Genomic DNA, 71,302 nt, shown 5'->3' on the forward strand with positions numbered 1-71,302 from the left:
TGGAACTGCTCTGTTAAGATAAATTTCTTAAGATGGAAATATTGAGAATGTGTCTCTTGTATTTTTAGTGTCATAGGTGTTCATTTGTGGATAAAAGTTACAAATCCAAAGACTAGGATAATGTTATAGGGCAATATTATTTAAGAGATTCAACCACATTTTAAGTTCATGCTCATTTATCTTTATTTGGCAGGAAAACCAAATCTGGTTTGGCAATTGCCTGTAAGAAAACATTAGAAATCAGAAGAGCATACATGGAACTAAGATGGTTGGTTGCAAAAATTACATTTTATGTTGAGAACTGGGAATCAATAAATGCCTAAATCTAACTATTTTAGGTTGTTTTTCCAATATTCTCTGAAGTTGTTTAAACACAGTTAGAAATCTAGTTGATAAGTCAAAATCTCTCCCCCACCCATTCCTTTGGCAAATCAAATACGACTTGGTTTGAGATTTGCCTGTTGCTAGTAAATAAATGCAGCACTGTTTCCAAACTCCAGATTATTTTTTTAAAATAGTCTGAGCAGCTAGCCTCTCTGTATCTAATCAAGAAGCCTACAGCATTTGCCATATGGGCTTCATTTCATCACGCTAAAAGAAATCCAAAACCCCCTCCCCCATTTAAAAAGAAGGAATAACATTTGTCAGTGCCCCCCAAACAGGAACCACAGCTGTCCATTAAATGTGGTGGACATTTCCAGCATGCAAATCAATTTTTCTGGTACTGGGGGTTGTGGCGGATAATGACTGGGTTGTTTCTGAAAGCATGACTGATTTGGGATGAAGGTTTCAGCCTCGCTGACATTTTCACAGGGTAATTTATTACCCGCAGCCTATAAAGTGATGACCACCAGGTCTTGCTGGCAGACTCGGTAGAAGGAGCCTTCTCCAAGGCTTCAATCACACCAACGGCAGGGGTTTTATTCTCTCTTAGCAGAAAGGCCCTCGCTCTAAAGAACTAGCAATGTTGAGTCACATAGCACCAAAGGACAACCTCAACTGGAGTCTCCTGCTTTTGCTTCTGTTTCTTCATTTTTGCCTGGGCCAAGAAGAAAACATGGAGGTGAGCAGAAGAGATAATAATCCAGTGGCCAAAGTGTTGGAGAGTCACCACCAGACTGGCCATAAAGGTTCCAGCAGCAGGGAAAAGTTGAGACAGCGGAGCCAACTGTATAAGTGGACGGTTGAGGCAGTTGATGATAATAGTCCTTCTACTGACCAAAATGCCTTGAAACCAGACGTAGATGATGTAGCACAGACTACCTCAGACAGAGTCCAGGTACTCTGAATTAATCTTCTAAGATACTATTAAGAAAGTATGCGAGCTTTTTATTAACATTAGCACTACTTTTCTCCAAAGCAACGGGTTCCTAACGATAGAGTGACCATGCTGTGCACAGATGTCTTTCAAGGATAGGACTTTTCCTTTTTATGAGCTTAATTTTCCATACAGATGCTTTTTTCCCTTTATGACATCAACTATCTTTAATCTGCCAATAATCCAATCTTATGCATGTTTATTTAGAAATAAATCCCAGTGTGTATATGGGTTTACATCTTAACGGGGCAATTGTTAAGCATTTCAGGCCATAGTAAAAATTAGGGACTTAATTTTAACTTTCTACAGATTGTGCCATACTGATACATTAGAAATGTTATGAGAAAGGTATCTTATATTGGAGTAAACTTTGTACAAGATGCATGAGATCATAAGCCTTTGTGTTATGAAGATAACTTCAAATAAGCTGACAGACATGAATGCAAGACTGCACTCTTCAGTGGGATAAGGAAAAACTCTCTGTATCAGTATTTTTCAATGCATCTTCTATGTCAATTTGTGTAGGATTATATTTTGCAGAAATGTTTACTGGAGATGGTTCTTAATTGAAAGTAGAATTCATGCAAAGAATTCTGTTCATAAGAATGGCAAAAGCACACTTATTTTAAAAGTAGAGATTATGCTTTATCATTGAAAGTAGAAAATGTGCTTTATAAGTGATTAAATACACTGCCCTATACTTCTTTCTCAGCTCAACAGATATTAGACACCAGAATTACTGTGCTTATTGCTGTTGTTGTTACATTTTAAAAATCACTTAATTAAAACCAGCTTTACTGTATGGAATCTACTTCAAATAGAAGTAAATAGTTTGGGCTGTACTTTGCAAGAACAAAACTATTTTATAGAATAATTTTCAGTTAGTAGGTATTAGAGATGGGTCAGTGAGTGTGATCAATGCATACATATTAATTTAGATATGAATGAAGAGACAAGCAAAGTACTTTTCTTCTACTGATTTTGAATTGTATCTGTGTATTCTCGGCAGAATAGGGGTTTCCAATTGGAATGTCATTGCACTTGTAGTAGTCAGTGTTCAGCACCTCTTGTAGTCACTGTCGCTGTCTGGTTGCTGCGTAGGTGTGAGCATGGTGGGCATGGCCTACCAGAACTTTTGGGAGGGCCATTTTTTTTGCCTTCCCAAGGATCCAGGGGCTTCCTTCAAGCTTCTGGGAGGGCGAAAATGGCCTCGCCTAAGGTTCGGAGACCCTCTGGAAGCTGGAAACAGGCCTGTTTCTGGACTTCTTGAAGGCTCGTTTTTCGCCCTCTTGGAGCCCCCGTGTGGACCCTCCACTTACCTGCAACCAAAATGGGCTGTGTGGAGACTCTGGGGAAGGGAGGGGTAGGTGGGACCAGCCAGTCGGTTCAACTACCGGTTCAGCGAACCAGACATAAATTTAACATCTGGTTTGCCTGAAGCGGTCTGAACTGGTAGAATCCCACCTCCCCTGTAGTGCTTTAAGTTCAGTGAATAATAGCCAAGTAGTGGCAAGCTCCAACTTTAGAGGTACATTGGGGCCACTGTGGATTATACCCTGTAGATACTCTGTGAGGTGTCCTGACCGTGAAAGAAATCATTCCAGGACCGTTCTTTAACTAGTGCTACCATATCTGGGCTACAAATAGACAGATGACCACATGCAGTCTCTTTGCTGCCATTTAGAAATTGTCTATATTTTTTGCAGCCCAAACATGGTAGCTGTATAGTTCACCTTGATGGATGGAGAATGTAGCTTGCTTGGGAATTTAGTCAACTGTCCCCTGGGATTTCTTCCTAAGAAGGAACAAGTTACAGTCAATTGTACATGCATATTGTTCTTGTTGCAGCCTGTCAGCCACCGACCCCTCCAGTACCTGAATCAGAGGAGAAGGAGGAGGCATGGGAGTTTGGGTCAGCATCAGGGCAACCTGGGAGCTCTGAGGGGGAAGAGGGAATGGATATGGCAGACAGAGAGAGACAGAGACGAAGCCTGGACCATCCATCAGCCCTCAGATGGAGAGTCAACAGCCCCCAGGTCTGGAGGTGGATGATGAGGAAGAGGAGAAACAGCTGGGTCCAGTGCCTGACATGCGGCTGTGCAGAAGGCAGAGAAGGGCAAAGCAGTGGAAAGCTGTGGGCCGATCCTGGGGAAGGAAGAGCCACCACTGCTAGCGAGGCCCCACCCTAGCTCTGAGGATAAAAGGCAGGGGTCAGAGATGAGTGGGTGTGGCAAATAACTATTCACCTCAGTGGTGGTATGCTACCGGTTCGGACTGGTTCGGCCTAACTGGTAGTAAAAAAAGCCTCCGACGATCATCTGAGAGGCGGGAAAAAAGCCAGCTGAGAGGAAAAAGAAGAGAAAAGCCTGCCCCCCACACCTGCCCGCCCCGCGCTCTTCTTTTCTTTATCCCCTCAGCTGATTGGCGCTGCGGGCCTCAGCTGGTGTGGGGAAAGCTGCGCACGCACGTTAGGTGCACGCGCATGCGTGCGTGATCACCAAGCCATTAGTGGAACAGGTAGGATCCCACTGCTGATTCCTCTCCCCGCTGGATGGACTTGTTAGGCTGCGAGAGAAATTGTTTGCTGGGGCTGCCGGCCTTCTTAATAAAGGAATCTTTTGAGTTCACGTTTGAGGATTTGTTGTGTTTGGGGAGCTGGGTCGGAACAGTTCTCTGAAGCATTTCTGCTCTTGGCTGGAGCTGCCTTTATTAAAATGCGACAGCAGGTTTAACATGTTTTTTTTTTTGTTTGATCCAATCTTTGCCTGGCCTCAGTTTTCGGATGCAAGCCACAAGCATTTCTCTCTAGAAGTGATTTAGACACACCCTGATTTGTTATGGATGACCCTGAAAGAAAGGCTTCTATTTATCACTGGATAGCAAGCTTATAGGAAAACGAGGCACTTCAGAGATGGAACCATCTCTTAACGCTACAACGAAGGAATGTGCTTTTTCAAGAGGTCACTGGACTTTTTGGGGTTTTGTTTTTGAAGTGTCACTTCTCATCCAAGAAGCTTCTTCACGAATGGGGTCTATTGTTGCAGATAATCTGTTATAGGTAGTCCTTGATTTACAATCATTTGGTAATCATTCAAAGTTACATACACTTCCTGGCAATTATGACCAGGGGTGGGATTCAATTTTTTTACTACCGGTTCGTGAGCGTGGCTTGGTGGGCATGGCTTGATGGGTGTGGCAGGGGAAGGATACTGCAAAATCCCCATTCTTTCCGCACCCCACTAACCTGCTTTCCAGCTCTGTTCTCCTGTACAGGGTAACAAAAGAAGACCCAGCCAATCAACTGGGACTCGGGAGGCAGAGAATAGATGGGGGCGGGGCCAGTCAGAGGTGGTATTTGCCGGTTCTCCGAACTACTCAAAATTTTCGCTACCGAGAACCTGCTTGAATACCAACACTGCTTACGACCATCATAGCGTCCCTGGAGAGACATGATCAAAATTTGGGCTCTTGGGCAACCAGCATGGATTTAGGATGATTGCAGTGTCCTGGGATCATGTGATCACCATTCACGATCTTCCCAGTTGACTTCTGACAAGCAAAGTCAATGGAGGAAGCAAGATTCACTTAATGATCACATATTTCACTTAACAGCTGCATGACAACTTAATGACCGTGGCAAAAAAAAAAAAAAAGGCTGTTAAAATCAGGCACAACTTGCTTAACAACCACCTTGCTTAGCAATGGAAATTCTGGTCCCAACTGTAGTTGTAAGTCAAGGACTATTTATATTAATATGCTAGCTCGATACCCATGCTTCTCTACAAAACTATGTGATCGAGTTTTCGGGGAGGAAAATAAAGGGTGGGGGGGAATTCTGCCTCTGCCTACTAGCACTCATCGGTATTCATCTGGCTAGAGTCCTGTCAGTGTGTGAGAGAGTTGAGGGTTGTTTGGAAACTGAAGCAGTATTTGCTGTGTGAGCAAAAAGGAGACAGCAAGGAGCCTGGGCATGGCTTAGCTCAACTGTTCTGTACTAAAGCTGCTTGGTGCTTTGAAACTAAAACTGAAACTGAAACTCCTCTCCTCTGCTTGTGTTTTGCATTTGGAACAGATTTCTTTTCAGGTGGGGAGGGGGAGTACAACTCCTTAGCATCAGAACGTGCTAATAATAATATACAAAATACTAATGCTCTGATGGTCCTTCTGAAAAATCCTTTCTCAGTGAGCACCTAGAAGCCAAGAGGAACATGTGTGCCAAATTTCAAGTTTGTAGGCTTTACAGTTGTGGAGATTTTGTGATGATGCATGAGTGGTATTTCGCTTTTGTATATATAGATAACATAACCATGATATCCATAATTTTTTTTTGAATGATGTGTTTACAGACAACACAGAGTGGGCCTCAAAGCCCACCGGAATGCGGTTGCCGGGCAGATTTTGGATTTCGAGGTTATCAAGGCCCCCCTGGACTTCCAGGACCTGCTGGAATCCCAGGTAAATAATTAGAAAGCAATTGCATAATGATGAACACTTGAAGGGGTTGCTTGATTTCTGTGGCAGTTTGCATAGCAGAGAAGATACATAAGACTTCCTGCTGCATCAAGTCTCAGGCTCTTGGGCTATTATTCTAAATGATGCACCACCCAGAGCATCTGGAATAATGTAGTGGAATTCCTTATCCGGCACTTTTCCTACATATTCCCTTGGCTTATGCCTTTAGTCTCTTGAATCAAACGATGTTTGATTCAGAGAAGAGAAGAGCAACCAAGATGATGAGCGGACTGGACATTAAAACATATGATGAACAGTTGCAGAAACTGGGTATGTCTCATCTTATGAAAAGAAGGACTAGGGGAGACATGATAGCAGTGTTCCAATATCTCAGGGGCTGCCACAAAGAAGAGGGAGTCAAGCTATTCTCCAAAGCACCTGAGGGCAGGACAAGAAGCAATGGGTGGAAACTAATCAAGGGGAGAAGCAGAGGTGGTATTCAGCAGGTTCTGACCAGTTCTGGAGAACCGGTAGTGGAAATTTTGAGTAGTTTGGAGTACCACCTCTGACTGCCCCTGCCCCCATCTATTCTCTGCCTCCCGAGTCCCAGCTGATTAGCTGGGTCTTCTTTTGTTGCCCTGCATAGGAGAACGGAGCTGGAAAGCTGGTTAGTGGGGTGGGGGAGAGAATGGGGTTTTTGTAGTAACCTTCCCCTGGAGTGGGTTGGGAATGGATATTTTGCAGTATCCTTCCCCTGTCATGGCTTCCACCAAGCCATGCCCACAATACCGGTAGCAAAAATTTTTGAATCTCACTACTGGACAGAAGCAACCTAGAACTAAGGAGAAATTTTCTGACAGTTAAAACAATTAATCAGTGGAACAACCTCCTCCAGAAGTTGTGGTTGTTCCAACACTGGAAGTTTTCAAGAAGAGATTGGATAACCATTTGTCTGAAATGGCATAGGGTTTCTTGCCTGAAGACCATCAAGTCCCTTCCAACCAGTTACATGGTGGGAAAGGAATCAGAATGTTCTCCTAAGCAATGTCTTGATGTTAATATAGGTAGCCGTGACAGCTTTCCTTTTGCAATACCCTGTTTGTGTAAGAATCAGGGTTGCAAAGAAATCTTTGGATTGTGCCAGTTCTTTCTCCTATTTTTTTTAAAAAAATTAGTTACTGACAGCAGCAGCAGTTTTGATTCTTGCCATGCAGGGTTGTTGTTTTTTTAGTTCATTATAGCCCGTCCAACCATTTTTTTCTGAGCTGAATAAAATGTTTTTATAAGCAGCTTTGGAGGGCAACAGGTTCAAATTACTTGGTTCTTTTGGTGTGTATCCAAAGCGAAGACAATTTATTATATAGCTGAACTTCATTTTGCCTTAACCAACAAGCAATAGTAGATTTCATTTATATCAACATTAATGCCCAATTTCTTGTTTCATACCATATATCCATAAATGACTGAAGGCATGACAAAAATGTATGTAGTATATTAAGTGTATTAAGTTAAAAACATGAAAATGTCCTTCAGAAGATACTGATATAATTCACCAACTATAGTAATTAATTAGGTATTTTAATGAGACAGGCAAGTGACAACTTAGTTCTGTTGTTACTATGCAACGTTAAATAAGTTCCAACATATTTACTATATTACAAAGATAATGTAATGTAAGTTACAACAGCTCTGAAAAAAGTAACTTATGACTGCTATTCCCACTGTTGCAGTTTCCCCACAGTCATATTATCAAAAAGATAACCAGCACGTATTTTTAACGTTTGGAGTATCCCAGATTTACATGATCGATATTTGTGACTTTCAGACATGAAGAATGGACTTTATATTCCAATTTTTTGCTCATGCCTATATACGAGAATCAGTCAACTAATGGTCAGCACTAAACTGTTACTAGAGAAGAGTCAGCAGAATTCAAGAGGGGTTGGACCTTTTGTGGGAATATAATGATTCTAGGCTGATTACTTGCTTGACTCTGCCCCCAGGCTCTGCCTGTTCCTCTCCTACATCTTCTCAGCTGACTTACAAGAAGCATATGTACAAGAAGCATATGCTATATGTAGAAAAAAAAAATCCTAGGACATAAATGAAGGAAATTCCCCTATTGTCCAAGAAAGCCATTGTTATTATTGGTTCATCAATACAGTTTGCTTTTCAAAACACCCTTAATTTTGGGGTGGCCACTGTTTTTCAACAATGTTTGGCAATGTTAAACTGTGTGAACTTTGATTCCCAGAATTCCCCAGCCAGCATGTTCGAAAATTCAGTTCCTACCAGGTTGCTTCTTATCTATCCCTGCCCTTTTTCCTACTATTTTAGAAAGGATATCCGGATCTCAATACTTACTAGTACTCCAGAATGTTTTGAACTATAATTTCCATTATTCCCGATTGTTGGTGGTTAAGGAAGATGGGTGCTGTAGTAGAATATGCATCTAGAGGATACCAGAATGAGAAAGGTTACATCAGATTTTGCCCCAAAGAAGCATAGGTTAGAAATGAAAACAGACTTGCATGGAGTCTTTTAAAGCTTGTGTTTCACCAAGCAACCTATTGATTGACTGCCCAAAGGAAACCATGGGAACAATGGGAATAATGGATTACCTGGCACAGAAGGATCGAAAGGTGACAAAGGAGATAAGGGGGACTTGGGACCCAGAGGCGAGCGAGGCCCTCAAGGACATAAAGGAGAAAAAGGTTATCCTGGCATCCCGACAGAGCTTCAGGTAATTTCCCCCTAATTTTCATGACAGCGTGATTTTTCCAAAAGTGACTGCCTATTGCAATTCAATGGTTTTGTTTGTTTACCTTGCTATGTTCCAGAGGATTTGGGGGTGGGCTGTGCCTTTTCTTTGAGGTAGTCCTGACAAGAAGCACCAACCAGAAGTATTACAGGTAGTCCTCAATTTACAGTGGCAGTTATAACACTACATCAATGATAAAGTTACAATATTAACAGAACATTTGCAACTCTGAAAGTATCTCACCTTTATCACCCTGCAGTCATGTGATTGAGACTCTGGCCCTTGGCAACTGACTTGCACTCAGGGTGGTTGCAGTGTCTCATGGTCACATGATCACCATTTACTATTTTTCCTGCTGGCTTTCCGCAAGCAAAGTCAATGGGAAAGCTGGTAGGGAAAGTCAGGAATCCCTCCCACAAGTTTCTCCCGTTCCTTTTTCTCCTGAGGAGCCCACTGTAGGTTATGACAGGGGTGTCAAAATCGATTGCATTGAGGGCCGCATCAGGGTTGTGTTTGACCTTGGGGTGTGTGCGCGGGGGGGGGCAGGGTGTGTGTGGCCAGCTTGACATCACTCATGCCAGGGGCGCCTGTGGTAGCCTGAGCACTCTGCCGGCAAAAATGGGCACCAGAGCTCCGTTTTTGGCTGCAATGGCTTGCAACCCTCTGCCAATGAAAACAGAGGGTCCTCCCAAACACCACGGGCTAGTCCTTTGCTGTTTCTATGCTGCAGGTCAGAACTAAGCACCCCGCAGGCTGGATCCGCCCCCCAGGCCTTGAGTTTGACGCCCCTGGATTAGGAGATCCAGGGATCTCATGCAACGTAGGACGTATCCACTTAGAGCACCCCACCTACACACTGTAGTGCCTGTCTGCTCTTATGTGGCATTGCAGCAGCCCTTCCCACATCTGGCCACCTTTACACTATGCTGCACCACCCCACTGCCCAGCCACACTCCATAGCACTCATCCTAAAGGGAATGTAGAACATTTTCACAACCTCATCAACTTTAATACCAAATTCCCCCGCATGTCTACTTTGCTTAATAATCATGGCGTTTGCTTAATGACCATTGCAAGAAAAGCTACAAAAGTAAGGTTTACCCACTTTGAGACTGTCAAAGACTTATGACTGCAGTTGTAGGCTCCATTATGGTCATACGTCAGAATGTATCTGTACCAGAGGTGGCATTCACCAGGTTCTGACCAGTTCTGGAGAACCCGTAGAGGAAATTTTGAGTAGTTCGGAGAACCGGAAAATGCCACCTCTGACTGGAGATTTTACAGTATCCTTCCCCTGCCACGCCCACCAAGCCATGCCCACAGAACCGGTAGTAAAAACATTTGAATCCCACCACTGATCTGTACATTCTGGACACCCCTGCTATCACTGTTGGTGCACACCTTATTTTTATTTTGAAAGCCAAAGTAATCCTGTGAGTAAGATTTCTTCTCTATTCCCTCCATCCTGGGGCCAATCTGACAAATCTCACTAAAACTTCCTGTGGCTGAGATAGCATGAAGTGAAGTCCTTCAACTCAGCTGCTATGTTAAACTATACAATAATCTTAAATGGAGCTGGTTTTTTTAGATTGTACATCTATATCAGGGATGTCAAACCCAAGACCTGCGGGCCACATCCAGCCCACATGGTGCTTAGATCTGGCCCGTGGGGCCACCCTGGAAACAGTGAAGGACCAGCGCGTGGTGCCTCTGCCAGAGAAAACAGAGCTTAGGATGGTCACATGTGGACCTCCCAAGCTCTGTTTTCGGTGGCAAAGGGTTGCGGGAGGCCGTTGCAGATGGAAATGGAGCTGAGAAGCCTGCTTTTGCTGGCAGAGTGCTCGGGCCACCACAGGTGCCCCCAACATGAGTGACGTTGAGTTGGCCATGCCCAGTTTGGCCACACCCACCCTGCCCCCCCCGAGGTAAACACAACACTGTGTGGCCCTCAATGAAATTGAGTTTGACACCCCTGATGTAGATGTTTTTCTTTCCTTCATATGAGCGGTTCTCTGTTCATACATCAATCGATGGCAGTGTTGTTAGTCAGGTTGGCTAAGTGCTGGCCCAGATCTTAGTGATGCATTTAGGAAATTAAAGTTTATCTCCCTTTCTCTCTCCCTTCTCCTCCTTCCTCCACTAAACCAGGAAAGAATACCTGATGCAGAATTGATTGTTTTCAACCATGTCTTGCAGTCTGCCTTTCTCCTATTTTTCAAATGCTAACTCTATTTTGCTTAGGTTGCATTTATGGCTTCCATGGCCACCCACTTTAGTAATCAGAACAGCGGGATAATCTTCAGTAGCGTGGAAACCAACATTGGCAATTTCTTTGATGTAATGACTGGACGATTCGGAGCGCCAGTGAATGGTGAGTATAGCAGATAATATATTCTGTGCAAATTTTATGTAAAAGAAACAATTTGCCTTGGACATTCTTGATGCAATCAAGCAGAATTTTTCCCCCTTGAGACTTTAGACTGATATTGTGTTTCACTTTGGATCAAACACAAAGATAAACATTCTGATGTTTTTTAAAGATGTCTTCTTAATTGACTGAAACATAATGTCCATCACTGATTATTATTTTTGCAGAACTGAAATGTAACATTTTCATTGTGATTGCTTGTTCAGAAAGATTGCATTCTGCCAAATTCTATAAAAACAACAACCAATTCTGTTTGGATCCTTTTTTTAAAAGATTGTATTGTTCTTGTGTAAGTTGCATGAATGTAACTTACAACTGAGAAATGTCCTTGTGTAACTTGCCTATAAAATTTCAACAGGAAATAATGGAAAGTATAATATAGGGAATAAAAAAGCCAATATTAGATTTTTGCAAATGTATTTATTTCTGTCCCTTATTTACTGCTGTACTCTGTATGGATTCCTAGTAGTTTACAATAAAGAAATAAAATAACATTGAATTAGGACAATACCATGGTAATACAGTGGAGTAATGCAGATGATATTCATGATTTCTTGAGTACATTCCAGAAAAGTTTTTATTTTTATACTTCTTTATAACAGAAGTAACTCAAATTTGCTGTACATATTCAATAATCTGATTCTCCAGGCTTCAGCATATCTGGAACAAGATATTGATCACATTCTTTGCATGTTGACAAAACCCCACTGGGATGCCTTGGAAAATAGCTGTAGAAAAACCTGATCAATACAAGAACCCAGCTGCTAAGTATATTGTTTTATTAGCTTCTAAGAACTAATATCAAGCTCAAGACAATATCAAAATAGAAGCTGTAAACAGTCCAAAAATTAGATTTTGAAAGCCCAGAAAATAATAATATTCTTCCTAAAACTTTTTAAAGGCAACCTGGTTAAGCTATTATTGCTTTGACTACACAATAATAAATTAAAGAGCGTGCCTTTATTAATCACTGTTCTTTCAATATGTCCACATTCACTGGTAAACTTAATAGTAGACTAGAAATGAGATCTGTCAGTCACAAGAATATATCCATCTTTTTATACCTCTCCTTTCCCCACATCTCCAATTTATGGAAAATTTGTGGCGCTTACAAGAGTTTAAATTTTTTTGCCAAACTGGCATTAAAAAAAATAAAATAATGATAGCCTTTTAAGGTTCCAAAATAGATTCTAAGCTTCAGGAGTTTACATCATGTTGGATTTTTTCAAAGATGAAACAAAATATTATGCAAGTGTGGCTATTCATCTTGGACAAAAAGATGAAAGAATTCTTAACAATTGTGGCCAAAAGTGTGCACTCTAAGTTTGGTGGGATTCTTTGGTAAGGATTAGTTCTGAATATAGGTACAGGTAGTCCTTGACTTACAACAGTTCATTTAGTGGCCATTCAAAGTTACAGTGGCACTGAAAAAAAGTGACTTATGACTGTTTTTCACACATATGGCCCTTGCAGTATCGTAATGGTCACATGATTCAGACGCTTGGCAACTGACTTGTATTTCTGACAGTTGCGCTGTCCCAGGGTCCCCTTTTGCAAACTTCTGATGAGCAAAGTCAATGTGGAAGCCAAATTCATTTAACAACTATATGACATACTTAACAACTGCAGTGATTCGCTTAACAACTATGGCAACAAAGGTCGTAAAATGGGGCAAAACTAGGGCTGTGCAACAACTTTGAAGCTGATGTTCCAGTGTCAGCTTTGGAAGCCATATTGAGACCGGATGTTCCCACGCTGGCACATTTTGAGCCTGTGAAAGTGGTTGGGTGGAGGGGGGGGGGGGGGGGGGTTTGGGGGGGGGGTTGTGGGGGTGGGGTGGTTGGGGTTTGTGTGAGGGAAATTTGTTTGGGGAGGGGGGGGAGGAAAAAACAGGGGTGTGGGGTGATGTGGTTGAAAATTTTTTCAGAGTCACTGTAACTTCAAATGGTCCCTAAAGGAACCGTTGTAAGTCAATGACTACCTGTACATCTGAACCAGGCTAAGGAGTATTCTAGTATAAGAGTCGACTTGATGGCAATATTGGTACAATCCCCATCCTAATACACAAATGAATAATTGATTTTAGCCAGAGGTTAGATCAAGGGTGTTAAACTCGATTTCATTGAGGGCTACATCAGGGTTGTGTTTGACCTCGGAGGTCTGGAGTCGGTATGGCCAGGGAGGTTGTGGCCAGTCACTCATGTTGGGGGGGCACTTGCGGTAGCCTGAGCATTCTGCCAGTGAAAACAGGCTCTTGAGCTCCATTTTCGGCTGGGATGGCCTCCTGCAACCCTCTGCCAGCAAAAATGGAGCTTAGGAGAATCCTCCCAAGCTCCGTTTTCTCTGGGTAGATGGTTTCAGGAGGCCCTCCCAGCTGAAAATGGAGCTCAGGAGAGCTGCACATGACCCTCCCGAGCTCCATTTTCGCTGGCAGAGGCACCGCAGGCTAATCCTTTGTTGTTTCCAGGGTGGCCCCACGGGCCAGATTTAAGCACCCTGTGGGCCAGATCTGGCCCAGGGGCCTTGAGTTTGACACCCCTGGTGTCAAACAACTATGTATGTTTCTTCAGAGATCTTTCACTTCCATTGAGTTGTGTTTCGGGGGTGGGGGGAGTTATAAGGGGGGGATGGAGAAAGAGGAGGTTCTTGAAGCAGCTGCAAAGGAACAGCCTAATTTATCTTGTACCTGTGCTACTGAATTATTCAATTGTACTATATATTTTCTCTCTTCCCTTCCAGGAGTGTATTTCTTCTCCTTTAATATGATGAAGCATGAAGATGTCGAAGAAGTCTATGTTTACTTGATGCATAATGGCAACACGGTCTTCAGCTTATACAGGTGGGTGGGGTGTATTGGGGGCTTACAAATATGTGAAATAAATTTGGGAGAGGAACTGAAACGCAGGGCAGAGCACATGATCTGCCTTCCAAGGGTGTCAGCTTCAGTTCCTAAGACAGGAGTCCCCAACTCCCGGGCCGCAGCCTGTTTGAAACCAGGCCACACAAAGTTCCACTCACATGAGTGGTGGGCCCTTGCACTCACGTGCAAAGCTCCATTCGTGCAAATGGAGCTTTGTGTGCGAGCACCCTCCACTTAAGTGCCCCCCACTTGTGCAAGTGGAGATTTGTGTGTGAACACTAGCACCTTCTGCTCACATGCGAACTTCCATTCGCACATGCCCGCCAATAGGGTTCTGCATCCAGAACTCTATGGCAAGTGCCTGCCATTCACACACACACACACACACACATGCTGCGCCGCCAAGGTGGAAAGGTTAGGGACCGCTGCCCTAAGTCCTCCAATTTTAGAAAGCAATAGGTTATGGGTATGGAGAGAAACCACTAGGGAAAGCTGCTATCCCTTATCATAGATTACCTGGCTAAGAATTAGGAGTGCCGGTCTTCCGGTGGAGTCTTTTTCATTGACAGACCGAAGACCACGATCATGCGCAGCTTCAATCCATGCTCTCTCATCGGAGGGCTCCCAACATCTATTTTTGAGGCCAGAACCACCCTGTAGGGGTAGTGAAGAAGGCGGAGACTGACAGCTGGGTTGAGGGGAGATGCATCTCCTCTCCCTGGCTAGGCATACTCCCCTCCGAAGACGGATTGTAGCAGTGGTCAAATATGGCCACCCTGAAGAAGAAGAGCTAACCAGGACAAAGATTGTGCTGGAGCAGCAAAGAAGATGACAGTGTGAAAACCAGGCTAACCAGGTGCAACTTCTGGAAATAAAGGTATCCCGGAATTAAGATCTTAAGAAACAAGACAGTTGCTAAATGAGGACTACCCAGTAGTGAGATCCTACCTTAGTCACTACCAGTTTGGTGGCACACACCCCTAACAAGCCAATCAGCTGAGAGGATGGAAAAACGAAAATCTAGGAGTGACCCTCACACCCTCCCATGCACTTTTTGGTCTTTTATTCTCTCAGCTGATCCTTGGAGGCTTGTTTGCCTCCTCTCAGCTGATCAGCGCCTCTTTTTTTTTTACTAGCGGTTTGGCTGAACCAGTCCAAACTGGTAGCATACCACCACTGGGACTACCTCTAGGGATTGCAACAATGCTTGTAGAAGGTTTGTGAAGAACAAACCAGTTTACTTTTTTGTATCTCTGTTCTTAGCTTCGAATCCAAAGGAAAATCAGACTCGTCAAGCAATAGTGCAGTGCTTAAACTCGCCAAAGGAGACGAAGTGTGGCTGCGGATGGGCAATGGGGCCCTGCATGGAGATCACCAACGATTTTCCACTTTTGCTGGGTTCCTTCTTTTCGAAACCAAATAGATTTACTCCCTGGAAATGCAGTACAAAATTGCGACACAGTTTCCCTGCTCTTTGGATTTGCATAGGTAGCCCTCGACTTACAACAGTTTGTTTAGTGACTGTTCGAAGTTACAACATCAGCAGAAAAAGTGTCTTATGACCATTTTTCATACTTATGATGCTTGGAGCATCTTCATGGTCACGTGATCAAAATTCAACTAGTTGGCAGTTGACTCGTATTTATGACAGTTAATGTCCTGGGTTCATAGGATCACCTTTTGTGACCTTCTGACAAGCAACGTCAACGGGGAAGCCAGATTCACTTAACAACGGTGTCAGGAAAGGTCGTAAAATAGGGCAAAACTCACTTAACAAATGTCTCACTTAGCAACATAAGTCTTGGGTTCAATTGTGGTTGTAAGTCGAGGACTACCTGTACTAAAATCCCAGGATCTTTCTTGACACCAGTATGTTGTGAATTATGAAATGTGGTAAGAAGAGGTTAGGCCTGAATTTATATATGCCCTTTTAATGACATTTTGCATCCTACTGCACATTCTTCCTTCCTTGCTAATGGATACTGAATAGTTACCAAATGCCTATTCCTGGTAATTTAATAGAATGATGATTATAGCCTTTTCTTTTTCCATTCTAAACCAGCAATTTTCATCTGATCTTGGGCACTAATGGATGTTGCATGTTACAAAACATTCAAACGGCATGTCATTGTGTCTGTGAGTCATATTTGTATTTGGAAACTCATGTATTTTTATATACAAAAGTATAGGTAGTTCTCGACCTACAAGCTATTCCTTTAGTGAGTGTTTGAAGTCACAAAAGGAGAGAAAAAAGTGATTTATAACCAGTCCTGGCATTTATGACTATGTCTTCAGTTATATGATCAAAATGTGGGTGCCAAGGAAACCAGAAGATCTTGTGTTTCCACAAAAATAAGACCTATCCAGAAAATAAACCCTAGTTTGCTTTTTACACGTGTGCCCAATATAATCCCTACCCTCTTAAAATAAGCCCTAGTTAAGTCCCCACCCACTCCAGGGTGCATGGGTTGGGGCGAGCGCATGGGTAAAAATCAAGCTAAGTTGAAGGTGGAGGGATAGAGCTGCCCTACCAGTACTTACCTTCAGTCAGTTGCAGCCAGGCCTCGCACACCCTGACACCTGCCACACCTTGCCAGCTCACTCCTTCTGCACTTGTGCATCAATCCAGAGCTCTTTTATTGGCTGCAGAGGCCTTTGCTGAAGGCCTCTGAGGGAAATGGAGGCCAAGGGTGATGCGCGCAAGCGGCGGCAAGTGGTCACAGAAGAAGTAGGCCGGCAACGGGCTCCTGCTGGGCAGGGCTGTTAGCGCTGCCACTGCAAGATGAGTCAGTGGAAGACATTCCCCGAAAATAAGACCTGGTGCCTTTTTTGGTGGCAAAAAAATATAAGACTGGGTCTTATTTTCAGGGAAATATGGGTGTTTATGACAATTGCAACATCCTGGAGTCACATGATTGCCATTTGCAACCTTGCCTGCCAGTTCTGACAAGCAAAGACAATGAAGGAAGCTGGATTTGCTTAACAACCGCATGATTCACTTAAAAATGGCAATGATTTGCTTAGCAACCATTGCAAAAAAGGTAATAAAATTGGGCATGGCTCACTTAACAACCACCTTGCTCAGGAACACAAATTCTGGTCCCAGTTGTCAGTTGAGTATAACATGGGGATATACTTACACTATATATGCATACATACTGATATATAAAAACGGAGAGAAACACACATTGGAAGGAGACTAGCTGCACTTTTTCAGACAGCTTTATGAAAAACAAAAACAACAACAAAAGCTTTCCAGATTAATCCAGTAAATCTTGATTATTGTTAGCAAACAACTCTTAAAATACCAAACAACTGTGAGATGTTTAACTTTTGGTTTAAATAATGCATTTACATTTTTGAACGTGGTAAAATTTTAAACTAGGTAAAATTGAATTGTTGGCTTCAAACATGCGCAACAATCTCAAAATGTACATATTTGTGTATTTGTGTGTGTATTCTGTGGCAAATGATGTGTATCCTGCTTTGGGCACATTTTGCTTTGGCTGAAGATTTGCAATGGATTTGCTAATATCCACTTCTGCTCAATCTTTGAAAAAATAAATCTATCAGTTTTAGGGCTGATTTTTATTTTCATCCTGTGTGAAAGTATGTTTAGGAAACAAGCTGAGAAAAGAAGATTCTGGTAAATTACCCATTGGAGAGCAGCAAAGTATAGTCTTTTTGAAGCTGGTAGGCTATATATTCCAATACTTCATCTTTTACAAACATTTAATATACATTGGTACATTGAATACTTTAGAATTAGCAGGAGTTGCAATCTGTAGTGAATGTCATTAAAAAAATGTAGCCTTGTTTAGAATGCACCAAAGAAGAATGTAAACTTTTAAAAGTATATTAGCAAGATGAAGGTATGCTTTCAAAATATAGTTTTACTCTCATCTTCATTTACTAATAATCTATTATGACCCCTGTTCTTAATATGAATGTCCTTTGCATTTAGTTACTAGAAATGTGTTTCAAGCATCTGGTTATTTTGTGCAGAAGACTAATTAATTAAAGACCATTTTGAATAAGTATTTTGTGCACAAAAAGAAAAATACACTAAAATTCTGCACTTTATACTGCATTTTTAAAAAATGATCTTTAAATGGGGGGAGGGTGAAAATTTGGCTGAGGAAGAGGACTCAAAAAACAAACAAATAATAATGCAGTCCATACAATATACTGCAGTAACAGAGACATTTGAGCAATCATATAATTGATGTCTTATACGATTTTTATCTCTTAGATGCAAGAGAGGCAGGATGGGGTGTTTTGACATGCCATATTTTGTTCAATAGCAAATATCTTTGTGATTATTGTCTGCTTATTGGAGTCGTTTTAAAGCCGCGTCCTGAACCTGCTATCCATCACAGTTGGCTGATGATCATAGGTTTTGATTGGGGAACAGTGGCTCAATAGTTAAAGATATTGACTTTGTCAGCTGGAGAGCTAGCAGGGTTTGAGCTCTGCATTAATGGAGTGAGTTCCCATTCCTTGCCCCAGCTCCTGCCCACCCAGCAGTTTGAAAACATGTAAATTGCGAGTAGATGAATAGGATGCCAATTCAGTGAGAAGGTAAAAGCATTCTGTGTATCTTTGGGGTATAAGCATGCTGGCCACATGACTACGGAAATTGTCTTAGTGCGTTAGCTCCCTCGGTCAAGAAAGAGATAAGCATTGTGCCCCAGAGTCAGAAATGACTGATAGGGACACCTTTACCTTTATGATAGATTTTGAGCTATTGTACATTTGGAATTGGGGAGTTTATTCTACAAAAAAAGATTATAAAACACATTTCACACAAATATGGAAACTGTAATTTCACTCATCAAAGGGGGTATTTTCTGACTGTTGAAAGGATTTCTCCAAATTGCAATTCAACTTCCCTTTTCCACCTCTATCTGAATACAGGAATATATACAGTCCACCTTCTCTGAAATTCTGAGAATACAGACACAGATATTATATTGTGTCATGCCACCGTACAGGGCGATTTTGTTAATTTTACCTAATATATAGCATATCCTATGTGGTGTTACTCTGGCTACTAGGATGTTTCCTTCTCCATACTATTTTCTCACATTCTTCCTCCCACCCACAAAATATTTGTGTTTTATCCAGGACTTCCAGCTTTCATCTTTTTAAAAAGATGCATGCTTATAAATCTACATTTGAAAGTCCCGTTCATTCCATGATTCCTCTTGTTAATTCCCCATGGCATGTGCAAAGTAAGAATAAAGGGAAAGTTTCAGTGGTGATATTCAGCAGGTTCTGACCAGTTCTGGAGAACCGGTAGCAGAAATTTTGAGTAGTTCAGAGAACCGGCAAATACCACCTCTGACTGGAGATTTTACAGTATCCTTCCCCTGCCACGCCCACAGAACCAGTAGTAAAAATATTGAATCCCACCACTGGAAAGGTTCCCCTCGCACATACGTACTAGTCGTTTCCGGCTCTAGGGGGCGGTACTCATCTCCATTACAAAGCCGAAGAGCCAACACTGTCCAAAGATGTCTCCATGGTCATGTAGCCGAAGGCACACGGAACGCTGTTACCTCTCCAACAAAGCGGTTCCTTTCGAACTGCTAGGTTGGCAGAAGCTGGCTCAAGTAACGTGAGCTCACTCCGTTATGCGGGGCTAGGGATTCGAACCGCTGAACTGCGAATCTTTCTGATCGACAAGCTCAACGTCTTAGCCACTGAGCCCTAAATCCTAACTTCAATGGAGGCCTAATGCTCAAATAACGCAGTAAATATTCTACCTCAATATCCTCCATAATTGGTATTCATGCATCCTTGATTCCAAATCTTACAGAACACAATGATTTGTTGATTTTATTTGCAGTGACTTTATTTTCTAATGTTGCATGATGATATCTTTAAATGAACATATCTACTACACCTGATCTTTAGATGATAAATTTACATTATTGAAAATATACTAAACACATTTTGTTAGTTTCTTTCATTCATAGTACAAACTAGCATATTCCAACTTCAACGATCACTGTAAGTGAATGCTAGTCAGAATATAGGTAGTCCCCAACTTACAACTGGTCACCTAGTGACTGCTTAAAGTTATGATGAACACCCCCCAAAAAAACCAGGTATTTACAACCTATATTTGAAGTTCTAATAGTGGCCACTACTTTTATGATCACATGATCACATTTTAGGTGCTTGGCAACCAGCTTGCATTTACAGCTGTTTTGAGATCATGTGTCCACGATTTACATTTTTGGCCCGTATTTACTTCTGGCAAAAAAACAACCATTGCAGACAATGGGTTGGCCAAACAACCATTATGATTGCTTAACGACTGAAGGTTTGCTTTAATGACTGCTCCAAAAAATGTCATGAAATTAGGTCAGTCACATGAGGACCTGCTTAACGACCACAACAACTTATGACTGCAATTCTAGGCTCAATCATGGTCATTAGTTGAAGACTGTCTGTACACAATGATATGAAATATGTTAAAAAGGATGTATCTTCAAATACCAATGTCTAGGGGCCATCTAACCATTGGATCAAAATACATGGCAACAAAAATGAGGAAAAAAAAGCTGTTTTCTGCCAACGAAAGGGCACATCTACAGGCACATAAATATTTATATTGCTACAGCATGCTCCTTGTAAAAACAAATTTTGCTTGGCTTAAACCATGTAACTGTCAAGTATTGTATTTTACAGTGAGTAATGCTCATCCAAAATATTTGCCTGAGGACAAGCAGCAAATATAAGTTGCAAATCCAGGCTACCCAATTAATTTTTTAAATCTAGAATCTTCTTCTGGAAATAAAAACGTCACAAATATAAATAAAGATGGTGAATATTTTCCTGGGGGCATGTGGAATTGGTTTGGCTGAATGAAAGGGCCAGTTTTATTAAAGTAGTTGGCATTTATCGAAGTGGCATTTCTTTAATTGATTTTACTCTTAGGACCCCCTTCCCACTTTTAAAAATAGGAGGACCCCAAAAGTGCTTTTGTCTATATGATGGTGAACCTTTTTGTTGTGGTGTGCCGAAAGCGCCTGAGTGCCGGCACCCACAATGCAATGCACCCCGCCACCGTGCACATGGTTTTGCAACACTTCCCACCCCCTTACTTGCACTGTGCATGCGCACGCCTCCCAGCTGATTTTCTGCCTGTTTGAGGCCATTTTTGCCCTCTGGGAGGCTCAAGAGAAGCCTCTCAGCCTCAGGAGGCTGAAAAACTGCCTTCCGGAAATACTGAAAGTGCCTGTTTTCAGCCTCCAGAGGGCCTCTGGAGCCAGGAGGAGACCGTTTTCGTCCTCCCATTTTGGCACTTCTGGTATTTCCGGAAGGCCCGTTTTTCGGCCTCCTGAGGCTGCAGAGGCTTCTCTCGAGCCTCTGGGAGGGCAAAAATGGCCTCAAACAGGCCAAAAATCAGCTGTGAGGTGCGTGCATGCACAGTGCAGGTAAGTTTGGCTGAGGCTCACATGCCTGCACAAATGGCTCTGCCTGCCACCTGTGGCATGCTTGCCATAGGTTTGCCATCATGGGTATGTTATTTTTATCAATAGAGGTAGTCCTCAATTTACAACAGTTTATTTAGTGATCATTTTTCACTTACAACTATTGCAGAATTTCCACGGTCATATGTTCAAAATTCAGACACTTGGCAAGTGACTCATATTTATGATGTTACAGTGTCCTGGGATCACATGGTCACCTTTTGAGAACCTTCCCACAAGTAAAGTCAATGGAGAAGCCAGATTCACTTAACAACTGTGTCAGTAATTTAACAACTCCACTGATTCACTTAACAAGTGTGGCAGGAAAGGTCATAAAATAGGGCAAAATTCATTTAACTAATGATCACTTAGCAACAAAAAATTTGGGCTCTATTGTAAGCCCAGAGGACTACCTGTATTTATTCTATTAAAAATTGGCATGTTTGCTTCTAAAACCGCTTCTCATGATTTTTTGATGAGATTTTTCAACAGACTGAACTGATCATTTTGATTTTGCAGATCCCTTTAAGTGTCTTGGGAAAAACCCAGGGGTCCTTGGACCATGCTTTGAAAAATACTCATTAAAGTTAATCAATGGTGGTTAAATACAACACCTATTTAGAATAGAATAGAATGGAATGGAATAGACTAGACTTTTTTATTGGCCAAGTGTGATTGGACACACAAGGAATTTGTTTTGGTGCAAATATACATAAAAGAAGTATATACATAATATACATAAAAAGTATACATAAAAGAAAAGATACACTCATTGAGAATCATAAGGTACAACACTTAATAATAGTCATAGGGCCGTGATTGCAAGCCTATGGCATGCGTGCCACGGGTGCACGCAGAGCCATTTGTGCAGGCACGCAAGCCCCAGGCAAACTTACCTCACTGCGCATGTGCGTGCATCCCAACTGATTGTCGGCTCATTTGAGGCCTTTTTCGGCCTACCAGAAGCTTGAGGGAAGCCTCTGCAGGCCGAAAAATAGACCCGTTTCGTCCCTTCTGGTATTTCTGGAAATATAGGAAGTGATGACACGGGCCTACTTTCCTTCCTGCAAAGGCTGCAGAGGCTTCCCTCAAGCCTCTGGCAGGCCAAAAAAGGCCTCAAACGGGCCAAAAATCAGCTGGGAGGTGCAGTGCAGGTAAGGGGGTGGGGGGGGGGGGAATTGTGTGTGCATGTGCAGGAGGGGGGGCGTGCATATTGCTTTCTGGGTGTGCGTGTGCAATTTTTGGCACAGGAGCCCAAAAAGGTTAGCTACCACTGTCATAGGGTACAATAAGCAATCAAATCATATTAGGAAACAGTCAATAAAAATACTAAGGACAGAAGCAACAAAGTTACAACCATAGTCATAAGTGTGAGATGGATGAAAGGAAGGATGGGAGGATTAAGGGTAACAGTAAAATGCAGACTTAATAGTTTGGCAGTGTTGAGGGAATTATTTGTTTACAGAGTGATGGCATTTGTGGAAAAAACTGTCCTTGTGTCTAGTTGTTCTGGTGTGCAGTGCTCTATAGCGTTGTTTTGAGAGTAGGAGTTGAAACAGTTTTATGTCCAGGATGTGAGGGGTCATTTCCCAGAAAGAAGAAAGAATGAAACAGTGGGCATGGAGTTGATATACTCTTAAAAATCAAAATGTTATTCCAAGCATGAGGTGTCTTCAGAATACCAACCTTTTCCCCCTATTATATGTTTACATTATAAGAGCAAAATCTTTGGACAAAGTAAGACAAACTAGTTTGTCCCCTTTTGAAACAAAAATGTTATGGTGAATATGATGAAACTTGATGAGATGCCCAAACTGACAACTTTGATCAAAGACATGAACTACATTTTGTGCTGATTGGAAATCCTTAGACATTTTGAACAAAATGGGGGAAAAAGTGAAACCATGATATATATCTTGATGATTAGAAAAAAAAAGATGATTATAGAAAAAATGTAAGTTATACTATAACCATAGAGGCTAATTTACATGTATACTTATAATGGCTGTAAATAAAATCAGAACTGTCTTTATATTTTCTTTTTTTATGCACTTTTATCTTTGTCTTCTTTCTTTTCCTTATTCTAAATATTTTAAACCCCACCTTTTATTCTTTTACAGGTGACAAAAGATGGAGAGCATATAGTATTCCTTCCTCCTCCTATTTAAAAAAAAAATTAAACTATTAAATTGAAATAGTTTTTTTTTAAAAAATAAAAATACATACATTCTAAATATTTGCTTGTTATTTTTTAATCTTAAGAAATCAATAAAGTTATTAAAACTTTAGTAAAAGTGTTTTTCTGTATTCAAGGAAAAAATGTTCAAATTAAATAATTAAATAGTTAAATAGTTCGGGGGGATAAAAGTTCCAGGGGGTTGTAAGGCTAGGATAGGCTCCAGCAGAAGAAAGGTCCGGGCCAACCGTGCAATGAGGCGGCCTCCCGCGTTCCGCATCTGCCCGGACCTCTGGAAGCCGAGCGCTCGCCAGGAGGAGGCGCCCGGCCTGGAGGCGGCGGCAGCAGCAGCAGCGCCAGCCCTCCGATTCCTCCCGGCCTGCCCGACCTTCTCTCCGCCCTGCGCCGTTTCCTCAGTTCAGGGGCCGCGATGGCGCTGCACGGCGTGCGGGTGCTGGAGATGGCTGGCTTGGCGCCGGCGCCTCTCTGCGGCCTAATTCTGGCCGACTTCGGGGCGCAGGTGGTGCGGGTGGACCGCTGGCCCCGCACGCCCTTCAACCCGGACGTGCAAGGCCGCGGCAAGCGCTCCATCGCGCTGAATCTGAAGCAGCCCCAGGGCACCGCCACGCTACGTAGGATGGCCCAGCAAGCGGACGTCCTGGTGGATCCCTTCCGACCAGGTGCTTCTTCGCCAGGCGGGGAGCCGGGAGGTGGGCGGCTTTCACGGACCGAAGGAGGAAGATTTCAGAGCTCTCTGTTCAGTGTGGTCTGTGCAGGCGATCCATGCAAGTGCAGAGACCTTGCATGAATTCTGCTCTTTCAATCGGAGTGCGGTTGGAAGGGATCTTGGAGGTCTTCTAGTCCAGCCCCCCTGCTCAAGCAGGAGACCCTATACACTTTGAGACAGGTAGCTGCCCGGTCTCTTCTTAAAAACGTCCAGTAATGAAGCACCTACAACTTCTGAAGCTGAGCCGTTCTACTGACCCAAAGGCTTTTTTTCAACAGGCAACTGGCCTTGCTTGTTTTTCTTTGAAGACGGTTCGTTTCTCATCCAGCCCAGAGTTGAAGGAGCTTCTTGGATGAGAAGCGAAACACCTTCAAAGAAAAACAAGAAAGGCCAGTTACCTCCCCAAAAAGCATCTTTTGGGACAACCATGACCTGGATGACTGAGAATCTCTCATAGACATCAAGCTGTTCCATTGGTTGATTGTTCTCACTGTTAGGAAATGTCACCTTAATTCCAAATTGTTTCCCTGGATAGATTACTTTCCATCCATTGTTTCTTGTCCTGCCTTCTGGTGCTTTGGAAAATAAGTTGATCCCCTCCTCTTTGTAGCAGCCCCTCAAATACTGGAATACTGTTATTCTGTCACCCCTAGTCTCTAGACTAGCCATATCCAGTTCCTGTAAACGTTCTTCATATATTTTAGTCTCCAGGCTTTTAATCGTCCCAGTTGCTCTTTGCACTTTTCCCAAAGCCTCAACATCTTTTTGGTAATGTAGTGACTAAAACTGGGTGCTGTATTCCAGATGTGGTGTTACCAAGATTTTATAAAGCAGTACTAATACTTATATGACTTTGATTCTTCGCCTCTGTTTACACAAGCAATGATTATACTTAAACGATCTTGCAATGTCTGTTCTCACTAGGCCCTGAGATTACAGTACCCACATTCGAAGGGCTGGTTCTTGCTGCCCTTGGGACTTGTTTTGCTTGTTTTCTTGCCGATGTTTCATCACCAGGCTAGATAACAGCAGTGTGAGGGAGGAGGAGGTTTGCTGGCTGTGTAATCATAATTTCTCCTGCCAGCCTTGATGGGGGGCATAGCTTCTTTCTGCCCTGCCTCAAGACTTGACAGGACAGGCTACTAGATAAAGAACTGCAAAGCTCACCTTTTCCTGCAAATATGATGTTGTTTACCTACCTGGGTAACGAAAGATCAACAGGAAAACAACCAAGCTCAGACACCCTTCAATCCCAAGCTACAGATATTGTCTTCTACAAATTACAGGTAGTCCTCACCTTACGAGCACAATTGAGCCCCATATTTCTGTTGTTAAGTGAGGCATTTATTAAGTGAGTTTTGCCCCATTTTCAGGACTTTTTGTGTCATGGTGGTTAAGTGAGTCACTGCATTGGTCAATTTAGTCACATGGTTGTTAAGTGAATCTGGCTTCCCCGTTGACTTTGCTTGTCAGAAGGTCGCGAAAGGTGATCACATGACCCTGGGAACATAGCAATGGTCATAACTGTGAACCAGTTGCCAAGCATCTGAATTTTGATCATATGATCACGGGGATGCTGAAAAGGTTGTAACTCGGAAAAATGGTAATAAGCAGAGATGGTATTCAGCTGGTTCTGACCGGTTCTGGAGAACCAGTAGTGGAAATTTTGAGTAGTTTGGAATCCCACCACTGACTGGCCCCGCCCCCATCTATTCTCTGCCTCCCGAGTCCCAGCTGATCAGCTAGGTCTTCTTTGGTTGCCCTGCCCAGGAGAATAGAACTGGAAAGCAGGTTAGTGGGGTGGGGAGAGAATGGGGATTTTACACTATCCTTCCCCTGCCACGCCCAACAAGCTACGCCCACAGAACCAGTACTAAAAAATTTTGAATCCCACCACTGGTTATAAGTCACGTTTTTCAGTGCCGCGGTAACTGAACGGTTACGAAACAAACTGCTGTAAGTTGAGGAGTACCTGTACTTTGGGTATTAACTACTGATGGTGGAGAACCAGTTTGGTCTTGTGGCTAAAGTTCTAGGTTAGAAAACAGGAGAGTGTGAGTTCCAGTCCTGCCTTAGGCATCAAAGCTGGCCTGGTGACTTTGAGTCAGTCATTCTCCTTCAGTCCGTAATGTAAGTCTTGGGTAACAAGATGCATGCCTCGATGTGAGTGATATTGAGTTGGCCACACCCAGCCAATAACATGATCACCAAGCCATGTCCATCTAGTCATATGACCACCAAGCCACGCCCACCACCTAAGCTACGCCCACAGAACCGGTTGTTAAAAATTGGAATCCCACCCCTGGGTTAACGTCATTGCCCAGATCATTGGTTGCCCTCTCCCCTCTTTGGAAGAGCTTTATAGCTCCCGCTGCCTTAAGACAGTTCAAAACATTCTCAAAGATCCATCTCATCCTGGGTACCTTTCTTTTTGAACTATTACCATCTGGTAGACGGTACAGGATAATAAAAACAAGGACAAATAGGCTGAAAAACAGCTTCTATCCCAGGGCAGTAGCTCTGTTGAATTCTACTGTATTGTGCAATATTAATACAGTATCAGGGGTTTTCAATTCAATGTATAGAATGTGAAGGTTGTGTGTTCGTGTTTATTTTCATAGTCATGATATGCACTGAAGATGTTGTTTGATCTCATTGTGCAATGAGAATAAAGCAAATTAAACTAATCTAATGTTAGTTCTTACAGAAGTTGGATATTTTATTTTCCTGTTCAGGTGCCATGGAAAAACTTGGTCTCGGTCCTGATATCCTCCTTCAGGATAATCCCAGGCTCATCTATGCCAGGTTGACAGGATTTGGCCAATCAGGAAAATATGTCAAATTGGCAGGCCATGATATCAACTATCTGGCAGTGTCAGGTATGTGATTGTATAATCTCCATTATAGAAATTTTCTAAAATAATATGGAAAATGTACAGAGTTACAGTTAACATAGTTAAAAATAAGGTGAAGGTTTTGTTTTTGTTTGTATATGTTTTTAAGCCAGTGAATAATTGAAGCTCATGAATACGTCCCTGATTGCAATTCATTATTTTAAACTTGTTAATTTGAAGATGAGAGGCCTGCAATTTTTGGAATTCCCCAGCCAACATTCTGGATTACACAGAGTATATTTAGGATGATTAACAAATATTTCATTTGCTCTTGCAAAACATTGAACCATGGAGCAAAGTCCAGAGCTCAATTCGACACAGCAAAACTAAAGCAATTTATTCATTCATTGCAGGTATATCCTATCTTTCTTTCGTGAGTTTGTGGCTGTTTACATGGGAATCTCCAAAATATCCCTATAAGAGCATCCCATGAATTAGACTGGCCTGAAAAAAAGTAGGAGTAATTTCCCCAAAGTCACCCAAAGATTTTCTAAAACTGGAAACGGTTTTGTACCAAGGCCCAGTCCAACCCCTTAATCACTATTATACTGTAGGTTGACATGAGGTTTTCTAGAAATGGCTTACATTTTGTCCTTGGCTAAATCAGTGTTTTTCAAACTTGCAAACTTCAGTCTCGGCATTCCTTAACCAACGTGCCGGATTACACTATCCAAAGATTGAAGAAGCATGAAAAAAGAATTGCAAATAAATCTCCTTGATTTTGTTCAGTAAAAGGTGGGACAGAGAGAGGTCCTCAGGCTTTCAAGATTCTGATATTATACTCTACAACAATAAATAGCGCTATTAGAACCCTTTGAGTATACTGTTCTCTGTAAACATATATCTAAATTTAAAAGACAGTAGGTTGGATTGCAATGGATTTCATATTTGGAAGTATCATTTACATTTTAAAAGGATAAGGAAAAAGACACTAAACTGCCTGGGCCCTTTAAAAAAAAAAGAATATTTCTTGTATATAGGTGTGTTGTCTAAACTTGGCCGAAAAAATGAAAATCCTTATGCTCCAGTCAATCTTCTGGCTGATTTTGCTGGTGGAGGAGTCATGTGTGCAATGGGTATCATCATGGCCTTGTATGAACGTACAAAATCTAGAAAAGGGCAGGTCATTGATGCTAGCATGGTAAGTGTCTTTGTGTCTGTCTATATCTATCTATCTATCTATCTATCTATCTATCTATCTATCTATCTATCTATCTACCTAAGAAGAACAAAGGAAACTGTATTAGGAAACCGACCTCCTCAGTCCTAAAGACTTTTCCTGATCCACATTCCATTTGAGCCTTTTTTCGTGTGACGTTTATTTCTTTGTTTATATCCCGTCTTTATTATTTTTACAAATTCAGGCAGCCTACATATTCAGCCTTTCTCCTTGTAGTTCTCTCTTGAATTCCTGGTGAGCCCTTGTAAGCTGTAGTTGATAGAAATGGAAGTATGGCTTCCCCTGGCAAAGGGGAAGTTGTCCCTAGGTGTCTGCTTTGGTACTTAAGTATGAGTGAGCTTGTTCACTTTTTCTTGAAAAATTACTGTATTAACATGTATTAGTATAGGCACAACATCTGTCATGCCCTTGGTAGAGTCAGACTCTGAGGGAGAGGAGGAACAGCCGACAGGGAGTGGAGGTCTTGCTCCGGAGGTTGTGGAAGAGGCTGGGGAAGGGCAGAGGCCCTCTGGGCAGTCAGAGGAAGAACAAGGCCACTCCTCTCTTCATCCTAGAACACCCAGGGAGGAACGGAGAAAGAAACAACTTGGCTTACGAGAGAGGAGGCGGCCATGATTCCCCTCATTGGTTGCAGCTTGGGAGAATAGTATATAAGAGAGACGGTTACAACACAGTGTTGCCAACACAGAAGCAAAACGTGTTTTATTTTGGGGTGAAGTTATCTTGGTTGGGATCCTTCCAACAGACTGCCTTGTTATTTCCTTGAATTTGGTAATTACTTATCCTGGTCCGTTGTGGAAATTTCGTCATTGTACTTTGTTTTGGGTTTTTTATTTCACCTCTATCTGCACATTAAGTTCAGACTATTACTTTCTTTTAAAGACTATTTTTGAGTACGTTTTATTTCCAACTGAGAATTATTGAACAGTGGGGCCAAGTTGGAGGCATTAAATGACATTTATTTACATTTTGGTTTTGTTACGTTTGTCTTACACTCCGGGTCATCACAATATCTGTACAGGTAGTCCTTAACTTACAAAAGTTCATTTAGTGACCATTCAATGTTACAACAGTACTGAAAAAATTGACTTAAGACTATTTTTCACACTTACACTGGTAGCACCCCCAGGGTCATATGATCAATATTCAGATGCTTGGCCAATGGTTCATATTTATGACCAGAGTCTTGTGATCAATTTTTGCAAAATTCTGACAAGCAAAGTCAATGGGGAAGCCAGATTCACTTTACAGTCAGGTTACTTGTTTAACAACTGCAGTGATTCAATTCACAACTGCGGCAAGAAAAATAATCAAATGGGGCAAAACTCACTTAACAAATGTCTCATTTAGCAACAGTGTCTCATTTATGTCTCATTTAGCCAGCAGTGTGCAGCAGCTGCCAAAAAAGCCAACACAATCCTGTTGCATTAACAGAGGGATACAATCAAGATCAAGTGAGGTACTAATACCACTCTACAAAGCCTTAGTAAGACCACACCTAGAGTACTGCATCCAGTTTTGGTCAGCACACTATAAAAAGATGTTGAGACTCTAGAAAAAGTACAGAGAAGAGCAACCAGGATGATTAGGGGACTGGAGACTAAAACTTATGAAGAACAGTTACAGGAACTGGGCTTGGCTAGTTAGTGAAGAGAAGGAACAGGGGAGACATGATAGCGGTCTTCCAATATTTGAGGGGCTGCCACAGAGAGGAAGGGGTCAAGTTATTTTCCATAGCACCCGAAGGCCAGACAAGGAATAATGGATGGAAACTGAACAATGAGAGATTTAACTTGGAAATAAGGAGAAACTTTCTGACAGTGAGAACAATCAACCAATGGAACAGCTTGCCCTCGGAAGTGTGGGAGCACCATCACTTGAGACCTACAAGAAGAGACTGGACTGCCATTTGTCAGAAATGGTGTATGGTCTCCCGCTTGGGCAGGGGGTTGGAGTAGATGACCTATAAGATCCCTTCCAACTCTGATTATCTGTTATCTGTTAACATAAATTTTGTGCTCAATTGTGTTCGTAAGTCGAAGAGTACTTGTACTGAGAATCTTCAGTTACAGAATTTTCTAACTGTTATAGTGTTTTAATGACAATTTATTGTGTTCCTTTAAAAATAGAGAGTTTGTATACATTTTGTCCTTAGCTTTTGTTACTCGACAAGGCAATTACTCTCAGAATACAGGCAATAAAAAAGACTATTTCAAGGGCAGGATATTGGCCACGGAAGGATACAAAGAGAGCTAAAGAATAGAAAGGCGGTAATTTGGGGTGGGGGGTGGGGAATCAATTGGAGATGAATGTGAAAAAAAATATACACCACAGTTATACATTTCGCTGTTAGAATTTCAGGAAAGCATTAGGGAAACAGGATGATTCAAGATGGCCGCTATGGCATCATGGCCATCATCTGGAAGTTTTTGAGCTTCTCCATGATGATGAGGGCATTTACTTCATCTTCAAGAAAGAACATCTAGTACAAGAGTGTCAAACTTGATTTCATAGAGGGCCGCATCAGGGTTGTGTTTGACCTTGGGGGAAGCTGGGTATGTGTGTGTGGCCAGCTCAACGTCACTCGTGTCGGGGACACCTGTGGCGGCCTGAGTGCTCTGCCAATGAAAATGGGCTCCCAAGCTTTCGTTTTTGTCTGCAACAGCCTCCTGCAACCCTCTGCCAGTGAAAATGGATCTCGCAAGCAGCCCTCCCAAACTCCATTTTCACTGGCAGAGGCACCATGGGCCGGTCCTTCACTGTTTCTAGGTTGGCTTCACAGGCCAGGTCTAAGCAACCTGAGGACTGGATCCAGCCCCCGGGCCTTGAGTTTGTTACCCCTGATCTAGTAGAATAGTACAATATATTCCTAGTGGCATTATCTTTGCATAGGATGTTACACAATGGTTTTTGTATTTCTCTTTAAGGTAGAAGGTGTAGCATATCTAAGTTCCTTTCTGTGGAAATCTCAAAACTCGGACCTCTGGAACAGAGGACGCGGGGAGAACCTGTTGGATAGTGGAGCCCCTTTTTATGAAATATACAAGACCTCGGATGGGAAATTTATGGCAGTTGGTGCACTGGAACCACAATTTTATGAGCAGTTCATCAGAGGTAAGTTAATCAGTCCCGTTTAATCAGTTTAAGAACCACCAAAGACTTTGGACTGATGCCACGTGTATCTAAAATATGTTAATAATGTTTGTACAGTTATTAGCAACTCTTTCCATAGTAGAGTGTAGAGCAAATGTCTCATTTTATCAATAGAGAAACTTCGAACTGGGAATCGGTGAGCTTATTGTTACCATACAAGTTGCTTCTGATGGGGGTTTTAGAAGTTGTTTTATTTGCTGAACTGAGTTACTGGGTTTTCCCAGTAACTTTATTTTTCTGTATAAGAAGAAATATCTTTCTGGGTTCAGTTCCAAGTGGGGGAAAAGACACTGGAAACATGGAGGCTGCTTGAAAAGATGGTTTAATGGTGGACAGGACCACATGGCTTGGAGCTCCAAAGAAGGAAGGGTCACATGCTTCAAGATGAAAGAAAATAAGGAAGGGCTGAGATGCTGAAAGTGCCTGGATTTTATACCCTCTGTTGGGATTTGCATTTGAGCTTGTATTCTGATTGGTTGTCAGACTCCCATGGGGAGGGGGCAACTCTAGGCTGTCCTGGGTTGCAGGCTTGGTTGAGCCTTGCTGGATGATGTAATGAAAGGACTTTGGGAAATTCCTATAGCTCTACCTGGAGATCTTTGTTATGTAAAATATTTTGGCCCATTAACAAATGTGGGTGTGAGCTTCTGCTTCTGAGGTGAGTTTCTGCTTCTGAGTTTCTATTTCTCTTTTTAGGGGAAATATTCTGCCTTTTTAATATTTCCTAGGATGTTTCATTTTTCTAGGAGAGGAGTGGGTGCTAACTTCCTCCATAACGAACACGCTTTATCTTACCTTTCCGATTGCATTGTTCAAAAATAAATTTTGGGCCACCCTTGGCTGTAAAAAAAAAAATCTAGAAAACAAGATAACAGATAATTACAAGGAGTGCAACATGAAACATCAGAGAAATTATTTGCTTGTAAATAGAAATTGTTTTAGAAAGCTATAAACATATTAAATATGCTCAGAACCTTGTTACACACACTTGGGTTGTTGTTGTTTTTTAGTATGGTAACTTTTATGCCAATGGATTATTCTGTATCTGCATGGAAGGTAACCTCTTTTTAAAGGCATTGCTCCCTTTAGAAATTGCCTTGCTAAATAAAAAGCAACTTGCAAATAAATGAGCATGCATATGCATTTATTTACTGTTCTTTAGGCAGCTAGGCTTCAGAACAACAAAAGCTGACATTTTTCGTTTTTCTTTCAAATCCTAATATGCCAAGTCCCTTTTTTGTTCTTTTCTTGAAAACAAATAGTTCAGTGAATTAGTTTGAAAGAACAAAGCTATATAGTGCATATTACGGTAATTCATTTTCTGGGAATGCAGAAGAAATTAAGCAAGCTACAGAGAGATATAAAACAATGACCAAAATTCCAGGTGCCAGAGGCAGATTAATGCTAGAACAGCACTCATTCTGTCTCTTCTTTCACTTCTACAGTCAGGTGGGGTTGTCTATTGTTCTGGAGAGCCCCAGAGAATCCATTCTGGGATCTTGTAGCTTCTGTGAAAACATTAAACAAAAAAAGAAGGTATTTGATTCAAACCTGACTGGCTGGTGACTTCCTGGTACCTTAATGCAATTTTCTTAGCATGTTAGGGAAATTGTTTTTCAATTTTAGCTTCCAGGTTTGATGCTCCCATCAAACTTCTCACCAGGCCAAAGCTACTTACCTTCCAAAGCAGCCTTGTAATTGCCACTAGCTAAGGTGGAAGCATTTTAGAGTGGAAGAATTGTTTTTCATGGACGTACAGTGGGGTCTCTTTGACAAGGAGCTATTGGGTTTCTCTGGGTCCAGCTATCAGTGGGAAATGACTTTTATTGTACAGATAACAGATAATCCTCAAAGAAAAACAAGAAAGTTCAATTTTTCAAGAGGCAATTGGAGTTTCTTGTTTTTCTTTGAAGACATTTCGTCTTTTTCAAAAGCACCTTTGGAATAATCTGGAATTACTTTGTTGAGCCATCCGTTTTGTATCAGATTAATAACATCTGCACCATGACCAAGTAGGCAGATTTTGTGCATTAGCAGGCATTGACATTTATGGGAAAACATGCATTTTGTAACTTTCCCCCCCATATTCCTAGTCTACTTTTTAAAATAGGCTTCCCTTATATTTCTCATTGCTCCCAATATACATTATTTGCTCAGAACAGCTTGCTCGCCAACACTCTTTTCATTAAATCGGCCTATATGTTTCTTTTTAATATCTCCAGGTTTGGGACTGGATCTTCAGAAACTTCCCAGTCAGATGAGTTTCTCAGACTGGCCTGAAATGAAGAAGATATTTACAGATGTATTTAAGAAAAAATCCCAAGCGGAATGGTGTGAGATCTTTGATGATGTGGATGCTTGTGTGACCCCAGTGTTGACTTTTGATGAAGCTGCCTCTCATCCCCATAATGAACAGCGGGGATCTTTTCTTAAAAATGATCAGGAAGAGATAAGTCCAAGACCATCTCCCCTTTTGTCCAGAACTCCAGCTACACCTTCATTCAAGAGAGATCCTTTGATAGGAGAACATACCAAGGAAGTTCTCCTGGAGTATGGTTTTTCCAAAAAAGAGATTTTACAGCTCCATTCGCTCCAAGTAATTGAATTAAATAACCTTAAAGCAAACTTATAATATGAAAGCCCGCAAATCAAGAGTTTGTCTTGGGCAAATCGTTTTTGTTTTTACTGTAGCAAGATAGGTCCAATTTCTTTAAAATCTTCGGAATTTGCATTCATTGTTTGCTATGCATTCTAAACAACCCTTTTAAAATGAATTTCTACAAATAATTGTTGGTTTTATTCTTTAATTACTGAAAGATGGTGCTAATAAAATGCCTATTGTTGTGGCAATGAGCAATAAATCTAAGGGATTACAGAGGATCTAACTGGCCAGCAGGGATCAGTGGGTTTCTAGCTAGCAGGATCTAAGAGTGTTGAAAATGATTGAAACAGATCTTATATAGGGCTCCTTGAGGAAATAGTCCTTGGAAGGACAGGAAGTTTGTAAATCAAAGCCAGTTACAGCTCAGGAAGTTTATTTGAAAGAGATTTGCTCCCAGTTTAATTTATTTTAACTCTTCCCTAAGGTTAAACAAGAATAGACTTTGTGCATCTGCAGAACAAACAGGTTTAGCGTTCCATTATGGCTGACCTTATATCAAATAGAGAGAAGAGAGAAATAATTCAGGGTCTCAACTTATACAAGTGACTGAAATAATGCAAATAAACATGTAAAAATATAACCCTTACATAGACTATAAATTGTCACATAAAAGGTTCAACTTTGCCTCTAGAATCCTATCATCTTTTAATTTTCCCGAAAACAAATGAAATATTTACTGGGAGGCGGTATTGTGATAATACGATAACCATTGTCCAGTCGTGGCAAGCAAGAGATGTTGGCGGAGAGTGGAGCTTTGCTTGAGACAAACCTATATCAGCATCAAGGGCAAGAAAGAGTTGAGAATAAAAATTGAGGTTTTTTCGGATTTCTGGTTTGAACGGCTTCGGTGACAGACAGGAATCCGCGATCGTGCGCAGTTTATGTCTGGACTCGCCACTGGAGCGCCCCAAGCCGGCTGTTTTTGGGGCTAAGCCACCCTGTAGAAGTGATGAAGAGGGGGGAGACCACCAGCAGGGTTGAGGAGAGCCGCATCTCTCCTCCTCAGCTGGCCATTACTCCCTTTCCCGAAGGCAGTAGGAGCGGTGGTCAGAAATGGCCGCCTCAAAGAAGAACTCAACCAGAAAAGAATGTGCAGGAGGAAGATAAGAAGTGAAAGTTTTGGCTGACCAGGTTAAGTTGAAAAAGCAACAACTAAGGTAACCTGGAATTTAAATTTTACAAAAAATAACATTGCTCCCAAAGAAGAATCGGAAGCAGCGAAAGAAAGTGAAAAGGGAAAGGTTTGCCTTTTTTCTTCTATCTCCTTCCTTACATTGACAACTAAGAGACTTAAATAAGAAATCGGAAAAATCCGCTTTGGCATCAATAGGCAATTAAGCTGAAAATATAACTAAATGCCAAAGGGACAATAAAGATTTCTGGACATTAAAACCTTTTTCTTCTATAAGCAGGAAGGGAGAGAAAAAGAATAAGGGCTGGATCTGGAAGAGGGAGGAGACTGCCTGGACTTCAAAAGAATCTAAAGTAAAATTTCAATAAGACTTCTAAAAGATACATTTTAACTGAAACTTTGCAACTAAATAGTAACCCCAGGAAAAGAAAGTGAAAAAAAAGTGTAAAAAGAAACAGCTTGTGTGTATTTGGATTGCTTGGTGACTTTTGGATTTTTGGTTACTATATTTGAACGACTAAAACCAATTGGGTGGTTGTTTAAAATTTGTACAATGGCATCATTTCTAGATGAATTGAAAATGGAACTTAATAAGTACAAAGAAGATGCACAAGAAGGGAAGGGTTCTTTTGGCTTTGTTTTTCAATTCTTAGAAATGGAGATCTGGAACTATGAGAAACAACAAGAAAAGACTGCAAAACAAGAAGACTGGGACAAAGAAGAAGCAATTAATGAACAAGCAATTTTATGTGGGGAAGAAAAAGGAAAGGGGGGGAAAGAGAATGGAGAATTTAAGACTTAAAAAAACAACCAAAGAAAAGAAAAATAATTTGAAAAATAAATATAATACTGGAAAGCAACAGAAAAGGGGAATACAGAAGAGAGAAATAGAGGTAGAGAGACAAGGGGGTAAAAAGGGGAGAGAGATGAAGAGAAGGAAGAAGGAAAGGAAAAGAAGTTACAAAGGACCGGAGCAAGATATAAAGAAACAGGACCTATTTAGAGATAATGGGTGAAAATCTAACTGAAAAAGGGATTCGGTAAAGGTACATAAGATTGTATTGTTATATTTGTAATAGAAATAACTTTAGAAAATTGGAAACAACATATGATTAAAATGAGGGATAAAATAGTTAGTGTAATATAGTGAAATGTTTGTGAATAAAATAAGTGAAATAAAATAAATGAGAAAATTGAATTAGGAAGGAATGGGAACATTTTAATGAGTCAATGTTTTATAAAATATAAGTGAAGGGGGGGAAATTAACTATGGAAAGTCTATAATTGTTCCCATAGAAGTATGATATTGAATTGAAAAGTAACATGAAAAATGTTAAGATTTTAATGAATATTAATATTAATGATAGAGTCAAATTGGAACAGAATGTTGTTTTAATTATATTATACATTTATAATTTTTTCTTTTTTCAAGAATACAGTGTGTAGTTTAAGAATGTGCCAAGCAGAATCCGAATGGAGGTTATGTATTATATTGAGTGTTATAATTTTAGGGGATAGATATAAAGGCGTCATACTCCAATCCATGATTACAGGAGAAATTTTGTTTAATGAGAAAAGATAGCAGACAGTTGAAACAGGACAGACAAAGAATATAAGTACAATGATTTGAATTGAGATGAAATAAATAAAATAAAATTAAGAAAGTTAAAAGAGGGGAGAAGCTATGTAGAAAATGTAAAATAGTAATAAGATATGGAATAGAATATAAAAATAAGCATGAACCTGAATTTGCGTCTGTACGAAGAAATGTAACCCGGGATTATGCTGCTTTCAAAAAAGATGTTTTACTTGTATTACTTTTCTTTTTGTGAAAACTCAAATAAAACTTACCCCAAAAAATTGAGGTTTTTTTCGGCCCACCTGTCAATAACCAGTATTTGAATCAGAGAGCTCTTATGCATAAGGACAGCCTTTGGATGGCTTATTCAGTGTTGGCTTTGCTCTTACAAGGACTACTTGACTTCTGACCGATCCGATTTACAACAGACACTCTGCACCCCCCCAAAAAAAAACCCGTTTATGGCACAGTTTCAAAGTTCCTGATGTTCAAATTCCAGTTTCACAGTTCCTGATATGCAAATTCCAGTTACCCAATGAAACATTTAGAATTTATAACTTCATACAATATTAAACTACAGTTTATAATAGACACACGGACAACAGCAGACACAGAATGCCGCTGCAAAAATGTATGTTTTACATTAAAGGTAAAGGTTCCCCTTGCACATACGTGCTAGTTGTTTCTGGCTCTAGAGGGCAGTGCTCCTCTCCGTTTCTAAGCCGAAGAGCCAGCGTTGTCCTAAGACGTCTCCGTGGTCACATGGCCAGCATGACTAAATGCTGAAGTTGCACTTAACACTGTTACTTTCCCACCAAAGTGGTTCCTATTTTTCTACTTGCATTTTTACATGCTTTCGAACTGCTAGGTTGGCAGAAGCTGGGACCAGTAACGGGAGCTCACTCCATTATGCGGCGCTAGGGATTTGAACCACCAAACTGCCGACTTTTCTAAACGACAAGCTCAGTGTCTTAGTCACTGAGCCACCTCATCCCTTGATATTGTACATTACAAAAATGGCAAGAAAAGGGCAAAGGCAGATACACAGTATGTAAAAAAGAATAGAAAACCTTATTTATTTAAAAGTCTCTTGCTTTTATTTAGAGAGAAGGTAGTTTAGCCGAGGTCAAGAAATACATTTACATTGCTTTCAACTGTCAGCTTCTGCCTCTCTTCTTTGCTTTCTTTTTAACTCGTTCATTTGGTTCTTCCAATGAAGTTAGATAGTGTATCCAAAAAAAAAAAAGCAAACCCACACCTTTTGATGTTTTATTCAGCAATCTGATAAAAAAGGAATAAAAAGATTAAAAAAAGAAATAGCAACTTAACAGGAAAGTTATAACTCTGCAAAGTGATGCACATTATTGTTTTATCGTTCTAGGCATGGGTTGCAGCTAATAAGTTTTCAATAAGTTTTAAAGGAGAGAGCCAGCTCTGGAGAAGGCCATAAAATTGGGAAAGATGAAAGAGAAGAAAAGGATGACCAGCAGCAAAGTGGATGGACTCAGTAACAGATTAACAGAGTTGGAAGGGACCTTGCAGGTCATCTAGTCCAATCCCCTGCCCAAGCAGGAGACCTTACGCCGTTTCTGATAAATGGCAGTCCAATCTCTCCTTGAAAGTCTCAAGTGATGAAGCTTCCACAACTTCCGAGGGCAAACTGTCCCATTGGTTGATTGTTCTCACTGTCAGAAAGTTTCTCCTTATTTCCAGGTTGAATCTCTCCTTGTTCAGTTTCCATCCATTATTCTTTGCCTAGCCTTCAGATGCCTTGGAAAACAGGTTGACCCCCTCTTCTCTGGGACAGCCCCTCCAATATTGCAACACTGCTATCATGTCTCCCCTGTTCCTTCTCTTCACTAGACCAGCCATGGCCAGTGGTGATGGACCAAGTAAGAGGCAGATTGCGATGGAGAAAAACCATCTGTGTGGTTACTAAAAGTTGACATCCACCTGGCACACAATCAAGTTTTTAAATCCTGAGAGAGCATTTATGTTTTAAAAGTCCTAGTTTGCTGCTGGGGTACATCTTGAGGCTAAGTGCCATATCCAAAGAAATGGAATTAAAAAAAGAATGTCTGGTGTATAAATGGCGTGGCGGGTTAAGAAAACAAGACAGCAAATTGGTTTCAGAGAAAGAGGAGAGCTGAAAGAAACATTCAGAGAGTTATCCCAGAGTTATGTGGATGGGAGAGAAAGACTGTGCATTCACATACTGACCTTCTTCACATAATGTGTCTGAAATTGATTTTCATGCTGGGTTTTCACTCACTGCTTGGCTGAGTCACTTTTTTTTTTCTTTTTCAAAAGCTATCATTCTGCTTCAGTTATCTGCTGGATGTAGTTTAGTATTTTGAAAGGGAAAAGAGTAATCCCATCAGCTATCCCATCAGATTAGGGCAGTCCATAAATATGGTAAGTAATTAAGCCGCATGGTCCCAGGAGTAGGTATGTTTAATTTAAGGAATTGCCAGCAGATACTATATATCAGGGGTGTCAAACTTGCATCATCACGTGTCGTATTGTGACTTTCCCCCCTTTGCTAAACTGGGTGTGGGAGTGGCCAGTGTGTGATGCATCTGGCCTGCGGGCCATGAGTTTGACACTCCTGCTATATATGTTCTCTGGACCCAAAGCATTGCAGACTCCCGTGATGTTGCCCTTTAAAAATATGTGCCCTAATATGTGTGTGGGTTTACTCAGTGAAAAATTTTTTGATTGACAATCTGGAAATTAAAAACCACATAATTAAAAATGAAAAATAAACGATGTTCAAACCTACATCAATGTCGGTAAAATGAGGACTCAGATTGTTGGGGGGCAATAGGCTGACTCTGTAAACCAGGGGTCCCCAACCACCAGTCCCTGGACCGGTATCGGTCTGTGGATCATTTTTTACCGGGCCGCAAAGCTTGGGCGCCGCCATCTTGTTTCGACGGCACTTCCAGGTTTTTGGTAGCTTCCGGGTTTTCGGTTGGAAAGTGCTTCCAGGTTTTCAGTTGGAAAGTGGAGTTTTGGGTGCTCGCGCCTTAGTTTCATCGAGGGGAATGAAGAGCCGTCCTGATGGCGGTGGAGTGTTGCGTTACTCAGGTACCGCTCCGTGGAAGAATAAATAATCGTGAAACTGGTCCCTGGTTCAAAAAAGCTTGGGGGCCACTGCTGTAAACTACTTAGAGAGGGCAGTAAAGCACTGTAAAGCAGAATATAAGTCTAAGTGCTATTGCTACCGGCCACTGCATTTTCATTGTGGCTGCCACACAGGTGATCATTTCATATCTGAGACATGAAAATCACACAATGACCACTTCTTCCTGGGAATTGATGCAAATATAACTGATGCAGGTAGGACTATTCTGAATAGCAACACAACACAGTCAAACTTTTCCTTTCAACCTCAATCTACATGGCTTGGAATATCTACCCTGTAAAAATACAGTGGGAAGGATGTGGCTGGCCCAGAAAAATGCCTTTTTCATCCTAGGAAAGAAAAGCATATTTAAATATTTCTGCAGGCTTCCAAATGTCCTTTGTTAACCCAAGTTCGGTTGCTCTGTGACGAGCTATTTATTTCATCTTGATGCTCACTATTGTTTAATCTTTGAGAAAATATTTGTTTGACCTTTTTCACATCCCAGAGATATTAAAAATGTGTCTGGCATCTTGCTTTTTTTTCTGATGTAGCTTTCCACTTTGAAGAATAATTATCTACAAAAACTAAAATCTGGGCAGAAAAAAACCCACAAAGACAGTAGCCAACCATTCAGCCTCCAAGACTGCACCACGGTTGTGGGCAACCCTGTCTCTAATTTGAGAAGTTTTAAATTCGTCAGGACATTCTCCAAAGTAATTGTGCACAGAATTCCAGTCTTAAATCAGTAAAGCATCTGCAGCCCTTGTATTGATGCAACCTTTATAGAGCAGTTTGATACTCAGTTGAGAAGCTGAGGTTTCCCTGAGGTGACATTGAATTTTTAGAATAGAGATTTGGCCCATGCCTATGCTAAATAATTGGTAGGTCATTTAGATTCATGTCCAATGCTAACTGCCTTGGATTTTGGTCTTTTCCCTATTCTAGATAAAGTTTCCAGCTTAGATTCCTGTTGTTTTGATGATTTGTACTGCACTTCTTTTCAAATCTTGTGATGGTTAAACAAGAACAAATCATGCAAACTTGGATTATCATAGGTCCAAATAGATGTAATATAACCAGGGCTGGGCTGCTGGAAGAGCCCCTAGCTAAGGCTCTGTGAGGCTCGGAGAGCTCCCAATAACATCAGAAAGACAAGCAGCAAGGGAAAGCTCTTAATAAGCTTAATTGAACTTCTGGGCATTCAGCCAAGAGCATTTCACACCTTGTAAAAGTGTTGCAAGCTAGATAAACAATCCATTCAGCGCTTGCGAGGGAGAGCCATTGAGAAAATCAAATAATATAGCCACAAGAAACTCCCTGCTCTGCCTCCGAGAAGATTAATTCCCAAATAATAAGAATCATGTAACTCCACTAAGACTCCAAAATCCCTCTCACAGTCACTGCTATTAAGCCTGGTTTCACCCAGTCTTTTATTTAAATATTAAATGTACGAAATAATAAACAACTTTTTGGTATATATCTTGTTTTAGGTAATTAGGGCAAAGAAGCAACATTGAGTTGGCCACACCCACTCAGTCACATGACCACCTAGCCACACCCACCCAATCACATGCCCACCCGATCACATGACCACCTAGTCATGATCACCCAGCCGTGCCCACCCAGCCAGTCATTAGGGCAGAGAGCACCTCGCTAAAAAAAATTGAAGCACACCCCTGGATATAACTGTAAACTGAATGAAACTTTTTCTTCCTCTCCATCCAAGCAAAGAACCGCAAACATTCATAGACCATGACAACACAAGGAAGGAAAACCTGAGCATTAAAACCTAGGATGTGCTGCCCACTTGAATCTCATGCTATGTAGATCTCATGCTATGTTTTTTTTCTCCAGGAAGCACTTTGTTCACTATCTGAAATAAGAGATTTCTTCTTTTTCCTGCTGACACCATTGGCACATTAACACCCTGAATGCTTGTAGTACAAGAAGAAACAACTTATGAAACTCGCCTATGCCATAAATATACACATGCCTTCAAAAGAACTTTGAAGTCTGCCATATGTAGACATGTGATCCACTCGGACATAATCCTCCAGTGATAAAGAGCTGGGCGCTTTCCAGCCAGGAGCACTAACTGTGCTAATCTGCTTCCAGAGACGTAGGCGAATTTCCCCTTCCACTCCCCCCTCTCTGTAACTTGTGATTCCAGAGCTATGGGAAATATGCATGGCCCCTCTGGGTCTTTACTTCGCAACACCCTGACCCAGAATTTATGCCTGGTGGAACAGCCTCCTGTTTACCAGCTCAATGACTCTAACCCAGCAAGATCATAGCTGAGCTTTTGCAGTCCTGAGATAACTGGGCATTACCAGAATGGGAACCCTCAGCAGGAAAGAAGAAATCGTGTTTAAGCCCTTCCCTGGGAAAGATCCTTTTAAGCCAGTGAAGCCCTCCAAGAAGAGAACCGGCCAGTTGATTATGCACAGCACGATCATGTTTGGCCGTGAGTTCTGCTACGCCGTCGAAGCTGCCTTTGTCACCCCCGTGTTGCTCACCGTGGGGCTCCCCAAAAGCCTTTATAGCATCGTATGGCTGATCAGTCCCATCCTAGGATTTCTGCTGCAGCCAGTGGTGGGTTCGGTCAGCGACCGCTGCACTTCCAGGTGGGGCAAGAGAAGACCTTTTATCTTGATCCTTAGCCTTCTGATGCTCCTGGGTATGGCTTTGTACTTGAATGGGGATGCACTCATCTCAGGTGAGCATACAACCTGTTGCTGGGTCGGGAAAAAGCAAACTGAGTGTTAAAAGAGAGAAATTGGAGATGGTGAACATTCTTGAAGTCGTTGCATCTGTTGGCGGTGAATCTGCAATAGATCAGTTGGCAGCGCTTGATGGCATAGACTTTGAATATAAAAATAAGAAAGAAACCTAGCTGAATCTCAGGCTGGAAAGGGAAGATTTAAATTGTGCAGTTAACTTGGCATGAATACTGTTAGGATTCTGAACGTGTTTTTAATATTGGTGTAGATAAATATGACTGACTCTTTGTTTCCACAGAACTTTTAGAACAAAGAAAAGGGGTTTACATCAAAAGGGTTAGGATTCATCTCAATCCAAGCCTCATATGAGGATTATGTAACTATTCTAACCTATATAAATTGGTTTAATGAATAAAAATTATGCAATTGTTACTTAATGGCTTCCAATGCACAGGCCTGGTATTAGCAGGAAAAAAAAAACGTAACACAACAGCCAGATTGTTTCATTACTTAAGGATACAGGATGTTGCAAGTTTGTTAACTCAAATAATATTCACTATCCTGGAAAACTGGATCAATTTAGGTATTACAACGGAGAAAATCGCTAACACCCAAGAAGATAGGCTCAAAATCCAGATGGATCTTGACAGACAAGAACACTGGGCCATATCTAACAAAAAGAAATTCAATGTAGAGAAAAGTAAAGTCCTACACTTAGGCAAGAAAAACCAAAAGTACCCATACAGACTGGGTGAAACCAGGCTCAATAGCCGTAACTGTGAGAGGGATCTTGGAGTCTTAATGGACAACCGGCTAAATATGAGCCAGCAGTGTGCAGCAGCAGCCAAAAAAGCTAATGCACTCCTAAATTGTATTAACAGAGGTACTAATACCACTCTATAAAGCCTTAGTAAGACCACACCTAGACTCTGCATAGTGCAGAGAAGAGCAACCAGGATGATTAGGGAACTAGTGACTAAAACATATGAAGAACGGTTACAGGAACTGGGCTTGGCTAGTCTAGTAAAGAGAAGGACCAGGGGAGACATGATAGCAGTCTTCCAATATTTGAGGGGCTGCCACAGGGAGGAAGGGGTCAAGCTATTTTCTAAAGCGCCTGTAGGCCAGACAAGGAATAATGGATGGAAACTGAACAAGGAGAGATTCAACCTGGAAATAAGGAGAAATTTTCTGACAGTGAGAACAATCAACCAGTTGAACAGCTTTCCCTTGGAAGTTGTGGGAGCACCATCACTTGAGACTTTCAAGGAGAGATTGGACTGCCATTTTTCAGAAATGGTGTAGGGTCTCCTGCTTGGGTGGGGGGTTGGTCTAGATGACCTACAAGGTCCCTTCCAACTCTGATTATCTGTGAAATCTATTAAAACAGATACAATAGAAAGCTTATTGGCTATATTGTTGACCATTCATTCTCAATCTGACCCATGGGAGTCCTGCATATTTAAAGTGAGGAGGCAAAGTACAAGTATAAATCATGGCTGCTATCTCTCAAGATGGTTCATTCTGGCATTTGGGCACAGGATTTTGTGAGATGGCGGTGATTGGCCACTCAAAATGCTTTCATTTTTTCCCTTTAGATTTTCCTTTAATTTGCCCCCATTGTAGTCAACACGGGAGACTCACTGTCATGGACTGTGACTTATATAGTGGTCCCCTCAAAATGAATTTGATGACAGAATATTGGTCTGGATATAGTACAACTGCAGAAACCAGCATAATTATTTTATATTATCCAGATAAAGAGCTGCTTCTTCAAAGTGTGTCATTTTCAGTTTTCAAATGATAATTACTGTGTGAAGTTCAGCATATTTTTTTATTATTATTATTTGACACACAAAAATGACAGTGTTCACAGCAAATGATAATTACTGTGTGAAGTTCAGCATATTTTTTTATTATTATTATTTGACACACAAAAATGACAGTGTTCACAGCAAATGAGATAACTATGCTGGGTTTCGTATCAGAAATCATTAGTATCACTTCCCAAGTGTTTAGGACTGCGTGATGTATTGAGCAGATCCCAGTAAGGTGGCCTTCTGCAGCTGACCAATGGTGATTTGGTCAGCGCCAATTGTTTTTAAGTGCTTGCTTAGGTCTTTAGGCACAACACCCAGTGTGCCGAGTACCGCTGGAATTACCTACACTGGTTTATGCTGGAGTCTCTGCAGTTCGATTTTCAAGTTCTGATATCTGATGACTTTTTCAAGTTGTTTCTCGTCGATTCTGCTATCACCAGGTATGGCAATGTCAATGATCCATATTTTTTTCTTCTCCACAATTGTGATATCCAGGGTATTGTGTTCCAAAACTTTGTCAGTCTGTATTCGGAAGTCCCACAGTAGTTTTGCATGCTCATTTTCAACCACTTTTTCAGGCTTATTATTCCACCAGTTCTTTGCTACAGGCAGATGGTAGTTGTGACACAATGGACCATCTGAGCGACTGTGTTGTGGCGTAGTCAGTCTGAGCAATTGTCTTGCAACAGCTCAGTATGTGATCAATGGTTTCATCTGCTTCTTTGTAGAGTCTGCATTTGGAGTCGTCAGCAGATTTTTCTATTCTGGCTTTGATTGCGGCCCAAGGAGATCCCTGCTCTAAGTTATCATTTCAATAGGATCCAATCTGGGTTGGTCACTGGGACCAGATATTTATTCTTCTGAGTTTTGGGGGGTCATATTGGAGCCCATTGTCAGGGAACTTCTCTCTAACCGAGTGTATGCTTTGGGCTATTCTGTGTGTAGTATTTATATGGTGCCTGTTTTGTGTGGCTTTTTAGTTGCTGATTGAAGTGTTGATGGATGGTTATTAAAGTTGTTGGCTGTTGTTTCCTTGTACTGCCAAGCCCTTACCTCCTAAGTACTTGATAACTTGGTGGTAAATCAGCATACCTATTGACTGATGAGGGGCCCATTTCCCAGGTTTCAATCACTTCCCTGACTGTGTTTGTATCTGCTCGTCCAACAATCTTAGTTGCTGCAAAATTGAACGTACATCATTGTTCATTGCAATGTGAGGCCATCAATGTGTTCTGGTCTCCTTGTCTTACGGCTCGCTTCTGTTCTTGCAGTGTGGTAGTTCTTGCGGTCCATCTGTCCCACATGGTCACAGGGACAATCTGTGCAGGGGAATCCGCTATCATTTCTATAGTTCATATCAGCTTTTTCCTTTATTTTTCCAAATGTTGTTATCTGAGCTTCTTCTACTATTCTACTATTATTTTGAGGTCTTCCATTTTCACATTTTTTCCTAAACAATTTCCAATTTTGCATCCCTGTATATTTTATGTCTGGTAATAAATCTCCTTTGATCTGCTAATTGATCAATGATATTTGAGTCTTGCTGAAGTACCAGCATAAAAACAAAAAACCTAAGGAATGTGTGAGTGTAGAATTCAAACTCTGATTTTATTCGTGATATTCATTATTACAGAGTTCTTTCCCTGTATGTATTTATTTAATAATAATTGCATTAATTATTTATCTGTATACCTTTGTTCTTTCTTCCCATCTGGGTTTATCATCTCTGCCAACTTTGTTCTTTTTTGTTGTTGTTGCTTTGTGTTGTTTTCTTCCATTAATGCTTTTGAACACTTTATAAAAGCTGCAGAAATCTTGGGAGTAAATTATGATTGTTAAGAATAATGCCTTATCTGTTCTCTAGAAACTATAGGCAGCGTTTATGATGACGATCTCCCCTAATTTTTTTCCTTGCAATCGTTCTGTGAAAAAGCTGGGCTGAGCAAGTGTGATTGTCCCAGAGGTTTCTCGTGAGCAATCGGTTGAATGAGGACTTGAACCACAGTCTCCTTGATTCAGGTTCAATTCTTTAACCCAGCAGCCATCAACCTTTTGGTCAACAAAGACTAGTTCCATGGAGAAAGCTTTTTTTTCCCCACAGACTGGAGCGGGCATAATTTTGCATGCAGATGGGGCTTCGCTTGTTTGTGCGCCACAGTTTCTGGCACTCTGTCACCCTGTGCCAGTTCATGGACCAGGGGTTGTGGACCCCTACTTTAACCACTACACTAATTTTTGAATTAGTGGAATTAGTTGGAAGATAATGGACACTGCAAATGGAGCCGAGCTGGCCATCCTGGAGTGAGGAGGAGTGCCGGAGGAGTAGTACCTCCTTAAAAAACCTTGGTCCAGCTGGCTCGGCTGGTAGCACCTTGTAAGGGCCCCTTTCCAGGGTTACAGGAGAAGATGGTCAACAGATTTTGAAGGTGGAAGAGGGCTTTATGCCCCAACAGCAGATAAAACAGTAGAACCATCTTCTAATCAGATCAGATCAGATGAGATCAGATAATCAGAGTTGAAAGAGACCTTGTAAGGTCATCTAGTCCACCCCCCCCCAAGCGGGAGATCCTACACCATTTCTGACAGATGGGAGTCCAATCTCTTCTTGAAAGCCTCCAGTGATGGCTCTCCCACAACTTCCAAGGGCAAGGTGTTCCATGGGTTGATTGTTCTCACTGTCAGAAAGTTTCTCCTTATTTCCAGGTTGAATCTCTCCTTCTTCAGTTTCCATCCATTGTTCCCTGTCTGGCCTTCAGGTGCTTTAGAAAATACCTTGACCCCCTCCTGTCTATGGCATCCCCTCAAATATTGGAAGACTGCTATCATGTCTCCCCTGGTGCTTCTCCTCCCTGGACTAGCCAGGCCCAGTTCCTGCAACCATTCATTGTATGTTTTAGCCTCCAGTCCCCTAATCATCCTGGTTGCTCTTCTCTGCACTTTTTCTAGAGTCTCAACATCTTTTTTATAATGTGGTGACCAAAACTGGATGCAGTACTCTAGGTGTGGTCTTACTAAGGCTTTATAGAGTGGTATTAATACCTCACTTGATCTTGATTGTATCCCTCTGTTAATGCAACTTAGGATTGCATTAGCTTTTTTGGTTGTCTGGCCTAGAGGTGCTTTAGATTGGGCACAGCTCCCTTAGTAACCACTGTTAGTGTTTGGGGACAAATCCCCAAGCAGAGTGCACAGCAGCAGTCAAGCCAGGCAGCCAAATGAGAGAGAGGCTGGGCCCAAGAGTATACACACACTGAAGACAAAAACACTGTTTGTAGTTTTAAAATAGTTATTTAATTCACACAGAGATTAAGAAGTGTCAGTCAGTCCATATGTCAATATCCAGTATATCCATCGAATTACCTAGTCCATTAACAGTAAATACAATGTCTTTATCTGCTTGTAAATCTTCTCCTCCCGATACCTTTCTCTCAAAGGCAACGCTGTGTATGCACAGCTCACCAAGTAAACAGTCCTTTTGTTCAGTAGAAAAAAGGTATCTTGCACAGTAGCCAACAAGCAGACGTCTCATACAGGAGTAAAACAGCAGGCAGCAGAGATCAGAGAGACCAGTAGACCAGCGACCAGTAACACCAGGAAACAGGAATCAGCAACCAGGAAGTGTTACGTCTCTCTCACTGCCTATTATTACTGCTGCTTGCAACCGCACCCTTAATTATCACATTACATTGCAGTTTTTGTGCTTAAAGCTGCAAACACTTAAACCTAGGTTTATATATTCATTCACCCAAACTAGTTGGGTTATCCATATACCCAACAACCACCTTGGTTAGCGACAGAAATTCTGGTGCCAGTTGTGGTTGAAAGTCAAAGTCTACCTTTAAGGCTGTTAGTGTTCAAATAGAAACTCTAGTAACGGTATGCATGATTTAATCTAATAATGGTGCACCTTATTAAACATTACCTGTACCAGTAGAGTTACATGCATTTACATGTGTTTTCATGGTACATCCTCACCGGGTCAATTGAACCTCAGCAAGTTGGGGAAGGTTGGCATAAAAAAAATAACTATCAACAAAGCCAGATGTTTTCTCTTACAGTTCTGGTTGTTGATCGAGGCACTTGGAAGACATGGGCTATCATTATTACCATGCTGGGAGTCGTGTTGTTTGATTTTGCTGCTGATTTTATTGATGGTCCCATCAAGGCGTATTTATTTGATGTCTGCACTCACCAGGACAAGCAAAAGGGGCTCCATTATCACGCACTCCTGACAGGTAAACCCAAGATAATAGTTCCTCTTCTTTACTCCTCTGAAAATATGGCTGTTGGCTCCTTCCCACCTTTAAGGTCTGGGTTGCGCTGATCAGCTGATTCAGAGTATCATTGCAAGCCTTATTTAGAAACGTAATCTTGTGCTCACTGGAGCTGGGGAAAGGGAAGGAAATGTCTTCCAAAATGAACACTTGAACACCGATCTCACAACTCTTGAATAGTCTGGGGCCGTGATGGCGAATCTATGGCACATGTGTCAGAAGTGGCACGCAGAGCTATCTCTGCTGGCATGCGAGCTGTTGCCCCAGCTCAGTTCCACTGCACATGCACTCAGGCCTCCCACCAGCTAGCTGATTTTCAGATATCTGCCATGCATGCGTGGGGGTGGGGCACATGTGGGAGACACATGCGCATGTGCAGGGAGGTGGGGGAATTCTGCGTGCATTGCGGGGTGGGGGAGCACTGGGGGGAGTGCGTGCATTGCATTATGGGTGCAGGCACACAACAACAAAAAGGTTAGCCATCACTGGTCTAGGGTAGTGACCTGGAGGGTCCTTTCTCTCTTGGCTTACTATAAGAGTTAGAAAAGATTCAACACTGAAGGTTTTAAATTTGGTTTTAAAGTCAAAGTTATAGTCCTAGACTCTAGAGCACTGGTCGCCAACTGGCGGGCCAGGGACCACTGGTGGTCCACGAGAAAATTTTGGCGGTTCGCAGAGAAATGTCTCCCCCAAAGCACTCCCCCAAAGCAATTAATCCAGGCTGTGTGGAAATACAAGGCTGCGCTGCCCACATGGTCCGCCCCTCTGCTGCCCCCCCCTTCAGCCGAGCGCAAACCTTACCTTGAGAGGAGCCATGCGAGATGGAACCAGAAGGTAAGACCAATGGCAGGGGAAGGAAATCCACCCAGGGGTGGCTTGCTGACACTGGTGGAAAAGTTGGTCTCATATTCTAGAGCTGCAGTAGCCACAAGACTGGCCCTTTGGTCATCCCGGAGCAGTTTCTCCAGTCATGGCAGGCCAGTGCACCCAGGTAGAGTGCTCCGGGATGACCAAAAGGCCAGTCCTGTGATTACTAGAGCTCTGGAATATGGGACTGACTTTCCTACTGACGTCAGCAAACCACCGTGAGTCAAAATTCATATTAGTGGTCTGTGGGATTTAAAATTATGAGTTTGGTGGTCCCTGAGGTCCAAAAAGTTGGCGACCCCTGCTCTAGAGCATTCAACTTCACAGAATCAAGGAGAAGAGGTTTGTGTTACCTATTTAAGTCTCACTAAAAGTAAAGACTCTTATAAATCAGGTTCAACTGCTAAGGCCCCAACAGAAAAAAAACATTGCTTTCTTGAAAAAAAAAAATCCAGATAGTTTGCTACTGCTTTTTCTATACATTTCCCTTTCAGTATCATACAAGATGGAAAAGAACATGCCTGTATATGATCTGAAAAGGTTCCAAATTCATCACCCTGAAGCAAAGAACAAATTAGGCCATGCTGTTGCCCCAGTGTTAAGCCAATAATTAAGATTTATTTCCATTTCACGTTATGTGAATTTGACCTTTTGAGCAAATTACAAAATGTGTGTGTGCATTGCTCGCTCCTACAAAAACACAATGGTAGCAAATATTGTATTTTCGACTTCGGATGAAAGAAGCTTGAGTCATATGATGTTAATGATGGTGGTTTCATTCCTTGAATGGCACTTGAATAACTGCAAGCATATTGTAGTACTTGTTTCCTGAAGCTTCCTGTCTATGGGGGCATAAGAATATATTTTCATTCTTATTTTAGGCAAAGCTGTGAAAATTCATTTTTTAGTCCCAGAGAAAATCTTGTCATATCTACCTACCACCATTCCAGGTTCCAGCTCAGATTAGTTTTAATTTGAAGTTACATTACAAAGATTAACAAATTTGGAAGGGACCTTGTAGGTCATCTAGTCCAACCACACAAGCAGGAGACCCTACAGCAGGGGACTTCAAACTTGACAGCTTTAAGAGTTGAGGACTTTATCTCCCAGAACTCCTCCTCCAATCATGTTCGCTCAGGAATTCTGGGAGTTGAAGTCCACACATCTTAAACTTGCCAAGTTTGAAGACCCTTGCCCTACACCATCCTGGACAAATGGCAATCCAATCTCCCATTGAAAGCCTCCAGTGATGAAACTCCCACAACTTCTGAAGGCAAACTGTTCCATTGATTGTTTGTTCTCACTGTCAGAAAATTTCTCCTTACTTCTAGGTTGAATCTCTCCTTGATCAGTTTCCATCCATTATATACATTTGCAGAAGCTGGATTTTGCTCATCAATGTGTTATAAAGTTCGTTTTTTTGAAACTACCGGTTGTCCTTATCACATTGATGCTACTTTTACTTCCTTGGTATGCCAAATGACATTAGGTCAAATGACACTAGGTCAAGATCCACCAGTTAATATTTCTGCCCATTGGCTATTACCCATCATGGCAGGGAGTCAAACCAGGTTGGGGGCTAAGCCTTTGTAATGTAGGGTTTAGAATGCTGGACTAGGACTGCAGAGATCCAGGTTCAAAAATCCAACCTCAGCCATAAAGTTGGTGGCAATTGCTGTCTATTAGCTTGACTTTATATATCATAAAAGCGTGTGGTATCGTGGTTAAGAATGGAGAGTTCTAGTCCTGCCTTAGGGACAAAGCCAGCTCCTCCAGCCCTAGGAAAGAGGCAATGCAGAGGTGATATTCAGCAGGTTCTGACCAGTGCTGGAGAACTGGTAGAGGACATTTTGAGTAGTTTGGAGAACTGGCAAATACCACCTCTGACTGGCCCCGCCCCATCTATTCTCTGCCTCCTGAGTCCCAGCTGATCGGCTGGGTCTTCTTTTGTTGCCCTGCACAGGAGAATAGAGCTGGAAAGTAGGTTACTGGGGTGGGGAAGGAATGGGAATTTTGCAGTAACTTTCCCCTAGGAGTGGGGGGGGGGAAGAATGGAGATTTTGCAGTATCCTTCCCCTGCCACACCCACCAAGCCATGCTCGCCATACCATGCCACGCCCACCAAACCACGCTCACAGAACTGGTAGTAAAAATTTTTTGAATCCCACCACTGAGGCAATGGCAAACTTCTGGAAAGATCTTGCCAAGAAAAGTGAAGGGACTGGTCCAGGAAGTCACTGGAAGTCAATGCTGACTCAAAAAACATAAACATAACTTAAAACAGGTTGTCCCCAACTTTTTTGGTTGTCAGGGTTCGACCGATGATGTAATTCCATGGACTGGCGGTGGTGGCTTCAGCAGTTTCAGTGGTGAGGGAGGGAACAGTTTCGCGTATGCAACCTAAATCCTGCGCATGCGCAGAGGAAGCCTCATGTGCTTACTTGCTGTTTCAGTAGCCAGGTTCCCAATTGTTTGCAACCCTGGGAGTTGCAAAGAAAAACTTCCAAATGGCCTCAATGATTCTCAGAAAGACTGCTAACGACCAGATGACTGCAAGGAATATAAATCCTTCCACCCTCCACCATTCACTCACACTTGAAGAAGCTTTTTGGATGAGAAGGGAAACAACTGCATCCAGTTTTGGTTGCCACAATGTTAAAAAAGATGTTGAGATTCTAGAGAAAGTGCAGAGGAGAGCAACACAGCTAAAACATTTAAGGAACGGTTGCAGGAATTGGATATGGCTGGTTTAGTGAAAAGAAGGACTAGGGATGACATTGTAGCAGTCTTCCAATATCTCAGGGACTGCCACAAAGAAGAGGGAGTCAGCCTATTCTCCAAAGCACCAGAAGGCAAGACAAGAAGCAATGGGTAGAAAATAATCAAGGAGAGAAGCAACCTAGAACTAAGGAGAAATGTCCTGAGAGGCAGAACGATTAATCAGTGGAACAACTTGCCTCCAGAGATTGCAAATGCTCCAACACTGGAAGTTTTTAAGAAGAGATTGGATAATCATTTGTCTGAAGTGGTGTAGGGTCTCCTTCCTAAGCAGAGGGTTGGACAAGAAGACTTCCAAGGTCCCTTCCAACTCTTCTCTTCTCTTCTCTTCTCTTCTCTTCTCTTCTCTTCTCTTCTCTTCTCTTCTCTTCTCTTCTCTTCTATTCTATTCTATTCTATTCTATTCTATTCTATTCTATCATATCCTGTCCTGTCCTGTACTGTTCAGTTCTGTTCAGTTCTGTTCCGTTCTGTTCCGTTCTGTTCCGTTCCGTTCCATTCCATTCCATTCTATTCTATTCCATTCTATTCTGATACCATTCCATTTTGCATTCTATTCTATTCTATTCTATTCTATTCTATTCTATTCTATTCTATTCTATTCTGATTCCATTCCATTTTGCATTCTATTCTATTCTGTTCTGTACCATTCCGTTCTGTTCCGTTCCATTCCATCCCATTCCATTCCATTCCATTCTGATTCCATTCCATTTTGCATTCTATTCTATTCTATTCTATTCTATTCTATTCTATTCTATTCTATTCTATTCTATTCTATTCTACTCTATTCTATTCTGATTCGATTCCATTTTGCACTCTGTTCTGTTATTCTATTCTATTCTATTCTATTCTATTCTATTCTATTCTATTCTATTCTATTCTATTCTATTCTATTCTATTCTATGCTAGGAGAGAAGCAACTTTGAGCTAAGGAGAAATTTCCTGACAGTTAGAGTAATTAATCAGTGGAACAATGAGAAGTAGAACTCCAGAAGTTGTAAATGCTCCAACACTGGAAGTTTTAAAGAAGAGATTGGATAACCATTTGTCTGAAGTGGTGCAGGGGGTTGGACTAGTAGACCTCCAAGGTCTCTTCTAACTCTGTATTCTATAATTCTAACTTCAAAGAAAAAACAAAGTCCAGTTGCCTTTTCAAAAAGCAGGGATTCAACTCCAGGGATTGAGAGTGGTTGGCACTGTTTTGTGCTGGTTTGCCTCTTTTCTCTGGGGTTGATACAGGTTGGTGGTGACTGTGGGAGGGAGAGAAATCCCAGCCTCAGCCCCCCACTATGTAGGGTATCACAAGATTGGGTGCTTTCTCTGCTCCTATGGAACATCTACATGCATTTGTTGGGTGAGCTCATCTGTTGCCATGGAGTGGGGTATCATTTGTAGACTGATGATACCTAGTTAGACACCTCTACACCAAGTGAATTAAGCAATGTATGGATGCCTTATCCCAGTGCTTGGAGGTGTGAACGTCTGGATGGAAACAACAGGCTTCAAATGATCCTTGGCATGACTGAGGGGCTCTGGGTTTGGGGTCCTATTGGATCTGAGATTAGTCCATCTTTGGTGATGGGTGGAATTGCATCACCGCAAATGGATCTGGTGTGCATTTTGGAAATTGTTCTAAATCAGGGGTGTCAAACTCAAGGCCTGCAGGCTGAATCCAGCTCATGGGGTGCTTAAATCTGGACACCAGTGTTGGCCTGGAAATACCAAAGGACTGACCCGTGGTGGCCTCATGTGCCCCCCACGCCCCATTTTCAGCCTGGCCACTGCAGCACTCTGCTGGCCAAAACATTTTGACTGGCAGGTTCCCTCCCACACCCCTGACTGGCCCATGGAGGAGAACTACAATGCAGATCCGGCCCTCGAAAATCCAGTTTGACACCCCTGTGTCAGCATTCCAGCAAACCTCCATTCCAACCAATAACTCCAAGACAGACATCTCTCAATGGTTCTTTTATTTGGATAGTAACCGTTACATCTGTGAAATCCCAAATCTGAAAGTTTCGGGCTTCCTTGCAAAAGTAAAACCTACAAATCCATCCCCTGCATCCATCACCACATCACATGGCCCAATCACCATTCGTCTCCAAAGTAAATTTCCTTTTCACTATGCGCAACACTACGTGACCTTGAAACAGCAAAATAATTTTCTTTTGTCTAACTAAATATACTCAAATGAATTCCCACCCTCCCACTTTCTCAGGCTCAGTTGTGGCAACGTGGGAGCATCAAATCTCAATATGGCTTCCAAAGCTGACACCCTGTTCTAAATGAAAGATATTTCAGCTTATCTGCCCACAAGAACTAAAGAAACGTTACAAAATTTAGTCTTGCTAGATATGTGTTTTAATGTATTATTATCGCATATCATTTGTCATGGAGAAAATCTATTTATATGATTGCTAACTGTAATAAGGTTTGAATGCTATAAGGAAATGGGAAGCAGCAATATACTAGATGCCCAAGTTTACAAAACAGGCGTGACTGTAGCAATAACCTGACAATTTAGCATTTATGTTTTTGCTGTCTATGTTAAAGTGAGCAGCATTTTTTTTCTTTCTTTTTACCTTTAGGTCTAGGAGGGGCTCTGGGATACCTGACGGGGGCCATTGATTGGGGAGCAACCATTTTGGGAAAATATTTGGGATCAGAATTCCACGTGATGTTCTTTTTTGGTGCCCTTGTGTTCCTGCTCTGTCTTGTGGTGCACTTGTGCAGCATCCCTGAAGCGCCTCTTGTCGACACCAGTGGCGAGACTAAAGTCCTGGTGAAAAATTCTCAGCCTGATCAATATGGGGCCATAGAAAGTGTCAAGAACAACAGTGAATGCAGTGAAATGCAGATTTCACCCAAAGAGGAGAAACTCACCACAAAAGCAGACAGTCAGGTAACAGTGCTTGTTTAAGTTTACAGTTTATTTTAATTATTGAAATGCTGTCTCCCATCTCATGAAACATCCATTGGGAATGTTATGTGATAAAGAACCAATGGTGGCATGGGCAAAAAATTTCAGTTATAATATTGAATTGGCTAAATGGCAAAAACTCTGGACCACAAATAAGAAAATAACATTGTCTACGGCTTATAGAGAAAATCTTTATAAGCTGTTTTATAAGTGGCGTCTTCATCCAGCAAAGCTCCCTAAAATGTTTAAAAATATATCTCCAAATTGTTGGAAGTGTAAAGATGCATCAGGCACATTTTTTCACATGTGGTGGACTTGTAATGCTGCAAAAAAAACAACAACATTGGAGACTAATTCAAACATGGATAGAACGAATGGTGAGAGTATATTCCATTTAAGCCAGAATTTTTTCTCCTAGGTATAATATTAGAAAAATTAAAGAAGGAAATAATGTATCTAACAGTACATGTGTTGACGTCAGCTAGAATAATATATGCACAATACTGGAAAAATGAAATCATACCTCCAGAAGCAGAAATAATAAGAAAAATTATGGCATGTGCAAAATCTGATAGGTTAACTTTAGAAGTAAAAGACAAAGGAGAGTCTAAATATTATAAAACATGGAATAAATTTTATCAATGGTTATATAGCAGAAGGCAAGGTAGAAGTATTAGTAGCAATAGCACTTAGACTTATATATCGCTTTATAGTGCTTTACAGCCCTCTCTAAGTGGTTTATAGAGTCAACATATTGCCCCCAACAATTTGGATCCTCATTTTACACATCTCGGAAGGATGGAAGGCAGAGTCAACCTTGAGCCTGGTGGGATTTGAACTGCCAAATTGTAGGCAGCTGGCTGCAGAAGTAGCTTGCAATACTGCACTCTAACCACTGCGCCACAGAGGTTCCTATAGTTGTTATGATTAGATTAATTAGTAATTAATATATTAAATAAGGAGATTACAAATGATGAAGTAAAATGTATATATGTGTAACCAAGTTATGTTGGAGGTATTGTGTTGGATTCTCATAATTAAAATTGAAAAATAAATTAAATAATAATAATAATAATAATAATAATAAAAATCCTCAATCTCAAATGGAATCTTTGGAAATGGGTAGTATAGGAATAAATCCAATAAATAAATGATCAATTGTCATGATGTTTTTTGTGTGCGTACAATTCAGAAAATGTCATCACGACAGCCAGTACTCGAGTCACCTCCTTTCATTTAGTGATGGTTCAAAGTTACAATGGCATTGAAAAAAAATGAGTTATGACCATTCTCACACGCTTACAGCCATCACAGCCTCCCCATGGCGACATGATCAAAATTCAGATGCCTGGCAACTGACTCATCTTTATGATGGTTGTTGTGTACCGAGGTCATGCGATCACTTTTTGTGAACTTCTGGCAAGCCGAATCAATGGGAACACCAGATTCACTTATCCACCGTGCTACTAATTTAATAACTGTGGCAAGGAAGGTTGTAAAATGAGGCAAAAATCACTTAACAATTGTCTCGCTTAGCAACATAAATTTTTGGCACAATTGTGGTCGTAAGCTGAAAACCACTTGTATAAAAAACAACTGGGATGAGATTTAATCCATTTTTCTGAATGGAATGTACGTATCTGCAGCTGAGGGTTAGCTTTGATGACATGGATTCATCTCTACAAGTTTAGGCTATTAGTCTTTGTAGGTTTGTTGTTGATTTTGCTGGACTCTTCCGCATGGATTCTCCAGGATATTAGTATTTTGTGTATATGAAGAGTTGGTGCTTGCTACATGATTGCGAAAACACGAGAAATATTTGTCTCTCTTTGTCTTTCTTTATGTGTCTGATTGACAGAGCTCTTTTAAGCCAAAGATAGATCGGATGTCCTCCAGATGTTTTGTACTGCCACTTTGATATTTCTTGTCACAATTAACAAAAAATGTAAAAAAAAAAGGTATTTGTCATTAGACATGTGGGCTAAACCAGAGGTGATATTCAGCAGGTTCTAACCAATTCTGGAGAACCGGTAACAGAAATTTTGAGAGGTTTGGAGAATCGGCAAATACCACCTCTGACTGCCCCTGCCCCATCTATTCTCTGCCTCCCATTGAGTCCCAGCTGATTGGCTGGGTCTTCTTTTCTTGCCCTGCACAGGAGAACGGAGCTGGAAATCAGGTTAGTGGGGTGGGGAGAGAATGGGATTTTGTAGTAACCTTCCCCCAGGAGTGGGGAGGGAATGGAGAGTTTACAGTATCCTTCCCCTGCCACGTCCACCAAGCTACACCCACCAAGCCATGCCACGCCCACCAAGCCATGCCTACAGAACCAGTGGTAAAGAAAATTTGAATCTCACCATTGGACTAAACCAAATGGCAGCTACCATCTCAATACATCTAGGGCATATCAAATTATGGCAGCCTGGTTTATACAGTAGAATCCTTCAGAATTACATTCCTAATTCCTAAGAAATGGAAAAATTGGTCATGTCATATAATCGTAATAATAAAAATAACAACTCTATTGGGAAGGACTCAAAAGATGGATAAAAATGCCAAGTCCAGTCTAAACGTCTGGCTGACTGTGCAACCAACCACAATAATTTGTTAAACTTGTATGCTGCCCGATTCTCAGCAACTTGGATGACTCACAGCAATCAACAAATATTTTTTAAAAAAACCCTCAATAAAACTGAAAAAATAACGATAAAAGATGGCAAGGTTAATCAAGCGAGGAACCCTACTCTGTTTTGCTGAAGGCCTTCCAGGATTCAGATAAAGGGAGAATAAAGCCAGCATTGCAGAAGTTACTCCCAAACCACACAATTCCTCTGTAAATTGGTGTTAGAAGGAACAAAACACAACTATTTACATTATATAAACTTATCAGTCTTTGATAGTGGGCAAATTCCCTTGAACTCTTAAACTCTTAAACTCTTTTGAGTTTAGTCTTAAACTCTTCTGGATTACATTCCACAGATCACCAGACTTCAGGTATCATATACTCCTAGAAAACAACAACAACAACAAGATGGTGACTAGGGTGATTGAATTAAAGCCCCAGCCATTTTTATGAACACTGCACCTGCAACACACATAAAAAGGGGCAAATCTTCAACTGAAACAAGCACAGCCATTGTCTTTTTAAAACATTTTGGAGATGTCCCTGGAGGGGGTATTGACCTTGACTAGTGCAGTAGGCCTCAACAGGGGTAAAGTGAAGCAGTGGTGGGATTCAAATTGTTTTACCACTGGTTTGGTGGGCATGGCTTGGTGGGCGTGCTTTGCCTAAAGCCGGCGCAGCTTTCCCCATAACAGCTGAGACCTGCAGCACCAATCAGATGAGAGGATAAAGAAGAGAAAAGCGCAGGGGCCGATGGGAGGGCCAATCCTGCTCTTTTCTCTTTTTCCTCCTCTCAGCTGATCGTTGGCTTTTTTTATTACCGGTACACAGGGGTGGGATTCAAATTTTTTAACAACTGGTTCTGTGGCCGTGGCTTGGTGGTCATGTGTCTGGGTGGACATGGTTTGATGGTCATGTTATTGGCTGGGTGTGGCCAACTCAATATTATATCGAGGTATGCATCTCCTCACCTAGCCTCTCATGACTCTGGGGATTCTGCAACAGTCGTAAGTGTGAAAAATGGTCATAAGTCACTTTTTCAGTGCCACTGTACCTTTGAATGGTCACTCCACACAAGCAAAGTACCAGCAAAGGAGGGGAAAAAACTCCAGAGAAGTTCCTGAGACAGGAAGTCTAGTCCTGCCAAAAATGTAATAAGGGTTAACGGAGAGGCAGTTTCTGTAAGCAACACCAGAATGTTTCCTTCCTGCCTTCCTTATAGGATTAGGCCAGTAATTTCTTCTAACAACCGGTTCTCCAAACTGCTTAGAATGTTAACAACCCGTTCTACCAAGTAGGTGTGAACTGGTAAAATCCCACCCCCGCTGGTACAGCCGAACCAGTCCAAACCGATAGCATACCACCACTGAAGTGAAGTATAACAAAGAAAAACGACCTTTTAAAATTGTATTTCAAATCTTAGCTCCCTCAAAATCTGTGAAGGTTGGACTCAAAAGTCATCTGCTAAAAATATTGTATTGGTTTTTGCTGTATAGCAGGTGTGAGGCGTTGGCATCAATAACATCGTCAGGGTTGCAAAGTTGTGCTATATCGTTCAGTTAGACATTCATATGAAAACGGTGAAAACAAATTATGCATGCCATATTTTTTTTACTGTACTTTAAATATTGGGGATTCTTGATGTATAAAAAATGCAAACCAAGTTATATTAAGTATCTGGTATTCAAACCACGTTTAAATTCTCAAGGCATTTTGAAAAAACAAAAAAACAAAAGGCACCTTGGGAAATAGAGGAGCACAAAGGTCTATGGTACATTTTGATTTTATATTACAGTACGTTTTAAACCTAAAAAGCAATGGGTTACATTGTGTAGCAGATGAAGTTTAGGAAAATGAAATGTTAGTTTGCATTTTATTTCTGTAAGACAAATAAAGATATTTTTCAGGTCATCTTTCATCCAAATCTGCATATGCTACCACCTGCATATTTGGCCTAAGTGTTTTTAACAGTTCCCGCTTCCTGTGAGAGATTTCTCTGCATAAATATTTAGGTTTAGGCTAGTGGGTCTCACCATAGGTTGTTCTAATCAAAGCTAAGCTGTCAAACCAAGGAAGAAAAGTGCACAAACAATGTTCTGCAACCAATAGCAACCTTGACCTTGGGGAACCAGCATTACAAAACTGAACAGACCAGGGTTGACTTCTGTATTAATTTTGCAAATATGTGTCAGGGTTCCGATGAATGCTCTAATTAATTCATGAGCCTTGAGCCAAGTTTCAAAAGAAATCCAATTATTTATTAGGAGGAACATGTTGGCACTTTTCTGAAGTGCAGTTGACTCTGCCCTATGTAATTTTACTGTTCAACTGTGACCCTGTTTCCCCCCTCCTCCCAGGGTGTGTCATAAATCACACTCTCCAACGAAGCACTTTCGTGGGCTGTGGAAAACACGCCTCTCCGGCTGGGCTTGGTAACTTGAGACACAATCTGGAAAAAGGTATACGTGGAATGTGCTTCTGATCATAGCAATGAACCTCCTTCTTATGGCAACTGGAGAGCAAGCCAGGAATGTTTTACGAGTTGACAATATGCTTGAAAGAGAAGTTCTGTAACTCTGTGACCATTGTGTAACACTCTTCCCTGTGTATTAGTGATATTCAAGATCCTTGATAGTTGAATGGCAATAATGGTTTGGAGAGAGAAAATTAAAAAAGGATTAATAAAGAAGGAATATTGATTGACACTTGCTGTATATACACATAGCATGCATAATCTAGGATCAATTCTTCCAATCTGTGGGTTGGGAATTTTGCACTGTGCTTTCAATATTGCATCCAGAAATTGCAGGTTCAAGAAGGCCAATCTAGCTGTAGGGAAAATAAACCACTAAACCAGACATGGGGGTGGCCGGTATGTGACACATTTGGCCTGTGGGCTGGGAGTTTGACAGTCCTGGTCTATATGATCTAACTTGCTAGACTGGGATAGTTAAGAGAACAAGTAGAAAATATATTGCAAATATATATTTCTCAATCCACTTACCAGTACATATAAATGGAGAGATGTAACTATCTGGTCTTTTTAGATCATTTAGGGAAGACATATATAACATTATGAGCCATGGTGGCACAGTGGTCAGAGTGCAGTACTGCAGGCTACTTCTGCTGCCTGCCGGCTGCCTGAAATTAGGCAGTTCAAATCTCACCAGGCTCAAAGTTGACTCAGTCTTCCATCCTTCTGAGGTGGGTAAAATGAGGACCCAGATTGTTGAGGGCAATATGCTGATTCTGAAAACCACTTAGAGAGGGCTGTAAAGCACTGTAACGCAGTATATAAGTCTAAGTGCTACTACTATTACTCAACCTTGCTCACCTCAACTCCAAAAATTCTCACTGGTAGTAGTGGTGGTTGAGGCATTTTGGGAATTGAAGCCCTCTCATTTGGAAAATATTCAGGTTAGAGATAGCTTGAAGAGCTACCCAAAGATAATGCTATTTTATAACTATAAACAGTCTGTAGAATTTGTCATGTAGTACAAATATCCCCCGTTTTAAAATCATGTCCCCCAGATTCTACAAAACAAAGTAGACAATGGAAAGCATCCCTCAAATCAGTCTTCCTTTTTAAAATGCATTTCTTATTTGTTATCTTTGTGTTTCTTGTGGTCCACCGGCGGCCTGCAGCACTGGCAGCAGAGTCAGATAGTGGGGAGGAACATGGGATAGTCTGGAGTCTGGGGAGGGCTCGGATGAGGGATTTGCATCCGACACAGAGATGGGGCCAGAGCCATCTGAGAGTTATGTGCTGACTCCAGAGCCTCCAGAATCTGACATCAGTGAGGCAGAGGAACAGGGGGAGCGTGTTCCCAGTGCACCTTGTGCAGAGCTGTCAGAAGGCAAGAACAGTTAAGACAAAAGGGGCAACTCGGGAGTAAGGCTTGGAGATGATTGGCCCCTCCCATAAGTCATAAAGGAGGAGCAAAGGGACATGAGCCTTTTCAGGAAGCAACTTTGTTCGTTCTGGTCGGTTAAAATCTGAAACTCCATGTTGACTTTGTGCTCTGTTTGGCCTTGTTCAGCTAATTGGCAATTTAGTCGTTGGCAGCATTTCAAGGGAGATAAAGGTGGGTGCTTATCAGCCTTATCCCAAAAGACTGTGGCAGACTTCTGTTGGACTATTCATAAACTGTTTGGGACTCATTATGGGCTGTGAATGCATATAATTCACAGCCATTGAAATAAAAACGTTTTGGGGAACAGTGTGTGATTGTTACTGTCTCAGGAAGTCTTGGTCAGAACAGTGTTGGGGAGTGAGTCATGGCAGAAGGACACTGCTTGGATGCTATCTTTTTTAACAATGTCATAGCAGGAGCACCATTAAGGGGCATCTGAATTCAAGAGCTTCAGGGCCACAGCTGACCTATAGGTCTACTTTGCGCAAAGTGTTTTTTGCACTGCAGCAATATTACCTATTGGAAGAGGTTAGTCGCATGGATAGTTTCAGATTGTGCAATGCATACAGCTTCTCTGAATTGATAGGCAGCCCTTGTTTTGCAAGAAGTGAAATCTGACATAAGTGAGCAGATGCAGTTGGGTGTTCAGAATGTAGAATTGATTTTTAAATTGCGTCGTGGTGCCTTTGGGCAATGTCATCTTGCACACCTACTTGCCTTCTGGCCATGACCCTGAAGGGCTTCCATAGTTGATCATCAAAAAGGTGATCCAAGATGGACATTAACTGTTAATTGTCATGGGTTAAGGATTGTTCATTAATTTCCAGTCCAAACCTAGACACAAAAATTCCTTGCTTCTGACATTGGTTGGATATTCTCCTCTGAGGGAGTTCTGCACCGCATCCCATCAGTTGCATTTGAAAAAGGAAATAGTGTTGGCTTTTTACTATCTGTTTAGAACATTTATTTCATACCTATCCTTCATTAGGAAACTCAGGAAAGCATGAATTCAGTAGGAAAGCAATCTCTTGTATAGCCTTATTGTTTTGTTTTATTGAGGTTTTTTTTTTGGTGCGTTTGAATCAGTCTTGATTCTTGGCACTGCCTGAACACATTTTCTCGGCAAGTTTTCTAGGCAAGATTTTGGAGATGGTTTGCCATTGCCTCTTTCCTAAAGCTGAAAGAAAATGACTAGCCCAAGGTCACCCAGCTGGCTTTGTGACTAAGTGGGACTAGAACTCATGATTTCCCCATTTCTAGCCTAACCACTTCACCAAACCAGCTCTCTTGTAGTCTTAGTACTGTGATTAAATTTTCAAGTGGTTTGAATAACATCTTTGGCTTCTAGGAGCCCCAGAGGACCATCCTTGTAATGTTAGGACATCATCTGAGTGAGAGGGATGGCCCTTTAGAGGGATTGAGGAGTGGTGGGATTCAATTATTTTAGTACTGGTTTTGTAGGCGTGGCTTGGTGGGTGTGGCTTGGTGAGCGTGGCAGGGGAAGGATACTGCAAACTCTCCATTCCCACCCCACTCCAGGGGAAGGGTATTGTAAAATCTCCATTCCCTCCCTACTCCTGGGGGAAGGTTACTGAAAAATCCCATTCCCTCCCCACCCCACTAACCTGCTTTCCAGCTCCGTTCTCCTGTGAAGGGTAACAAAAGAAAACCCAGCCAATCAGCTGGGACTTGGTTGGCAGAGAATAGATGTGGGCGTGGCCAGTCAGAGGTGGGTTGAGGGCACATTTTGGAGGTTAGATATGTGTTACTGTCATTGTTTGGGGAGAGAATGGATGCCTTACATCTTATAGAGGCATAAAGCACCAATCATGCTCCAGGATGCTTCCCTAAATAGAGAAAATTATCCCATTTGGACAGGGGTGGGATTCTACCAGTTTGCACCTATTCGCTAGAACCGGTTGTTAACATTCTAAGCAGTTCAGAGAACCGGCTGTTAGAAGAAATTACTGGCCTAATCCTGTAAGGAAGGCAGGAAGGAAACATTCTGGTGTTGCTTACAGAAACTGCCTCTCTGTTAACCCTTATTACGTTCTTAGCAGGACTAGACTTCCTGTCTCAGGAACTTCTCTGGAGTTTCTCTCCCCTCCTTTGCTGGTAGTTTGCTTGTGTGGAGTGACCATTCAAAGTTACAATGGGACTGAAAAAGTGACTTATGACCATTTTTCACACTTACGACTGTTGTAGCATCCCCACAGTCATGAGAGGCCAGGCAAGGAGATGTGTGCCTTGATGTGAGTGATATTGAATTGGCCACACCCAGCCAATAACATGACTACCAAGCCACGTCCATGACCACCAACCCATGCCCACCAACTAAGCCATGTCCACAGAACCAGTTGTTAAAAAATTTGAATCCCACCCCTGCATTTGGAAGAGAAATGTTTGGGCTTTTTCAAGAGATGAAATAATTACCCATTTACTTCCTTAACTCCTTAAGAGATTGACTATTTCACCCTGTCTATTTGACAGGAGGTATGTATGCCAAAAAAATCACTTCTGGGGATTGGATGTGAATTTTTGCCCATCAGTTATGCAACTCAGATATAATATATGTAGTTAGAATTTTAATACACTCTTCTATAATTCATTCATTCACTTAACATATTCATATACTACTTCCTGTGTCAAAATACCTTATTTTACTGTAAAAGAAGAAATAAAATACTTAAAGCAATATATTAAAACACTAAAAAGCAACATTAATTGAAATGTACTCATTAAATCATGGGAGCAAGAAATGACTGGATGAAAAGGTAAGTTTAGGAGCTTTTCAAATTTCAGGAGACCAAGATCTGCCTCTGAGTAGTTGCTCTGTAGACACAACAACGGAGATTGGTGTGGCTCACAATAGGTTGAGCAGTGGGTTTGGTTTGGCATTTGAATACAGGCATTTATTTTAGATCAGGAAGAATTCTGGGAGTTGAAGTTCACAAGTCTTAAAGTTGCCAAATTTGGAGACCTCTGGTTTAGATACTTCAGCAGACATAAAACAAGACAGCAGATCTTTGACTGGCAGATCTTTGACTATCTACTATCCAGATGTTTACCAGGCTTGTTCATTTTTTTCTCCTTTCCAGGTTCAAAGACAGATAACCATTATGTCTCTCCTAGAAGCTCTTTTAAACATGCCACCCCACTACCGCAGCTTATGTCTCAGTCACTTGATGGGATGGACAGCTTTCCTTTCCAACATGCTCTTCTTCACTGATTTTATGGGACAGGTAAAAAAAAAAATCAAAATGTTTTGGAGCTAGAAGATTCTCAATAGGCGACCGATCCAATTATGGGCTCAGTGCAAGAATCCAGTTAAAGTATCTACAGTATAACAAATGTCACTTCAGTTTTTGAGTTTCTGAATACATCATTCTGGGAATAAACCATGGCTCTTCATTTACAGAAGTATTTTTATTGACAATATGCAGAATTATTCATTAACAGCTCAGAGATCCCAGGGAAATAGATGCCTTCAGGCTTTCTATATAGATTTGCATTGCTGGGGGATTCATTTGCATTTTATTTGAAAATCTTGGCTTTTGTTATCTTCCATATTATGAAATATCCAAAATACGAAATGTCAGTGTTTAAAATGATGATTCCCTGGAGCTCCCAAACAAATGCAGTTCTACTTAAAAGTTTAGAATAAAGCTAAGAAATGGACTGAAAATGCACTATTGGCCCCATTCTCTGTTTTTCATCTGTAGATGTAACATCTCCTTTGAATCAAACTCAACTGAAGACTTAATGGACATATACATGGGATTTGCTTGGGGAAAATATAGAAGTAGCATGTAACTGTCTTCTGGGAAGTTTATTCAGCTTACAGTTCTAGAATTTTCTTAGGGAATCTTCATTTTAAGTAGGAACCAGTCAATCCTGTTTAGCTTGTTGTAACCAAGGTTGGTTGGAAGCTGTCATCCAGCCGACTATAGATTCAGATGCTTGACACCTGGTTCATACTTATGACCATTGCAGTGTCCTGGGATCATGTGATCTCCTTTGGCGACCTTCTGACAAAGTCAATGAGGAAGCCAGATTTGCTTAACAACTGGGTTACTGACTTATCCGCTGCAGTGATTCACTTAACAACTGTGGTAAGAAAGATCATAACATGGGGGAAATCTCACTTAACAAATGTCTCAGTTAACAACATACATTTTGGGCTCAATTATGGATATAAGTCGAGGACTAACTGTATATAACAAATTCTGGCCTTTGGGATTTCCCCTTTTTTAAACAATGAGATGTGTAGGTTCCATGCAACAACCGTTTCCTAATCCTGTCTTTTTGATGCACCATAGATAGTGTTTGAAGGTGATCCTTATGCCCCTCACAACTCCACTGCTTATCGGACCTATAAAAGAGGCGTAGAGATCGGATGTTGGGGATTATGCATCAATGCCATTTCTTCTTCAGTCTATTCTTGTGAGTACCATTTCAACTTGACTGAAATTTAGTCACCACCTTATAAAAAAGATGTGGAGACTGTAGAAAAAGTGCAGAGAAGAGCAACCAGGATGACTAGGGGACTGGAGACTAAAACCTATGAAGAACGGTTACAGGAACTGGGCTTGGCTAGGGAAGAGAAGCACCAGGGGAGACATGATGGTAGTCTTCCAATATTTGAGGGGCTGCCACAGAGAGGAAGGGGTCAAGCTATTTTCCATAGCACCCGAAGGCCAGACAAGGAATAATGGATGGAAACTGAACAAGGAGACATTGAACCTGGAAATAAGGAGAAACTTTCTGACAGTGAGAACAATCAACCCATGGAACAGCTTGGCCCCGGAAGTTGTGGGAGCTTCATCGCTTGAGACTTTCAAGAAGAGATTGGACTCCCATTTGACAGAAATGGTGTAGGGTCTTCCGCTTGGGCATGCGGTTGGACTAGATGATCTACAAGGTCCCTTCCAACTCTGTTTATCTGTAATCTTTAAATTCCTGAAAGCAAGTGTTCAATATATAGGGCTAAATGGATAGCAGTATTTATTTATCAAATGTTAATACTGCCTGGATTCTGGGAGGTGTACAAATAAAATATTAATATGTAAAAATGGTATATAAATTTAAAATGTTTTAAAAGACTAGGGTGAATTAAAAATCAGTTTTTCAGGGTGCTGGCCAGTCCCACAATTGCATGTTATGAACAAAAAAAGGGGAGCAATAAAGGTTTTAATTAATATTCAACAGAGATAAAAATGGCTGCCATTTTAATTTCTCTTCCCAATCTTTTTTCTTCCAACAGATGTTCAAAGAGCTCTGCTACCCTTCCTAGGATTAAAAGGACTCTATTTTGTCGGTTACCTTCTTTTTGGACTAGGCACTGGATTTATTGGGCTGTTTCCCAAAGTCCATCCTACTCTGACTCTGTGCTCTCTGTTTGGCGTCATGTCCAGCACACTGTACACGATACCATTCAACCTTGTTGCTAACTACCACAAGGAGGAATTGGTGAGTTGAAATGGAGGGCTGTTGTCTTATTTGTCAGGGTTCCAGCGATTGCCCTAATTAAATCATGAGTCTCGAGCCAGGCTTCAAAAGAGCCAAGATTTATTAGGAGCAACATGTCGGCATTGACCCATATGAAGCCAACTCTGACACACATGATTTACGGTCACCTGTGACCCTGTTTCCCCCCTCCCCCCGGTGTGTCATAAATCAGATTCTCCAACAAAGCGGGCTGGGTGTCATCAATCAAATGAAGGATTTTCATGGGCCGGTAGCCTAGCTACAATCTTTGTAAGATAAGCATGGAATGTACTTCTGATTTTAATTTCCATACTGCTCCTTCAAGCTTTCCTCCCTCCTGCTTATGGCAACTCAAAAACAAGCATAGGGATGCTTTATGAGTTGACATTATCATTAGCTGTGGAATCCTTACCCATTGGCTGTGGAATCGTTCATCCAGCTCACCTTCAAGTGGAGGGAAGTGGGCGAGTGACTGTGAAGTAAAGGAAGGATCCCAACCAACTTTCTTTACTGCTAATATCTTAGAAACCATCTGACTGCTCTTGAACCGAGTTGTAGATACTGTTTAGATTCTCAGGCCAGGGATCGATGGGTTTGGTTCTTGCCTGACTCTCACCTGATTAGGAGGTAGTGATAATCCACTCCATTAGCTTTGCTTCCACTTTGCACAGGGATAGAGGTTGCGTTACAACTGTAATGGAGCTTGCTGACTGCCCAAATGCACAGCAAGCTCCATTGACTGCGGGGTGGCCCGGCCATCAGAACTTCAGAACCAGGTCATAAATTTGAATGAGAGCTACCTTTATTTTGATCAAACCAAGTAGGGATACCCACTCATAATGCTATTAAATGCTGTTTCAAAGAGGGTTGCTTTCAAACGTGCCTTCTCGGTGGTGGCTCCCTCCCTCCGGCAGCTCATTCCCCTCCCCTGAGGTTAGAATGGCTCCACTCTAATTCTCTTTCCAAAGGAGCTGAAGACCTGGTTCTGCCAGTGGGCTTGGGGGAACCCAGAGCAGGATGGAGCCCGTTAAATAGCTCGTGTGATCTTCTGTCGCTGGGGTGGGACTGGGGTGTGTGTGATTTTTTTATATGAATTTATTTGATCCTTCTCACTAGTTCTGCTGTTTTAAATGTGGTTTTATACCTTGTAAGCCACCTTGAGTTGCCATGGCAATATAAACTCAATAAACAAATAAACAAAAATAAATAAATAAAAAAATAAATTTAGAATAATTCACGAAGCAAAATAGCACACATTTCTTCCCCACATTTATGTAATGCCCCGTTTTATAACCCGTTATCTACTTCCATCTCCTTATGTTCTGTCCCAAACTTGGTTCCACGAGAGTAAACCCAAGACAAAGGTAACAGCACAACCTTTTACTCTCTCATTCTGTGTCTTCACAGATAAAAGGCTGCTTCCAACTAATTAGCTCCGATAAGGAAGAGCCTTGCCAAGTTTTTGCAAGTCCACCAAGAACAACAGATAAAGTTCCTAAACAATAAATCAAAGAGTCTCCAAATACCAACTCAGATATTGTAACGTCCACCAGGGCCGAATATCAAACTTCTTTGCTTTCTGCAAAGAACTGCACTTTCTCAGCTGGCTTTTATCTTCCCAGGGAGGGCCTTACTCCCGAGTCACCCGTGCTGCTGCAGCTGCTCTTTCCTTCGAGCAGCCCTGCACGCATGCACACTGGGCACAGGCTCCTCGGGGACCTCTTCATCATTGCTGCCAGCCTCCACAATCTCCGAAGGCAGCATTCCACTCCCATCTCTGCATCACACGCAGGCCCCTCATCTGAGTCCTCACTCTCCGAGACCTCAGCTGTCCGCACCTGCTGCCGGTGAACCACAACACCTTACTGCAAGATAAGATGCAGAATGGGATGGAATGTATCATACGAGGGATGCTTTATTTCATTTACAATGTCATTAACATTCTCGAATAAAGCAGCCTTATTCTTCAGGTCTTCTGAAAGCGAGTCAAGATAACTACGCTACAGAATGCCACATCTTTATAGATTCTTGGGCTGAACATGTCCGCAACCTCACCTCTCTGATGTGAAGAGAATAAAACTGAAGATGAACTGAGAAACAGTATCTGCCCCAAATGCCCGCAGCGACCTTCCATGGCTCAGGGTGAAGTTAGCTCTTGTGCTGTGCTGAACATATAAATTGGACATGACCAGAATCTACAATCAGTGCCTCTCTCTCTCTGTGTGTGTGTTTTGGAGGAATCAAATGGAAACTTTCTCTTTCATCCTTAAATATGCTAAGCCTAGGTTTAAAGTATCTCACATCTCGGTGTGATAATCAGAGAAATTTTACCCGTTTAATCCATTTCAAATATAAACTGTAACTTGAAAAAGAATCTTCAATCTAGTGCCACTTATATTAAAACTTTCATCCAGTGAGGAAAATAGCAGAGTTCTTTGTGAATTTTGATATCCGCCCATTTGATTGCTTTATTTTATCCCATGGAAAATAAGAGTTTATATTATCCATTATGTGGGTTCTGAGAAATAAAAAACAATTCTGTAGATTAATATCAATTGCTATCTAATTTTATGAACTATTAGAAAGAACACTTGAAACAAGACTTTCTCATGAAAATCTTTGGAAAACGGTTCTCAAAAATGGTTAGAAAGGTTTTCAACATGTCTTTTAACAGTTTCATGCACAATCTAACCACATTTAATTACTATGTACTGAAATTTTAAAGTAAATTAGTTTTTACCAAAACTATTTTCTCACATTTTCCATAAGAAAATGCATATTGCCTCATTAAGAAATAATGGAGCACTATCAAAACGAAGGGAGTCCAAGCTTGGCAACTTTAAGACCTGTGGACTTCAACTCCCAGAATTCCCATGGCTGGCTGGGGAATTCTGAGAGTTGAAGTCCACAGGTTTTAAAGTCAATGGGGGTTATTTCTCCTGGAATAACATTTCTCCAGATCCTTTAATGTATATATCACTCCACATACAATATGGAGCCAAATGTTATCCTGTCAACATGTTTCTCAAGTCCGAACATCCCTGAGATAAATCTTAAACAGAAATTTCATCTTACAAATTTTTCCTGGAGCTATGATGCACTGAATAGAATGAAAATTCTGAGCAAAAATGGCAAGGAATGGAGCTGTTTACAGTTTTATCCATACTGAATAAAGTTCTCTCAAAACCAACCAGAGATTTCCAGTGAGTGTGCACAAGACTATAATGAAGAGGTTTTGTAATCTTGAAAACCTTTCGAACAATTTTTAAGAAGCCATCTTAAAAGATTTATATGAGAAAGTCTTTCAAATGTTCTTTCTAAACTATCCCCAAAATAAAAGATTTAAGAGAAAAAACAGATCTTTTCATCCAGAAACATTTCCACGTTATATTTAATATTTATAAGCTTCTAAATGAATTTGTATATGATATCCAATTAGGTTAGATTAACAGAGTTGGAAGGGACCTTGTAAGTCATCTAGTCCAACTCCCACCCAAGCAGGAGACCCTACACCATTTCTGACCAATGGCAGTCCAGTCTCTTCTTGCAACCCTCCAGTGATGAAGCTCCCCAAAATTTCCAAAACTAAGGAAACTCAGCACTTTTTTAACAATGGAGTTATTCTTGTTATTAAAATTATTTGCTTTTTCAGGATTGTAAAACCATTTAATCTAGAGGTTGCTTAGTCTTACATCAAGAATTTTTTTCCCCTTGATTTCCAATCTTAACACCCTCACAAAATTCCTAAATAGAATAAAATAATTGTAGTAACGTGTGGGAATTGTTATTTAATGAAAGTGAAGTGCTATCATGTTTTCTATAGCCACTGTCTTTTTCTTTCTTTTATATTTATACTCCGTCTTTCTACGTACACATTACTGAAATTTATGCAGTACTGGGTTCCCAGTTGTCTTAATACTGATGTGGTTTGACTGTGTCATCACCTTTTAACCACCCCATAAT

The 71,302-nt window shown here is 41.4% G+C and overlaps 3 protein-coding genes across 6 annotated transcripts in view; all 3 read left to right on the plus strand.

The window, feature by feature from the left end:
• The first annotated feature begins 839 nt into the window (after positions 1-839).
• Positions 840-17,400, plus strand: C1QTNF3 (C1q and TNF related 3). Of its 2 annotated transcripts, none has more exons than XM_026715610.2 (6): positions 840-1,279; positions 5,665-5,773; positions 8,359-8,513; positions 10,773-10,902; positions 13,699-13,798; positions 15,083-17,400. In XM_026715610.2, exons 1-6 carry the CDS (start codon positions 965-967, stop codon positions 15,240-15,242), a joined length of 969 nt encoding a protein of 322 aa, XP_026571395.1. In that variant the 5' UTR covers positions 840-964; the 3' UTR covers positions 15,243-17,400. The 2 variants fall into 2 exon arrangements, with proteins under 2 accessions (XP_026571395.1, XP_026571404.1); XM_026715619.2 differs by having other exon boundaries at positions 840-1,063.
• A 6,253-nt stretch (positions 17,401-23,653) lies between these two features.
• AMACR (alpha-methylacyl-CoA racemase) lies at positions 23,654-35,990 on the plus strand. Its single transcript, XM_026715597.2, has 5 exons — positions 23,654-24,159; positions 26,942-27,085; positions 28,081-28,241; positions 31,208-31,394; positions 33,656-35,990. Exons 1-5 carry the CDS (start codon positions 23,910-23,912, stop codon positions 34,063-34,065), a joined length of 1,152 nt encoding a protein of 383 aa, XP_026571382.1. The 5' UTR covers positions 23,654-23,909; the 3' UTR covers positions 34,066-35,990.
• Positions 35,991-42,054: 6,064 nt separating this feature from the next.
• Positions 42,055-71,302, plus strand: part of SLC45A2 (solute carrier family 45 member 2) — a 29,741-nt gene continuing 493 nt past the window's right edge. Inside the window, exons 1-7 of one of the 3 annotated variants that reach the window (XM_087927392.1) lie at positions 42,055-42,652; positions 48,535-48,711; positions 54,984-55,297; positions 64,951-65,094; positions 66,172-66,295; positions 67,116-67,321; positions 68,747-69,070. In XM_087927392.1, coding sequence (XP_087783518.1) covers positions 42,271-42,652; positions 48,535-48,711; positions 54,984-55,297; positions 64,951-65,094; positions 66,172-66,295; positions 67,116-67,321; positions 68,747-68,845 — 1,446 coding nt within the window. In that variant the 5' untranslated portion in view covers positions 42,055-42,270 and the 3' untranslated portion in view covers positions 68,846-69,070. Of the gene's footprint in view, positions 42,653-48,534; positions 48,712-54,983; positions 55,298-64,950; positions 65,095-66,171; positions 66,296-67,115; positions 67,322-68,746; positions 69,071-71,302 lie in introns of those variants that run through there. The other 2 variants (XM_026713689.2, XM_087927393.1) reach the window with 2 other exon arrangements.

This window comes from Pseudonaja textilis, chromosome 2 (assembly GCF_049901715.1).
Source record: "Pseudonaja textilis isolate UNSWEBS1 chromosome 2, rPseTex1.2, whole genome shotgun sequence".
Classification (NCBI taxonomy): Eukaryota; Metazoa; Chordata; class Lepidosauria; order Squamata; family Elapidae; genus Pseudonaja; species Pseudonaja textilis.

Excerpts from the sequence above, each read along its gene's own strand:
- C1QTNF3 (XM_026715610.2), top strand. The coding sequence starts at position 965 with ATGTTGAGTCACATAGCACCAAAGGACAACCTCAACTGGAGTCTCCTG. Across the intron at positions 5,774-8,358 it reads AGGACCTGCTGGAATCCCAG|GAAACCATGGGAACAATGGG; the intron begins GTAAATAATTAG and ends GACTGCCCAAAG. Across the intron at positions 13,799-15,082 it reads ACGGTCTTCAGCTTATACAG|CTTCGAATCCAAAGGAAAAT; the intron begins GTGGGTGGGGTG and ends CTCTGTTCTTAG.
- AMACR (XM_026715597.2), top strand. The coding sequence starts at position 23,910 with ATGGCGCTGCACGGCGTGCGGGTGCTGGAGATGGCTGGCTTGGCGCCG. Across the intron at positions 24,160-26,941 it reads GGTGGATCCCTTCCGACCAG|GTGCCATGGAAAAACTTGGT; the intron begins GTGCTTCTTCGC and ends TTTCCTGTTCAG. Across the intron at positions 31,395-33,655 it reads TTATGAGCAGTTCATCAGAG|GTTTGGGACTGGATCTTCAG; the intron begins GTAAGTTAATCA and ends TAATATCTCCAG.